This window comes from Phoenix dactylifera, chromosome 9 (genome assembly GCF_009389715.1).
Source record: "Phoenix dactylifera cultivar Barhee BC4 chromosome 9, palm_55x_up_171113_PBpolish2nd_filt_p, whole genome shotgun sequence".
NCBI lineage: Eukaryota > Viridiplantae > Streptophyta > Magnoliopsida > Arecales > Arecaceae > Phoenix > Phoenix dactylifera.
In genome coordinates this window covers 4326392-4387339 of record NC_052400.1, presented here as the reverse complement: position 1 = coordinate 4387339, position 60948 = coordinate 4326392, and the positions used below count along the sequence as shown (strand labels likewise).

The 60948-nt window shown below is 42.4% G+C and overlaps 3 non-coding genes and 1 pseudogene across 3 annotated transcripts; all 4 read left to right on the top strand.

Annotated features, from left to right (window-relative positions):
• Nucleotides 1-8506: 8506 nt before the first annotated feature.
• LOC120112073 lies at nucleotides 8507-8613 on the top strand. Its single transcript, XR_005513571.1, has one exon. It is a non-coding gene; the product is annotated as a small nucleolar RNA R71 (small nucleolar RNA).
• Nucleotides 8614-32524: 23911 nt separating this feature from the next.
• On the top strand, nucleotides 32525-35403 carry LOC120111849 (annotated as a pseudogene).
• On the top strand, nucleotides 32765-32865 carry LOC113461512. The gene has a single exon (XR_003383790.1). It is a non-coding gene; the product is annotated as a small nucleolar RNA Z159/U59 (small nucleolar RNA).
• LOC113461513 lies at nucleotides 32946-33034 on the top strand. The gene has a single exon (XR_003383791.1). It is a non-coding gene; the product is annotated as a small nucleolar RNA Z159/U59 (small nucleolar RNA).
• Nucleotides 35404-60948: the final 25545 nt, after the last annotated feature.

Sequence of the window (60948 nt, the reverse complement as noted above, 5' to 3'; positions counted from 1 at the left end):
CAAAACGGGTCTCGCGTCCCGGGCATCCGGGACGCGAGTCCCGTCCATCCGGGTCGCGCATCCCGATCATCCGGGATGCGGATCCCGGGAGCATCCGAGGAAGGGAGGGGCTCTTGCCCCTCCCTTCTAATCCTAATCAAATTAGGAATTAGGTGGCCCTTGGTTCATTGAATCTTAATCTAAGTAGAACCCAATTAGTCTCCCTATTTGATTCACATGAATCCTAATCTAATTAGGAGTCATCTTTATCTATTGGACCAAAATTAATTAGGACTCTAGGAATCCTAATCCAATTAGGACTCATATAATTTTAGTCCTAATCCAATTAGGACTTTATAATTTTAGTCCTAATCCAATTAGAACTTTACCAATCCTACTCCAAGTAGGACTCTAATAATTTGAAGTCCTAATCTAATTAGAACTCTAGGTGTCCTACTCCAAGTAGGACTCTTGAACCTTATCATATAAGATCGAGCACAATTAATTAAGTCCAATTGATTCAATCAAATTGCAATCCAATTACAATTAATTCCTTCTTCAACTCACTAACTCTTAGTGGGTTAAACTAATTATCAATCAAATTGACAATTACAAACTATTGTGATTCCAAATCACAATCCAACCATTAGATCGATCAGATCCTCTATTGTGTGTGACCCCATAGGTTCTATTCTGTCTGGTAGTGAGATATGTTGTGATCCCTATCACAATATCATTGAAACTCCTTTCAATGGGTTGGAACAATTCCAACTCTTCTCATTCGGGTTCACTGATCATCAAGTGAATGCCTCTGAGTCTCACAATCCACCAGTGACACCTAGCAGCATGTAGTGGCAATCCAGCAGAGTAGAATAGATGAACCTCTAGGTGCAGTTAGCGTATGATACAGTCCCTCTATCGTGGATTCGAACAGGATTGCTACGATTTTAATCTTGCTCTTTTAAAAGGGAAATTAAATGTAGAATACCCCAAGTATAGGGTGTAGCAAAGTAATATTCTCGGTGAGTCCGAGATCGAATCCACAGGGATTTGACAGTGAACAAAAACTAAAGGCTGAATAATATTCGGATTGACAAAAATATAACTAAGGCATCAGGATTCAGCCTAGCATTTCATCATGCTTTTCTTAAAATCACCTATTAATCATAGTAAAATAGATTTAGTTTTATGGGCAGCATTACAGTAATTCTATTTTAAACTACAGGAATTTCTAAGCATCTGTTATACCCGAAGGAAATAACAAATCAAAGAAAATATATAAGTTTGAAATAATTTCTATCAATCTACTGCACCATAAATCAAATCAAAAACATTAAAATCCAATTGATAATTAAAGAAAATACATGAAGAAAATGCTAGGCTTTTCCCTAGCCTTAGCTTAAAAAGATTTAGCTATCCATATGAGATGCAAGCAATTTTATAAAAGGGATTAGTATAGAATAAATAAAATAAAACATAAATCCCCTTTGCTTTTTTTCTTTTTTTTCTTCTCTTAAGAAAACAGAGTGCTCTGTTTTCTTTTCTTGTTTCTTTCCTCTTCCGCCGGTTCCGTTGGCCTCTCCTCCTTCCCGAGTGGCCTCCTCCTCTCTCCCTTTCCTCCACCGGATGGGAAGATCGAAGAGGAGATGCAAATGGTTGCTTCGCTGGTTCCCTTGGCCTCTTCCTCTTCCGTCGCACGGCTGCGGGCCTCCTCCTCTTCACACGCTCGGCTGAGTAGATGGATCGGAAGAGGAGATGCTCCCGAATGGATCCTGCTGGCCGCCCGTCCTCTTCCGTCGGCTGTGTAGGAATGAATCCCCTCCTTCCTCCTCCCGATTCCTTTTATAGACACCTTTAGCGGTGTGGCTGGGAAGACCGAAGGATGCTGGAAACGTTGAACGTGGAAGCGACATGGGCTGATAGCTTGAATGCGGACGGTTTGGTCTTCGGAATTCCCTTGATGCCGTTGGGAATTTGTTTTGATGGGAAGGGAATTCGAAGATGAAACGATCGGATGCCGCTTGGAGAGCCACACGGACGGTTTTGAAGATGCTGGGAAGCTCCTCACGGATTGATGCTGTTGTTCTTCGGTGAAGAGGGAAATGGGGAGTTGCTCATTTGGGCTTAAACCCAATATTATTGGGTCTCTTGGATTACTTGCACTCAAACACAAATAAAACACTAATTAATCAAATTTATCAATAATTATTAGCTATAATATTAATTAAGCTGGTATGAAAATTGTACTTTTGTGCTCTCATCACACCCCCCAACTAGCTTATTGCTAGTCTCTAGCAATTTAGTGTGAAAATGAAAAAATGAGGGTGCAAAAGTATTGTTTATTAATATGCATGAATTAAAATAAATACTCATTTTCATAGAGCATTACGATTGCACTTAGCACGTGCAACAAGCCGTTAAACCCCTAGGTTACCCTAGTGGACGAGTGTTGTCTCGTGAGGGTTTGCAGTGATGTTACCCACAAACATCATTTTTTTTTTTTTTAAGTTAAAAGATACTTTAAAATATAGCAACCCTTAAGGCAAATGTAAATGTGACGTCTCAGAATACCTATACTTCCACCACAATTAGGTACCCCTTGAGTTCTAGGTGCACTACTCAAATTCACAAGTGTTAACTACCATTTGTTAGCTCCTGATTCACTAAATTTTCCGAATATTACATGTTATTTGTCCAGAATGGTTCGCATATAAAAATGAAGCTATCAATCCCTAACTAGACATCCCAGGTACACAGAGTTCTAAAACAATGGAGTCAAACCAATCATCCACATGTCACTTGGTTTTAGTTTTACTAACCCACTCATTTTTTATTTTTTTCGCACACTGTTTTTTTTTTTTTCGCATAGTGACTACAACAGTCCGACTCCATTAGGCTCTAGTAAGGTCCATGTAACGAGCTTTGGGTCAATGACTCTTGATCCAGTTGGCTCAAGGCATTAGGTGAAACACCCCTCGGACTTAATTACTCGAACCAGACTACGCCACGAGGCCAGACTAGTCACTTATTTCAGTCATTTTCACCTTTTTACGCGAACACTCGCTGCTTTGTAGGCAAGAGGCCCGGTTACTCAATGAAGACAAACAGTATTATTTCTCTTTTTTTTATTTATTTATTTTTATTTTTTTTTTATGTAACGTAACTGTATTGTGACTATAGGTCAACCAAGGTCAGAACATAAGGCACCCAGGTGATCTAGCCGGAAATTTCAAACTCAATCTTTATGTGAAAACCAAATCATGAACTTTAAGACAAGGACACTCGTACTTCTCTTGCGAATAAGGTCAACAAACAAATAGGTAACACAAGTGAACTTCTGAGGCTTTCCTATTGTCATTGAATACTTGTGTGGGGATCTAATAATAGGTCTCTAATAAGTCATAATATGCTCCTTGCCTTAATAGCTGCACATATTTATTTCTTTGAAAATATAGTGGTAATTAAATGCAACAAAATATATGTTTAAATAGAAATTTTTTTATTTTTTAATAGAGAATTGTTTTTTTTTAAAAAAAAAAATATATGACAATTGGTATGATATATAGAAAAATACAGTAATTTCTCCCCCCAACTTAAATTCAACATTGTCCCCAATGTTGCAACATGAATGCATTAAATATGTTTGTATGAAGAATAATAAGGCTGAAGGTTAGAATTTACCTGATAGAATGACTGCATATTGTTGTTGCTCTCCAATTGTCATATGAAAGAAAGAAAAATTATGTACAAACAGAGGATCTCTAGCAGATATAGAGATCAATCCTGGTAAATAGGATCTCCCAGATTGGTCGATTCAACCTCTGGGGTAAAGTTGTCCAAAAATAACTTCAAACGTTGGCCATTTACTTTAAAAATATTACCGGTGTTTGGATTCTCTATCTCAACGGTTCCATACGGATAAACAGTTTTAACTATAAACGGGCCAGTCCACCTAGATCTCAATTTTCCTGGAAATAAATGAAGTCTTGAATTATACAATAGAACTTTCTGGGAAGGCTCAAATGTTTTTCTCATAATATTTCTATCATGAAAGACTTTCATTTTGTTCTTATAAATTTGAGCATTCTCATATGCTTCATTCCGAGTTTCCTCTAGTTCATTAAGTTGAAGTTTGCGTAGTGAACTAGCCTTATTCATGTCAAAATTAAATTTCTTAATAGCCCAGTAGGCCCTATGCTCCAATTCCACAGGTAAGTGACATGGTTTACCAAAAATAAGACGGTACGGAGACATACCAATCGGGCCTTTAAAAGCAGTACGATAAGCCCAAAGTGCATCAGTTAAACGCAAAGACCAGTCTTTGCGATTTGGGTTAACCGTTTTTTCCAGAATATTCTTAATTGATCGATTGGATACTTCAACTTGTCCACTTGTTTGTGGATGATAAGGGGTGGCGATTTTATGGGTGATCCCATATTTTTGCATTAAGGCCGCAAAAGGCTTATTACAGAAGTGTGAACCCCCATCACTGATGATGGCTCGAGGCGTTCCAAATCGAGAAAGAATGTTTTCTTTTAAAAATTTTAACACAGTTTTATGGTCATTATGCTTGCAAGGAATTGCCTCAATCCATTTGGAGACATAATCTACAGCTACTAAGATGTATAAATTTCCGAATGAAGGAGGAAATGGACCCATAAAATCTATTCCCCAACAATCAAATATTTCGATAATTAAAATTGGGTTGAGGGGCATCATATTCCTACGAGTTATCCCACCTAACTTTTGACAACGCTCGCAAGCTTTGCAAAAGTTATGGGAATCTTTGAACAAGGTGGGCCAATAAAAACCGCACTGTAAAATTTTTGCAGCCGTTTTCTTAGCAGAGAAATGACCACCGCAAGCTTCAGAATGACAAAAGGAAATGACACTAATAAATTCGTCATTAGGTACACATCTCCTAATAATTTGGTCTGGGCAGTATTTGAAAAGATAAGGGTCATCCCAGAAGAAATTTTTTATTTCGGTCAGAAATTTTCTTTTATCCTGTTTATTCCAATGAATCGGGAGTTCACCCGTGACAAGAAAATTTGCAATGTCTGCAAACCAGGGTGACGACTGGATCTCAAAGAGTTGCTCATCAGGGAAAGTGTCTCTTATGGGTGAATTGTCTATGGAATCTGGAAGAGTGAGACGGGACAAGTGATCAGCTACTACGTTCTCTACCCCCTTTTTATCTCTTATTTCTAGAAAAAATTCTTGGAGCAGAAGGATCCACCTAAGCAAACGCGCTTTAGCATCCTTTTTTGAAAGAAGGTACTTAAGGGCAGCATGGTCAGTGTAGATAATGATTTTGGATCCAATCAAGTAAGACCTAAATTTGTCTAGTGCAAATACTATGGCAAGTAGTTCCTTTTCCGTAGTGGTGTAATTCTTTTGTGCACTATTTAAAGTCTTACTTGCATAGTAGATAACATAAGGCTTCCTTTCTTTTCTTTGCCCTAGAACTACCCCAACTGCATATTCACTAGCATCACACATAATTTCAAAAGGAAGTGACCAGTCGGGTGGTTGCATGATGGGAGCAGAGGTCAGTAAGCTTTTAAGTTTATCAAAAGCTTTTTGACATTCTTCAGACCACACAAATTGGGTTTTCTTTTGAAGGAGATTACATAAGGGTTTAGATATTGAGCTAAAATCTTTAATGAATCTCCTATAAAATCCTGCATGACCCAAAAATGAGCGTATGTCTTTGATAGTTTTTGGGTTGGGTAAATTAGCAATTAAGTCAATTTTAGCCTTGTCTACTTCAATTCCTTCAGATGAAATGACATGCCCGAGAACAATTCCCCTAGTTACCATGAAATGGCACTTTTCCCAGTTTAAGATTAAATCCTTCTCCCCACACCGAATTAAGACTAGCCTTAAATAGTTCACACAGTTTTCAAAAGAGGAGCCGAAAATAGAGAAATCATCCATGAATACTTCCAAAAAGCGCTCAACCATGTCAGAAAAAATACTGAGCATGCATCTTTGGAAGGTTGCAGGAGCATTACATAATCCAAATGGCATTCTCTTGTAAGCAAAAGTGCCAAAAGGACATGTAAACGTGGTCTTTTCTTGATCTTCAGGATCAATTGCAATTTGGTTGTATCCTGAATAGCCATCTAGGAAGCAATAAAATTTGTGGCCTGCCAACCTTTCTAAGATTTGATCAATAAAAGGTAGAGGAAAATGATCCTTCCTAGTGACAGAATTAAGTTTTCTGTAGTCAATGCATACACGCCAACTAGTGGGGACCCTAGTTGGAACTAATTCATTGTTGGCATTTTTGACTACAGTAACACCAGATTTTTTCGGGACCACTTGGGTTGGACTTACCCATTTACTATCTGAAATTGGGTAAATCATACCCGCATCCAGAAGTTTCAGAACTTCTGTCCTAACCACATCCTTCATGTTTGGGTTTAATCGACGTTGAGGTTGACGGGAAGGTTTGGCATCAGCTTCTAAGTGGATTCTATGAGTGCAAATTGAGGGACTAATTCCCTTGATATCAGCAATTGTCCACCCTATTGCTCCCTTATGCTCCTTGAGAATTTCTAATAATTTTAGTTCTTGACTTTGTTCGAGTTGGGATGATATGATCACAGGAAAAGTCTCTTCTTGACCAAGGTATGCGTATTTGAGCTCAGATGGCAAAGGCTTTAGCTCAAGTTTAGGTGCTTGAACACTAGATGGTAGAGGACTATTGTTGCATGTGGGCAATTCTTCAAAACGAGATTTTCACCTATCTGTATCCAACAAAGGAGCTGAATCTAATATAGCACTGATTTCTCTAAAGTTTTGGTTTATCTCTGTATGTCCAAAATGAGTTAGGCATGTTTCTAAAGGATCAGAAGAAAGAGATGGAACAAGAGCATCTTCTACAATGGAGTCGATCAGATTAACTCCATGAATCTCATCATTTTCGTTGTCATTATCGGGTTGTTTGCAAATGTTAAATATATTAAAATCTATAGTCATATTCCCGAATGACATTTTCATTATTCCATTTCGACAGTTGATCAAAGCATTGGAAGTAGCTAGAAATGGGCGGCCTAAGATAACAGGTATTGGAGTGGTACAATTTATGACCGGCTGGGTATCTAATACTATGAAGTCGACTGGAAAGTAGAATTTATCAATTTGGACAAGTACATCCTCGACGACTCCTCTAGGTATCTTTATAGATCGATCGGCAAGTTGGAGAGTAACCTTGGTGGGTTTTAATTCACCAAGTCCTAACTGTTCATAAACTGAATAGGGCAGTAAGTTAACACTTGCACCTAAATCAAGAAGGGCTCGTTGTATCCTGAAGTTTCCTATGATGCAAGATATGGTAGGACAACCAGGATCTTTATACTTAGGTGGGGTGTTGTGTTTGAGAATAGCACTCACCTGTTCAGTTAGAAAAACTTTCTTTTGTACGTAAAGCTTTCGCTTTATGGTACAAAGATCTTTTAAAAATTTTGCATAAGATGGAATCTGCTTAATGGCATCTAATAGAGGAATGTTAATCTTTACTTGTTTAAAGATATCCAAAATTTCTTGGTCAGGTATTCCCTTTTTAGCTGCAAGCAAGCGCTGAGGAAATGGAGCAACTATCTTATGATGAGGTATTGGATCATCTTGTTCAGTATTATTTTCATCCTTCTTTTCAATAGATTTTTCAGGTTTGTCATCTTTTGTCGGAATTTCTTTGTTAATTATTTTTCCGCTACGAAGGGTCGTAACAGACTTAACTTGTTCAAATCTAGGTTGGGATGAACTTGCTTCATGGACCTCATGTTGACCCTTTGGGTTAGATTGAGGTTGGGCTGGAAATGTCCCTTTTTCCCTAACATTGAGTTGAGCCTCAATTCTACCTACAGAATTTTTAAGTTCTTGGAGTGATTGCATTGTATTCTGATTTATTTGAGTCTGCCCTTGCATGAAGGTTTGCAAAGTATCTTCAAGGGATTTCCTATGTGGTGGCACATAAGGAGTAGGAACAGAATTTCCTTGAGATTCATTGGCAGTGGGTCCATGTCTCCAGCTAAAGTTAGGATGGTTTCGCCAACTAGGATTATATGTTTCTGGAAATGGTCTTTTATAAGTATTAGTGAAATTTGCTTGATCATGCAACACTTCTTGAAAAGCAGGGATTGTAGGACAATCCTTGGTTACATGTGCATTACTCTCACAAATTCCACATATACTTTCAACAATAGTTTGTGCTTTTCCTATATTGGCTTTGCTTAATTCCATGGCTTCAACCTTCCTAGTCAGATTAGCAATTTTTACATTGACATCATTATCATCTTTAATAAGATATATTCCTCCTTTTGCATTAGGTGCTATTTTTGATTTTTCATTTTTATCTGTTGTATCCCAAGCTTGTGCATTTTCTGCTAAAAGATCAAAATAATCCCAAGCTTCATTTGGTTCCTTACTCATGAATTCACCATTACACATCATTTCTACAAATTGTCTCATATTGGAGGACAAACCATAATAAAAGAAACTAATGACCCTCCAAATTTCATATCCATGATGTGGGCAAGCAAGTAGAAGGTCCTTAAATCTTTCCCAACACTGAAAAAATGTTTCTCCATCTTTTTGTGCGAAGTTCATGATATTTCTTCTAAGTGTATTCGTTTTATGTGTTGGAAAGAATTTCTTTAAAAATTCCCTTGTCATCTCTTGCCAGGTAGCTATGGTCCTAGGTCTTAAAGAATGTAACCATGACTTAGCTTTTTCCTTTAAAGAAAAAGGAAATAACTTAAGCTTCACTACCTCTTCATTGATATTATTAAATTGAAGTGTTGAACACACTTCATCAAATTCTTTTAGGTGCAAATAGGGACTTTCAGAATCAAGTCCATGAAACTTTGGGAGTAATTGGATTATTCCTGGTTTCATGTCAAAGGCTCCCGCAGCAGTAGGAATAACCATACAGGATGGGGTACTGATCCTAATGGGTTGTAGATAATCACGAAGCGTTCTAATAGGTAAGTCATCTTGAAATTCATTATCTCCCTGATTACTACCATTATCTTCCATTTGATTATTTGAACTTTTATCCCTTGATTCAACTCGAAATAATCTTTTCATTTTATCCCTTTGCCACAACCGCATATACTGACCAATTAACCAGTCGATTTTTTTTTAATTATTATTATTATTAATTATTTATTTATTTATTTTGTATATATATATATATATTTTTAGAGTTTTGGATGAGTATGAATATTACCTAAAGCTATGAATATTGACACCCTGCTACTAAAATTATTTACAATCAAACAATATCAAAGCATAGCACCTTTATTTCTAATGTTTTCCTAAAAATTTCTAGACAGCTCCTAACTGGTTTGAAGAGTACACTTAAGCCTCCAATCCGGTCTAATAACCTAGTCGACCAGGTAAGCTCCCAGGAAAGTGGAGGGGTCACGATGCGTATAGCAAAGGTCCCACTTAAAACCCACTTTCCTCGAACAGAAACTGTCTCCCTTTAATCACTTAAAGGGACAAAGCTTGCCTAGACATCGACTGGGGTCATAGAGCGAAATTGGTGCAACTTTCAATGGTCTTCGTCCTATTGAGCTCGATTATCCTTAGGGGCCAACGTCTAGTTGATTTTAATTAAGCTTAGGATATTGATGCACTGGGATGATTTTTGGGCTAAGGACGAGTGATGAAATCCCGACCTTATCTTTTTAATGGGTTCAACCCTTAGATTATTTTATGCAAATGCTTTATACTATATGCAACAATCAAGAAGATTTTTAGCATTTTATGTCATGACATTAAATTGCATTTGAATAGTTGATCAAACAAACTAGCTAATTTTTTTTTTCTTTTTATTTTTTTATTTTTTTTATTATTTTATTATTTTAATTAATAATTTTTTTAATTTTTTTTAAAACAAAAGTAAAATTCTAATCTAGGAAAAATAGGACTAGTCTGAGCAAAACAGGAAAATTAATTTAAATACTCACGGCCGGAGTTCGTTCACTCCGGGAATCCAAAAATGTGATCTTGATCTTCCTCGTTACTGGTCCTGCTTTGTCGTCCTTGAATCTGAAAAGATTTAAAATTTCAGCTGTGTTAAAAATAAAGAAAAATTGAAGAACTAGAAATTAAATATTTGAAATTTTTAGCCTTGTTCTCGTTTGCACGTTGCAAATCCCCGGCAATGGCGCCAAAAACTTGCTACGATTTTAATCTTGCTCTTTTAAAAAGGAAAATTAAATGTAGAATACCCCAAGTATAGGGTGTAGCAAAGTAATATTCTCGGTGAGTCCGAGATCGAATCCACAGGGATTTGACAGTGAACAAAAACTAAAGGCTGAATAATATTCGGATTGACAAAAATATAACTAAGGCATCAGGATTCAGCCTAGCATTTCATCATGCTTTTCTTAAAATCACCTATTAATCATAGTAAAATAGATTTAGTTTTATGGGCAGCATTACAGTAATTCTATTTTAAACTACAGGGATTTCTAAGCATCTGTTATACCCGAAGGAAATAACAAATCAAAGAAAATATATAAGTTTGAAATAATTTCTATCAATCTACTGCACCATAAATCAAATCAAAAACATTAAAATCCAATTGATAATTAAAGGAAATACATGAAGAAAATGCTAGGCTTTTCTCTAGCCTTAGCTTAAAAAAATTTAGCTATCCATATGAGATGCAAGCAATTTTATAAAAGGGATTAGTATAGAATAAATAAAATAAAACATAAATCCCCTTTGCTTTTTTTCTTTTTTTTTTCTTCTCTTAAGAAAACAGAGTGCTCTGTTTTCTTTTCTTGTTTCTTTCCTCTTCCGCCGGTTCCGTTGGCCTCTCCTCCTTCCCGAGTGGCCTCCTCCTCTCTCCCTTTCCTCCACCGGATGGGAAGATCGAAGAGGAGATGCAAATGGTTGCTTCGCTGGTTCCCTTGGCCTCTTCCTCTTCCGTCGCACGGCTGCGGGCCTCCTCCTCTTCACACGCTCGGTTGAGTAGATGGATCGGAAGAGGAGATGCTCCCGAATGGATCCTGCTGGCCGCCCGTCCTCTTCCGTCGGCTGTGTAGGAATGAATCCCCTCCTTCCTCCTCCCGATTCCTTTTATAGACACCTTTAGCGGTGTGGCTGGGAAGACCGAAGGATGCTGGAAACGTTGAACGTGGAAGCGACATGGGCTGATAGCTTGAATGCGGACGGTTTGGTCTTCGGAATTCCCTTGATGCCGTTGGGAATTTGTTTTGATGGGAAGGGAATTCGAAGATGAAACGATCGGATGCCGCTTGGAGAGCCACACGGACGGTTTTGAAGATGCTGGGAAGCTCCTCACGGATTGATGCTGTTGTTCTTCGGTGAAGAGGGAAATGGGGAGTTGCTCATTTGGGCTTAAACCCAATATTATTGGGTCTCTTGGATTACTTGCACTCAAACACAAATAAAACACTAATTAATCAAATTTATCAATAATTATTAGCTATAATATTAATTAAGCTGGTATGAAAATTGTACTTTTGTGCTCTCATCAAGGATGGAGGTCATGGATAACTCGTCAAACCCCATCATCTGTCATATGTAAAATTTATTCGACTCCAGTTCGAGATTGGAAAACTCTTTTTCCAAAAACTACCTTGGCCAAGGATTTACGAACTCAGTCTCATAAATCACATAGGATCTCTCCTAATCTATCAAGGTCGATAGATTCCATCTAGATGCACCCCTACTCCTGCAATGAACCTACTGCAGCCAATCTGCACCACAAGGACCCAAATGGATAGGGCCCATGTTTATGTGCTCGTCAAACTACAGCAACCTCACTGTGAATAGCCGAGGCATTGCAGGTCAAAGGACCAGTCATACAACTGCAGCATCAAGTAAGTCACTGACGAGTGGATAGACATCCAAGTGACTACTTGCTTTGGTCACGCTCAGTACCCTTGTTCTCTAACAAGTACTTACACAATCACTCCAGTGTCCCTACACTGTGGACTCAAGACTCATCCATCTGACTAAGTGATCTGTGCACTAATCTCAGCGGATCGATCACCGTCCCTCGTGATGAATCCATCGATCAGGAGCAATTCAGGAATTAATCACCAATGACACATGCCTCAAATTCTCAACTCTTGAGAATATGCGTCATCATCTTATTAATTCCTTGGACGATTCATGGATGCATAAGAACATGAATGAAAAGAATGCCCATCCTAATAAATTTATTATTAGGTCAAGTACAAATTTATGTCCCAAAACAAAATAATGCGTCAGCCAAATTGGCTTCTAGGGCATATTTCTAACACTAACCTAATGCGGAATCGAGGCGAACCCCGACAAGATCCGAGTACTGCAAGAGATGACGCCTCCAAAGACGATCAAGGAGGTACAACGACTCACGGGCGAGTCGCAGCCCTAGGGAGGTTTGTCTCCAAGTCGGCCGAACGGTGTTTTCCATTCTTCAAGGTCCTTAAGCAGCCGAAGAACTTTCTATGGTCGGAGGAATGCCAGCAAGCCTTCGAGGAGCTCAGATGTCATCTTGCCTCCCCTCCATTACTTACAAAATCTTAACAAGGCGAGCTCCTCTACTTACATCTGGCTATCTCCCCTGTAGCGGTAAGCTCAGTCATGGTCCGGAAAGAAGACAAACTTCAAAGGCCAGTATATTACACCAGCCGAGTTTTGAGGGATGCCGAGACCCGATACTCCAATATGGAGAAGACAACTTATGCATTGGTCCTCTCGGCCCGAAGGCTCTGATCCTACTTCCAAGCTCACACCATAGCCATACTCACCGACCAGCCCATAAAGCAAGTTTTGCGATGGTCAAATCACGCGGGAAGGGTCGCAAAGTGGGCGGTCGAGCTCGAAAAATTTGACCTCGAATATCGTTCGAGGCCGACATTTAAGGCCCAAGTGCTCGCCGACTTTATTGTTGAATGCACTCTACCTGATGATCCCGAGCCTGAGCTCACGCCAACAAAGGAGACTCCGGGGGAGCCATGGGTTCTACACGTAGATGGCTCCTCAACCTCGGAGGGGTAGCGGAGCAGGCCTCATCCTCACCAGCCCGGACGGGGTAGTTGCAGAGCGAGCCCTACGCCTTAAGTTTCCCGCCTCGAACAATGAGATGGAATATGAAGCACTTATTGCCGGGCTGAGGCTGGCAAAGAAGCTGAAGGTCAAGAACTTGAAGGCCTTCAGCGACTCCCAACTGGTCACGAGCCAGATCTTAGGAAACTTCGAGGCAAGAGAGCCATCAATGCAAAAGTACCTCCAAAAGGTGCGAGACATCACCTCCTCACTTGGCTCTTTCGACATTCAACACATCCCCAGGGCAGAGAATGCGAGGGCAGACCAATTATCAAAGCTGGCGACCTTCCGCATGAGCGAGCTCCTGAGGACCACAATGCTCGAGTACCTCCAACTGCCTAACACCAAGGAGCATGCGCCTGCCCTCTGCATCGAGACCGAGCCGAGCTGGATGGATGTTAGAAGTGTGCCCTAGAAGCCAATTAGGCTGACGCATTTTTATTCTGAAACATAAATTTGTACTTGACCTTATTATTAACTTGGGCATTCTTTTTCATTCATATTGTTTATGTGTCTGTGAATCGTTCAAGAAATTAATAAGATGATGATGCATATTCTTAAGAGTTAAGAATTTGAGCCATGCATCATTGATGATTAATTTCTGAATGCTCCTGATCAATGGATCATCACGAGGATGGTGATCGATCCGATCAGTGCACACATTGCTTTCCTTATGGATGGACGAGACTCGAGTCCACAGTGTAGCGACACTGAAGTAATAGTGCAGGTGCTTGTTAAGAACAAGGGTACTGAGCGTGACCAATACAAGAAGTCACTTGGATGTCTATCCACTCGTTAGTGACTTGCTTGATGTTGCAGTAGTGTGACTGGTCCTTTGACCTACGGTGCTTCGGCTACTCACAGTGAAGTTATTGTAGTTTGACTGCACACAAACATGGTCTCTAGCCATATGGGTCCATGCAGTGTAGATTGGATGCAGTAGGTTCACTGTAGGAGTAGGGTATCACCTATAAGGAATCCATCGACCTTGATAGATAAGGGAGATCCTATGTGATTTATAAGACTGAGTTCGTAAGACCTCGGCCGGGGCAGATTGCATAGTGGACAAAGAGTTTTCCACTCTCGAACTTAAGTCTAATAAATCTTGACATATGACAGACGAAGGGGTTTGACGAGTTATCCATGACATCCGTCCTGTAGTGATCCACGATAGTAGGACTGTATCATACGATAACTACACCTAGAGGTTCATTATTCCATTCTGCTGGGTAGCCACTACATGCTGTTAGGTGTCACTGGAGGATGGTGAGACTCATAGGGAATATCTCGATGATCGATAAACCCTAATGAGTTGAGTTGGAATCGTTCCAACCCATTGAAATGAGTTTTCAATGATATTGTGATAGGGATCGCAATATATCTCACTACCAGTCAGAATAGAACCTATGGGGTCACACACACTAGAAGTATTGACCGATCCGATGGTTGAAATGTGATTATGAATCACGAGTAATCAATTTGATTGATGAACAGTTGAAGAAGGAACAATAGAAATTAATTAATTGGACTTAAACACAAATCCTACTTGGAGTAGGATTTTGGGAGTCCTAATTGGATTAGGACTGGGAATCCTACTTGGAGTAGGACTAGAAATCCTACTTAGAATAGGATTCCAACAATTCTAATTAGATTAGGATTTTGAATTCAATTTGGATTCCTACTTAGAATAGGATTCCTAGAAGTCCTAATTGAATTAGGACTTTGGATTCAAATTAAAGTCCTAATGGGATTAGGATTAAAATTGAATAAATCCTAATTGGATTAGAATTTCTTAAGTCCTAATTAATTATTAATCTAATGAATTAACAAGACTCCTAATTGGATTAGGATTGAAGAGTTCAATTGAGTCAAAATTGCTTTAAGTCCTAATTGGATTAGGACTTACCTAGATTAAACCCAAATTGGTTCATCCTTTGTCCAAGCCTAATTAGATTAGGACCTAACCATGAGTGACCTTCCTAATCCTCCTTAGAGGAGGATTAGGTTAACCATGAAGGAGGGGCACACGCCCCTCCTCCTTTTCCTTGCTTGGTGCGGCAAACAAGAGGGGTCGGCGCCCCTCTTGGAAGGTTATCAAGGAGCTCCTAAAAGTTAGGAGCTCCACTTGCTTATAAAGGGCTATGGGAGGCACCTAGGGCATTGGATTAGAAGCCCTCTCCCTCTCCAATTCGTGGCCACCCTTTCTCCCCTTGTTTTTCAGCCGCAAGCAAGGTGAGAAGAAAAGAAAGCTTGACGGCCATCTTCTTCCCTCCTCCTTGGTTCCAACGCAGGGAAAAGGAAGTAGGCTGCAGGGGCTTTGATTCTTCTTCAAACTTCATCCTTCTTCTTCCTCCTCCCAAGCACAATCAAAGGTTGATTCAAAGGGAGGACATCAGCCATTAAAAGAAGTCTCTGCAAGGGAGCTAGCACCCCGGTGAGACAAGGAAGCTTTGATCGGATCTCTACTTCGTGTGGATACCCGTAGAGGCCGGACGCGTGAACGGCTTCAAGCGAACCTTCATCCTAAACCACGAACTTCAGTTTGCGGTGATCATCTACCCGCACAAGGTGAAGATCTGATCTTCATAATTAGTTTAAAAGTTTTTAATTCTAATCTATCTACGAACGGTTATTGAACAACGTTCATAGGATGAATGATTGATCCCACTTATGCCTCTTCCGCTGCATCTGAAATTTTTTGAAATTTTCTGCGACATGGGCAGGCTCCCAACAGTGGTATCAGAGCTTAGGCTTCATAGATTAAGATTAGAATTAATTATAAACAAGCTTGATAAATCTGAAATAAAAGGATATGTATGCTGAAATTTTCTGCATGTAGAAGTTTTCAGGGTTGCTGATTTTTGCATTCTGATTTTTATGTGATAAATTGATGATTCTAATTGCATTGTTAATGGGATTACAAAGTTTAGAATCATGATTAGCATGATCAGCAACCTATGTCATAACATAATCAATTAAGTTTCAGATCTGAAAAGTATAATTGCTGCATGTGGTGATGATCATAAGATTCAAACCCTTTTGGTATCAAATGTAATGACCTGCGATGTGATCTGTAATGTCATGTAATTTTTCAGATGCTTGCATGCATCTTATTTGATGTTTTGAGAGGCCTGCGTGCCTACTAAAAGGGGATGTAATTTATTATTATTTTTATTTAATATCTGGTTGTATTTCTGTGATGTGATGTACGTCAACGATCAAGTTGAAGATAGTGCATGAGATGAACGGCGATCTGAGCGGTTGATGGTGATTGGATCAAGAGTTGGTCAAGGATCGAATCAAGGAGGCTTGGAACCAATTTAAGAGTTGAAGACCAGTTGATCGATTGACGTGCATGTGCTTGTAATATGACCTAATTAGAATCCATGATCATCACCTATTTAAAGTTTAGCTTTATTTGATGCTGCGATTATAACTGCCTGTGATGTGCCGTTTGCATGTGATGTGAATGAGTCGGGTAGATAGGTTTACATGTGATGTAGCAAACCCAATGAGACTAAATTAAAACCTCCTCAATCAAGTCGAGAGTGAACCAACATGAGCAAGTCATATTAGATTAATTGATCTAATTGTTGTCTAGGAAAGCATGAAAGGTGGTTACTTAATTAGGACCTTACTAGGGGAGCCTCCCACCTGCTTACCTGGCCAATTGTTCGATTACCTCTTATGAAGAGCTCAAGTTACAAACACTAAGACCTGATTAACCAATATTAAGTCAATAGGTCTTCCACTGTAGTAGAGCTGCTAAGGTCTTTCTGATGTTGATTTGTCTCAGCTGGATACAGTGGGCAAGTTGCATCGGGGGGCTGGACCTCTCTATAGACATGAGATGTTGTAGGGTAAAGGTGGGGTTGGGCACCAATAACTGTTAGGTGAGGACCCAATGACGACTTTATTCCTACGGTTATACAGTGGGTCTGACTTAACTAAGAAATGGGACCAATAACTGTTAGGTGAGGTCTTCATGGCTTAGAGACCAAGTTGCACTGCAACATGCTTGAGAAGCATTGTACAAGAGTTGTACACTCATCCATCTATATGTCACCAATAACTGTTAGGTGAGGTGCCATGTAGATTGGTGAGACCGCAGTACCTACTAGAAACCCTAGTCGCGTAGGATTTCCGTTTTTCTACCAGGGGAGTGTGAGGAATTCGAGAAAATAGTGGGAGGTACATTTGTTCTAAAAGACCCTAGAACAAATAAGGATCAAGTACAAAATTCTAACTAGAATCTTTACTCTATGAGAATTATAATGTCAGCTTCTAGATTTTTAACTCATATCCTATAGAACAACCGTTTGACCAAACCCAATTATAAAGACTGGCTCAGCAAATTTCAAAATAGTTTTGAATTGTGAGAAATTAGGGTATGAGCTAGACCATGGAATCCCTGTATTACCAATCTGTCCGATCACTGATTAGCGTAAGATGCATGCCAAGTGGACGAACGATGACAATAAAGTTAGGTGCTACATAATGACATCCATGTCCAATAAATTATAATGCCAGCATGAGAACATGAAGATTGCCAAGGATACATTAAAACACCTGCAAGAGTTGTATGGTGATCAGAGTCACGCAGCTTGGTTTGAATGTCCAAGAGGCTCTTCAAGGCCAAGATGCGTGATGGGCAGTCTATCCATGATCATGGTTTGACCATGATAAAGGACTTAGAGAAGCTTGAGAAGCTCGGCATGACCATGCACAAGGAATTGCAAACGGATTTGATCCCACAATCCCTTCTAGCTTCATATAAACAGTTTATAGTAAATTATCATATGAACAAGATTGTATGCACTAAAACAGAATTGTTAAATAAATTGGTAACTACCTTAGGGACCTTGAAGAGTTCAAGGGGCATCGTTCTCGCTGTCGAATTGGTTTCTCATTCCAAGAGAGAGTCTATTTGGAAGAAGAAGAAGCCTGCGAAGAAGCAGAAGACTGAGAAAATGCCAAGTAAGGAAGTTCCAAGAAAAAGGCCAATTGCAAGGAAAAATATTTTCATTTGCATCATGGACGGCCATTGGAAGAGGAACTGTCCTACATACACGGAAAGCATAAAAACATGAAGGGTGACAGACCTTCAGAAGGTATGTCAGATATGCTCAGGATACTTAGGGACTGTTACCTGTTGCTAGCAGAAATTTGATTTATGTATCTTGTTTGGCACAGAAAGATTTTTATAAGACTACTGTTCCATTTATTTGAGAAATAAATTGATTCAATGTGGTTTTATGATTGACAGTCTCTATCACATACATATGAATGTATCTGTGAATGCATCTGAGCAAACAGTGAATACCATAGGATCTAATAGATCTAGAAATGAGATAAATCTAAAGTATTTGTGGCACCTCAGGCTTGGCAATATAGGAGAAGACAGAATAAACAAATTGGAGAAACATGAACTTTTGGGCTCATTGACTTTCGAGTCATATTCGATTTGTTAATTATGCCTTCAAGGAAAGATGGCCAAATTATCCTTTGTAGGACACAGGGTGGTCCACTGAAATACTTACCCTAGTACACACTGATATGTGTGGCCCATTCGATGTGCAAGTTAGGGGTTGTAATTTTTACTTCATTTACCGATGATTACTCACGGTATGGATATGTGTATGACACACAAATCTGAAACTTTTGAAAGTTTCAAAGAGTTAAGATATGAAGTAGAAAAATAAACAGAAAAACTCATTAAGGTTCTTCGATCAGATCGAGGAGGTGAACACCTTAATAGAGAGTTTCGTGATTATCTCAAGGAGAATGGTATAGTTTCATAATGGACTCCTTCTGGTACACCTCAGCTCAATGGAGTATCAGAGAGGAGGAATCGGACTCTATTGGATGTAGTCCGGTCCATGATGAGCTTCACTGATTTACCCTTGTTTCTTTAGATAGATGTCCTATTTTCAGCTATTTACTTATTGAATAGAGTTCCCTCCAAAGTCCATTCCTACCACACCATATGAGATATGACATGGTAAGAAACCAAGTCTTGGTCATTTCAAGATTTGGGGATGTCCGGCCCATGTCAAGCGACTATAGGCAGACAAGCTAGAGGAACGGACTATAAACTATAGGGATAGGGAAGGAAGTTTCTCCGACACAACTCCGATCGGAGAAACTTCGGAACAAACAACTCCCCCCGAGGAATATCTAAAACTTAGTCAAAATTACAACGCTAAATCGAAAGTCCTTTTTTTATATACAACACAAAAATATTCCTCCCTTACGATGACAATTAATGCTCGTTTTATAGGATATCCTAAAGAGTCATTAGGATACGACTTTTCGTCCCAAAGGATCACAAAGTATTTGTGAGCCTAGATGCTATCTTCACAGAAAATAGTTTATCCTTGACAGAAACAGTGGGAGGAAAATTGAGCTTGAAGAGAAAGTCTCTAAAACAGCAATGAGCCATTGTTCCTATAGAACTTATTTATATTAAGCCAGTACACGTAGTACCTCCTCCACCTCGTAAATCTAGTAGGATCTCTCGTCCGCCTGAAAGGTACTTAGGTATGCTTACAGAGGATGTAGAGGAAGTGTTCCTCATGGGAGATAGGGATCAAGGTAAGGATCTTAATACCTACAACGAGGTGATGTTAGACATCAATTCCGAGAGATGGCTGGAAGTGATGAAGTCAAAGATGGACTCCATCCATTCCAACCAAGTCTGGACCTTAGTAGATCCACCAGAAGGTATAGTACCTATTGGGTATAAATAGATCTACAAGAGAAAATTAAGTTCGGATGATTAGGTAGAGACCTATAAGGCAAGGCTGGTGGCAAAAAGTTATAGTCAGTGCGAAAGTACTGATTATAAGGATACTTTTCACCTTGTAGCCATGCTGAAGTCCATTCGATATTGCTTGCTATTGCAGCATAATATGATTATGAGATATTGTGATAGTGATCACAAGGTCTGTAAACTGCAAAGGTCCTTCTATGGACTAAAGCAAGCATCTCGGAGTTGGAACACTCGTTTCAACGATATAATCAAATCGTTTGATTTCATCAATAACGAAAAGGAACCATGTGTATATAAGAAAGTTAGTGGGAGGGCTATTGCATTCTTCGTGTTGTACATAGATGATATCCTTCAAATTGGGAATGATATTCCCATACTAACTTAGGTCAAGGTTTGGTTGTGTAAGGAATTCTCCATGATAGACCTTGGGAAGGCATCCTATATCTTGAATTAAGGTCTATAGAGATAGATCTAAAAGGATGCTTGTCCTGTCACAGAATATGTATATAGAGAGAGTGCTGAAGAGGTTTGGCATGGAAACCTCTAAAAGGGGATTATTATCCCTTAGGCATGAAATAAATCTCTCCAAGAAGATGTGCCCCAACACATCTGAAGAGATTCAGCGGATGAGCAAGATCCCTTATGCTTCGGCTATATGGAGCCTCATGTATACCATGCAATGTACGTGACTTGATATAGTACATGCTGTGAGTGTCACGAGCATATATCAGTCAAATCCAGGCAAGAAGCGCAGGATAGCTATGAAGAACAGTCATGAGTACTTAAGAAGAACTAAGGACATGTTCTTGGTCTTTGGAAGAATATCAGAGTTGAAGGTAAAAGGATGCACACATATTGATGATAGAAAGCCTACATTAGAATATGTGCAATGATGGTTCAGTAAATTAGAAGAATTCCAAACAACCGATCATTGTAGATTCTACCTTAGAAGCTGAATGTTAAGCCGTCTCTAAGGGTGCAGTGGAAACTTTTTGGTTTAAGAAGTTCATTGCAGAGTTAGGTGTGATGTCATCAGATGCCATAACACTCTACTGCAATAACAAAGGCACCATAGCACTAGCTAAGGAGCCAAAGGTCTCACCAGAAGTCTAAGCACATAGAGCGGCGGTTTAACCTAATAAGCAACTACCTCGAAAAGAAATAAGTAGAGGATCAAAGAGTAGACTCCACAGAAAATGTGGTGGACCCATTCACTAAGCAAATAAGTCAGCAGAAAACTGAAACGCATCTTGGGAAGATAGGACTTTAAGTTTTTGGCTGATTGGCTTTAGTACAAGTGGGAGATTGTTAGAAGTATGCCCTAGAAGCCAATTAGGCTGACGCATTTTTATTCTGGAACATAAATTATACAGTGTAGATTGGCTGCAGTAGGTTTACTGTAGGAGTAGGGTATGCACCTATAAGGAATCCATCGACCTTGATAGATAAGGAGAGATCCTATGTGATTTATAAGACTGAGTTCGTAAGACCTCGGCCGGGGCAGATTAAATAGTGGACAAAGAGTTTTCCACTCTCGAACTTAAGTCTAATAAATCTTGACATATGATAGACGAAGGGGTTTAACGAGTTATCCATGACCTCCGTCCTGTAGGGATCCACGATAGTAGGTACTGTATCATACGATAACTACACCTAGAGGTTCATTATTCCATTCTGCTGGGTAGCCACTACATGCTGCTAGGTGTCACTGGAGGATGGTGAGACTCATAGGGAATATCTCGATGATCGATAAATCCTAATGAGTTGAGTTGGAATCGTTCCAACCCATTGAAAGGAGTTTTCAATGATATTGTGATAGGGATCGCAATATATCTCACTACCAGTCAGAATAGAACCTATGGGGTCACACACACTAGAAGTATTGACCGATCCGATGGTTGAAATGTGATTATGAATCACGAGTAATCAATTTGATTGATGAACAGTTGAAGAAGGAACAATGGGAATTAATTAATTGGACTTAAACACGAATCCTACTTAGAGTAGGATTTCGGGAGTCCTAATTGGATTAGGACTGGGAATCCTACTTGGAGTAGGACTGCGAATCCTACTTAGAATAGGATTCAAACAATCCTAATTAGATTAGGATTTTGAATTCAATTTGGATTCCTACTTAGAATAGGATTCCTAGAAGTCCTAATTGAATTAGGACTTTGGATTCAAATTAAAGTCCTAATGGGATTAGGATTAAAATTGAATAAATCCTAATTGGATTAGAATTTCTTAAGTCCTAATTAATTATTAATCTAATGAATTAACAAGACTCCTAATTGGATTAGGATTGAAGAGTTCAATTGAGTCAAAATTGCTTTAAGTCCTAATTGGATTAGGACTTACCTAGATTAAACCCAAATTGGTTCATCCTTTGTCCAAGCCTAATTAGATTAGGACCTAACCATGAGTGACCTTCCTAATCCTCCTTAGAGGAGGATTAGGTTAACCATGAAGGAGGGGCACACGCCCCTCCTCCTTTTCCTTGCTTGGTGCGGCAAACAAGAGGGGTCGGCGCCCCTCTTGGAAGGTTATCAAGGAGCTCCTAAAAGTTAGGAGCTCCACTTGCTTATAAAGGGCTACGGGAGGCACCTAGGGCATTGGATTAGAAGCCCTCTCCCTCTCCAATTCGTGGCCACCCTTTCTCCCCTTGTTTTTCAGCCGCAAGCAAGGTGAGAAGAAAAGAAAGCCTGGCGGCCATCTTCTTCCCTCCTCCTTGGTTCCAACGCAGGGAAAAGGAAGTAGGCTGCAGGGGCTTTGATTCTTCTTCAAACTTCATCCTTCTTCTTCCTCCTCCCAAGCACAATCAAAGGTTGATTCAAAGGGAGGACATCAGCCATTAAAAGAAGTCTCTGCAAGGGAGCTAGCACCCCGGTGAGACAAGGAAGCTTTGATCGTATCTCTACTTCGTGTGGATACCCGTAGAGGCCGGACGCGTGAACGGCTTCAAGCGAACCTTCATCCTAAACCACGAACTTCAGTTTGCGGTGATCATCTACCCGCACAAGGTAAAGATCTGATCTTCATAATTAGTTTAAAAGTTTTTAATTCTAATCTATCTACGAACGGTTATTGAACAATGTTCATAGGATGAACGATTGATCCCGCTTATGCCTCTTCCGCTGCATCTGAAATTTTTTGAAATTTTCTGCGGCATGGGCGGGCTCCCAACTATGGACGCGTTCATCGACTATTTGCAGAACGAAGTCCTCCCCGATGATAAGCTTGAAGCCCGCCGAGTTAAGCATCAGGCCTTTCGATACATCTTGTATGATGGCAAGCTCTACTGCAGGTCGTTCACCTCCCCCCTCCTCAGATGCCTCCGTCCTTCAAAGGCGGATTATGCCTTACGAGAGGTTCATGAAGGAATCTGTGGAAACCACCTGGAAGGCCGAGCTCTGGCCTACAAGATTCTGCACCAAGGATATTATTGGCCCACACTCCAAAAGGACGCATCGGATTTTATCCGAAGGTGCGATCGGTGTCAGCGGAACGCCAACATTCAGCGCCGTCCTGCAGTCCCGTTGACCTCGATCAGCGCCCCCTGGTATTCGCCCAATAGAGGATTGATATCTTGGGACCATTTTTTCAGGCCACCGAATAGAGAAAGTTCCTTATTGTCTCCACTGACTATTTTACCAAATGGGTCGAAGCTGAACTGATGGCCCAGATCTTCGAGCCGAAGATGCGAGACTTTGTCTAGAAATCAATAATTTGCAGGTTCGGACTCCTCCGCATCCTCATATCCGATAATGGTTGCCAGTTCGACAACGCTCACTTCAGAAAGTTCTGCTCCGAGCTCGGCATCGACCATTGTTTTACCTCGGTCGCTCATCGGATGAATGAAAAAATCGAGGTGACGAATTGCACCATCCTTCAAGGACTCAAAGCCAGACTCGATCGAGCCAAAAGTCAGTGGGTCGAAAATCTCTACAACGTTCTTTGGGCCTACAGGACTACCTTCCGACTCCCCACTAGCAAGACCCCCTTCAGCCTGACCTACAGGACGGAAGCCATTATCCCCTTAGAGATCGGGTTTCCAACACTAAGGTTAGAAAACTATGATGCTGCTTCCAACTCATCTCAGCTCAGAAACAACTTGGACCTCGTCGAGGAGTCGAGGGAGGCCGCTGGAGTCCGCATGGCGAGACACCAGCGAAAAGGGGCACAATACTACAACTCCAGTGTGAAGACTAAGCTCTTCAAGCTGGGAGATCTCGTCTTGAGGAGAACTGAAGCCCCTCGACCCACCGAGCAGGGGAAACTCGCCCCAAACTGGGAGCGGCCCGGAGCATACAAATTGGAGTCTCTCGAAGGGACCCTCATCCTCCGAAGCTGGAACTCCGAAAATCTTTGGATGTATCATCAATGAGGCCCTCAAGGGTCTTCGCTGTTCGAGAACACAATTAATATCTCCTCACGATTAACCTATTTACGGTTCTCCCCTACTTACTCGGTACTCCTCCTAATCTTAACCCATTTGCGAACTTCAGGATACCCGGCCGAGCTCGGATGCCCCAGCCTAGTTTGAGATGCTCCATTGCGGCAACTCTGAGTTCGGTCTCCATCTCCATCAAAAATTCCGACTAAGCTCGGGATGCCCCGCTGAGCCGACAGCGAGCCCAAGCTCCCTCGGCCTCGGGAAGCATCGCGGGATCGATAGTGAGCCTCTCTCCCTCGACCTCGCGCATGATCCTCCGACTAATGTCGGGATGCCCCACTGCGTCGACCACGAGCCCCAGCTCCCTCGACCACGGGAAGCATCGCAGAGTCGACCTCGCGCATGATTCTCCGACTAAGGTCGGGATGCCCCGCTGCGTCGACCGCGAGCCCCAGCTTCCTCGACCTCGCGCATGATTCTCCGACTAAGGTCGGGATGCCCCACTGCGTCGACCGCGAGCCCCAGCTCCCTCAACCTCAGGAAGCATCCTAGAGTTGACAGTGAGCCTCTCTCCCTCGACCTCGCGCATGATCCTCCGACTAAGATCGGGATGCCCCGTTGCATCGACCGCGAGCCCTAGCTCCCTCGACCTCGGAAGCATCGCAGAGTCGACAGCGAGCCCCAGCTCCCTCAACCTCGTGCATGATCCCCCAACTAAAGTCGGGATGCCCCACTGTGTCGACCGCGAGCCCCAACTCCCTCAACCTCGGAAAGCATCGTAGAGTCGACAGCGAGCCCCAGCTCCCTCGACCTCGCGCATGATCCCCCAACCAAGGTTGGGATGCCCCGTTGCGTCGACCGCTAGCCCCCGGCTCCCTCAACCTCGGGATGCCCTGCTGAGCCGACCGCGAGCCCTCGGCTCCTTCGACCTCGAAAAGCACTCCTGGGCGCTGCCAAGTCGACTCCAAATCAAGTCTCCCTCGACTATGAGTTAAATCTCCCTCGGCCTTGTGGCGATATCTCCACGACTCTTCGCCAACATTCAGTGCTCCCCCGACAACACGCCTCGAGCTGAGTGGAGGCACCTTGCTGAGTCAACCATAGGTTGCTGAAGTCAACCTCAAGGCAGAATCGCTTAGCTCAGCTCAGACAACCCGACCCGAGACACTTAACTCCAACTCCACGAGAGGTACACCCTGCTCGGCACAAATATCTCCCTATGCTTACTAGGTTATATTACATGATGATCAACGGATGAAGCTCGCCTCCTACATGTATCTCCGATGAAGCCTCGACCAGGCTCGGGGCCCCCAGACCGAGGTTGGGATACTTTGCTGAATCGACCACGAGCCCAGCCTCAACCGATCTCGGAAGGCATCGCAGAGTCGAGTGCGAGCCCAGGATCCCTCGGCCTCGCGCACGAGCTTCTGACCAAGCTCGGAATGCTCCACACCACCAATCTCCAACTCGATCTCCACCTGCTTCGGTCTTCTCCAAATGAAGACTCGGCTAAGTCCGAACGCCGACCTAGGTTGAAGTGGCCCGCAACGATGATCTCGAGCTCTGCCCAGTCCCGTCCAAGCTCGGGGATGCCGAGTCATTGGCCACAAACTCAAGTTCCACCTGATGGCGCCTTGACCAAGTTCGAGATCAAAGAGCGTGAAAGCTTCGACGGCAGCCCAACCTCGGCCTACGCTGCTATTGAGCCCGAGCTCAAAGTTTTAACAAGGTTCTTCTAGAAGCCGAGCCCAAGAACTTGGCGAAATTTTCCCGGAAGATAAGCCTAAAGGCTTAGTGGGACTTTTTCAGAGCTTGAGCCCAAGAACTTGGCGAGTTCTTCTAAAGTCTAGGCCTAGAGCCTTAGCATAATTCCTCGGAAAGCTGGGCCTAAAGGCTTAACGAATTCTACCGTAACCTAGGTCTAAAGACTCAGCCGAGTTCGAAGAATTGGTGAGATTCGCCAAATGGGGGTTCAACTCAACCAGCTGATAAGTGCTAAATAATGCATGAATTAATATCTTTCTCCTAGCACTTATCATTATTTTTAATTCATATATTTTATAAATTTAACCAAAAAAATGTGTTACCTTCATCATTGCATTTGAATAAATTATCAAAGGTAATTCGAGTTTTAATTATTTATTTACTGATTAAGCTTAATGTTTGCAGGTTGAGTCAAGCTTAATTAGGTAAAGCCTAAACTGACATTGCATCATTTCACAATTTTACATCTTTCAGAGTCGACTTCAAGAACTCTTCTCCAAAATCCAGTGCTTTCCATTAATTTCTGACTCTTCACAAGTTCAGCTAAATTTCTTCCCACTCGTTCCAACTCTTTTTCCACATGATCCAATTCCTCAAATCCCTTCAGTTATTTGTCTCTCAGATCTCAAAGCATATCATCTATCATCGCACGGATCCCAAAGATCATCCCATCTCCTCCAATTCACACATCATCCCTCACGCCTGTGTTCATCTTCCACGTCATCCTTTTCCTCCCCTGTTTTAGCTTCAAAACAGAGTCCCATGATTCACGGGATGAACCCAAATCTCAGCATTCCATCCAGCCGCTTGCATCCTTATCCCTTCTTCGGAACAAATCCCAACATCCCCTGCTCCGCTAGATCTCAGCCAAGATAGAGCCAAAATCGAATTTCCCAGCATCTCCCAGCTCACTTCATCATCTTCTTCCCAACGAAAGGATCAGCATCCCAGCCGTATCCACCGTTCGCAAGCAACCGTACACATCTTCTTCGCATCCAGCATCATCTTCTCAGCTCACGCGTCTTCCCCGCATGCATCCCATCGTCTCTTCATCTCCACCGCATTGAAGCAATCCGGATTATCTCCCAAACATCCGCAGCCAATCCCGTTCGCAAATCAAGCATCACATTCCGTGTCTCCACCTCCTAAGCTTCCACGAATCACGGACGAGTTCGCACGTTTTCTTCCCCTGTTCCGGAATAGAGCAACAATCCTCTCAACTTCCCACCGTCCGCATGGATCCAGGTCCCATCTCCTCCCACGTCCGGATACTCCGTGATCCACCCCTATCTCGTGGCCAGCCAGATGAGCATCCCAGACTTCACGGAAACAGCCCCTGCTCCGTGTGCCTTTCCCAACCTCCGGATGAGAGCAAGCAGCTGTCTTCCACATGTTCGTCTTCCCATCGTGAGCTTCACGACCGCGGATCCAGCTAATCAAGCCAAGCATCCTCCCGATTGCTTCCAACCTTCCATTATTCACGGGATGAATTCCAGCTCCCAGCAACATCACACATCTCCTCTGCGGCCAACCAAGATTCCGAACTGCCCGTGAGGATCAGATCAAGCAACCTGTGCTTCCAGCGCCCAAATCAAATCTTCTACGCGTCTCGCCCGTTGCCGTTCCTCCACCCTTATCTCTTCACTCGGGAAGCTTATCCTCTGCACAGAGAATAGGGAGGCTATAAAAGGAGAGTTCTCCTTGGGATTTCATTCCTTCTTCCCCAACTGGGGGCTGCTCCATCAAGCTTGGTTCCGAGCCGAAGCACTTCGGAGGCGGAGTCCTACGGGAAACAGAGCAGGGAGAGAAGTTTGGGTCTTTTTGGGAATGTCTTCTCAAAAGAAAAAATAATGAATTGCTAGAGAAGGAAGGAGAGATCCAGGGAAGGAAGGGAGAAAAGAAGAAATGGGAGCCCATTGCTGTGCCATTGCTGCTGTCGCCCACGACTCCATGGAAGGCCGATCTCCTCTCTAGGGCCAGATGCAGCCCTAACAAAGGGCTAAGGGTTTTATATTTTTAATTTTTATTCTTGGAGTTATATAAACTTTATTTTGCTCTTAATGAATATTTTATTTCATCTCATATTTAATTTCTGTGATTTTAAATATGACGTTTATACAACTGTTCCTCATGATCACTAAATAAATATGAGATAGTTCATACTTAAGGAAGATGCAGTGTCCGGCCACATTAGTTTAGGATAGACATTTCATGCTAACTGAAGATGGATTATTCCCAAATTGCTTTTGTGAATTTCTATTTAAATATTTATTAGGCTTGTAGCCAATTTGCATGTTAATCCAAGAATAAATTAAAATACAATTAATCCTTATTCCGATGTTAGTGGTGAATTTCTTGCCCTAGGTTCCCTCAAACTGATAACATTTTAATTACATTTTTTATTAAATTTCTTAGTTTAATTTTCTTCACAAACTCTTCCTTTTAAATATTTTTATTTTTAAGAAAACAACCATACCCCAATCCCTGTGGATCGATATCCGTAATCACTATCCTACCAGATACGTGCTATTGCGTGGTTTTTAAAGTTGACTATCACCAGCCGGGATAAAAATTCATCAATTATGCAAATAGAAGCAAACACAAATACACACGGAGTCTGAAAGGAAGATGCTTCATTAATTGAAAGCTCGAAGGATGTGTACAAGTTTTGATTTTGAGGACCGACTCGTCTGGCCGCACAATGGCCGTAGAGGCCGACCTCATTTACAAAAGAAAAAGAAAAAAGAAAGAAAAAAAGAGGCTAAGTCCTAAGGGACAGCAGCCGCTCCGGCATCCACAATAATCACGTGGGGGTCCTCGACGGAGTTTGCCTCAGGACCATCCGCGGTAGCCTCGGACGGGGCTTCACCAACAGCCTCGGGAGTGCCCCCAGCGGCTTCCCCAGAAAGAGCCGCCCACGCTGTCTGCTCGGCCGCATCAGTCTCAGCCTCAAGAATTGCGGCAATGTTGCTGGTCCCATCGTCAGAGCTTCCGGGCTTGCTCTCGTCTTTGTCGACCCCCATCCTTGGCCGAATGCCCTTGAGGTCGAGCTGGGGGCAAAATCGCTGCATTTGCCTCCGGAAGTTCTCGAAGCCGTGAATGAATCCGTCCATGGCCTCCTCCTCCATTAAATCACGGAACTCTTCCGACTCCTGAAAGAGTAGCACCGTGTCTCGGACCTCCTCTAGTGCCCTTTTTTCTCGAGCCTCGAGCTGGTCGATCTTCAGGCGGAGGACCCCCTCCTCATACTTACGGCCGGCAATCTCGGAGCGAGCCTCGACTAGACGCGCCTCGGAGGCGCGCAGCTCCGACCTCACCAAAGCGTGCGAGGCCTTCTCCTCCTCGAGCTGGTCGATCGCTGATCGCCGCACAGCTTCGGCAACCTCCATCCTCGCGACGGCCTCCCTCCATGCGGCCTCGGACTCGGCGAGCCTCTTCTCGGTTCTCTCCTGCTGCCTTTGGCTCCTTCGAGCCTTCTCCTGGCACTCCGACGCTATGAGCACCAGCATGTCGATCTCATGAAGATGCTGCAAGAAAAAGTTGATGATGAGTAAAGGTCAAGGAGATGCAAAAATCGGGGCAAAGAAATAAAAATAAAAAACAACTTACTCGGATGGCAGTACAATAGATCTGATCGACAAGGCTGCTGGGATCGATGGTCTCGAACTCAGCCCGGTCAGCTGGGAGCAACGTGCGGTGAAATATTTTGCGCGCGACATTGCTATCACGGAGGGCCGAATCACCCTCTCTGGTCGGAGACTCTGGGCCATCAGGCCCCCTCTCGGAGCGGCCTCTGACCCCGGGCGAGCTTGGGACGTCGGCCCTCGACGAGCTTCACCGGCCCGAGCTCGGAGCAGAAGGATGAGAGGGGCTTGGGACCCTAAGGTCGTGGCTCAGCTCGAGACCTGAGCACCGCAGGCGGACAACTTGCCGATCCGGCCGCTGGGAGATGGGGGCCGGGCATGCTGGGGGGGCCGAATCCCTTGCCCCCTAGAGCCCGAGCCCACGAGCTCGACAGATGGAGTTTCCTTCCAGACAAATCCGGAAGTCCTAGCTTCAGGACCCGCCCTCTCGGCGGGAGCGGAAGTTGAAGCCAATTTGGCCTTCTTCTTCGGCTCGGGAGGAGCCCCACGAGCCTCGGCCGCCCTCTTCTTATATCGGGCGAAAAGAGCTGCATTACTGGTCACCATCTGAGCGACGTCTGAAAAAGAGGAAAAATCCCAATGTCAAGTCAGCAAAAAAATGATGATAAAAAAGAAGGAATAAATAAGGCAAAGGATGACAAGACAGGTGAGGAGCAGTGTAGCTGCCCTTACCCTCGGGGCGCACCGAGCTCAGGCCAACATTCACCAGGGCCTCCTCGCTCAGGAGATTGTTCAGAAGAATGTCTCCCCCAAGGCCATGAAGAGCGTCGACGATCCTCTGCTCGTCCGCCGAAAGTATGGGGGGCTTGTTAATGGCCCTGAGCCGAGGATGGCCCCATCTTGGGTCAAATCCCCTCGAACGCTCGGAGGAAAGAAAGAAAAATTTTCCCTTCCACCCACGAATGGAGGAAAGGGCACCTCGGAAGAACGGCCTACCGCCCCGAAGAGCGAAATAGAGCCATTCCCTATCCACCGGGCTGGACTTCAGCATGAAGCACCAGCGGAAGACATTCACCGAGGTCGGTATCCCGTGCGCGAGGCAAAAGGACAGGAACCCGATGATGGTTCTCCACGAGTTCGGAGCAAGCTGTGCTGGGATAAGCTGATACGCTACTAGGAGCTCGTTTACGAACTCGTGTAAAGGGAACCGCAGGCTGGCCCAGAGTGTCTCTATGTACACCTCGATCCGACCTGGAGGAGGTCTCGTTACCTGGTCCTCCGACCCTGCAGGCTCAAGACGAAACCCGCTCTGAGGGAAGAACCGGGAGCGGATCAATTCTAACTCCTCCTCGGTCAAGCTGAACCCAACTTCGTCCGAGCCGCGACCCATCCCCAAGAGGAAAATGAAGAAGAAAGAAAAAGAGGAAGAAGCAGAAAAACAAAAACCCTCCGAGCAAACATGGGTAGAAAACCTACCATGGGTTCCACCGGAAATGCCGCTGACCACAAATAAGGGACCAAAACAACCGTTGGAAATCGCCTTAAGGCACCGTTGGGAAGAACTGGGCAACGGCTGGAAGAAGGAGGAGAAGAAAAATGGAGGAAAGAGAAGGCGACAGCAGCGGCGGCCAAATAAGGGCTTTTAGGGCCAAGTCTGGGGTTTATATAGACCCTCCCGACAGCCCAGATCGGCAGGACCAGATCCTGCCTTCCGTCCAGATCGCGCCACATGTCAGCTCCGAAAATCGAAGCGGCATATCAACCTGGATCAACGCTTTAAAAGCGGAATCGAGGCGGCATCCCGTCGAATCCCGGAGCCTCATCATGAGCCCACGGCCCGGAGCAACCTCGAGAAGCAGAAGGGCGTCGCCCCAGCAACAACCCCTCGAGGCGCCCGACCTCCAAGCGCCCGATCCCGAGGCGCCCGACCTCAAGGCGCCAGATCTCGGCATCCCCGACTTCGAAAGGTCGAACCCAGCTCAGCAGGCCAAGTCGATCTCGGAAGGCCGAACACAAGCCGACCTCAGAAGGCCGACCGTGTCATTCACCTGCTGCGGCCATGCCCTGCAGCAGCTTCATCGCACCATGCTTCGCTCACTAGCTCAACCAGGAACCATGCCCTGCTACAACCGTCAGCAATTAATGCGCATGGTCTCCACAGATTTTCGGCTTACTCAATAATTAATGCACATGGTCTCCACAGATCTCCGGCTTACTTAACAATTAATGTGTATGGTCTCCATAGATCTCCTGCTTGCTCAAAATCTCAGGTCATCTACGGCAACTAACTGATTCACTTAACCACGCTCAATCATGACGGCGACTTATTAATTTCGTCCAGTCACTTCACAGGTAACCCCATATCCCTCCTATAAGAGGGGAACCTCTTTCCCTACATCGGGGACTTCTGACTTTGAAACTCTACCTGCAGTCTCTCTCTCTTTTTCCACAAAAGCCCCCTCTGACTTAAGCATCAGAGGGCCGGCACCGGAAACCCCGGCCACCGACTTCTTGCAGGTCCCCCGGAGGATGCAGTCCGCCGACATACCGTCTGCACCGGAGCTCCTCCTTCTCAGCCAAGTGGCCACCCCCGGGTCCAATTTCCAGCAACAAGTAGAATACCTTCTTCTATAGAAGTCTTCGCAGTGTAATAAAAGTGCAATTATGGTTTCTATAGTAATTTTTAAATTTTTAATTGAATAATGTTCTAAATTTTTAAATAAATAATCTTATAAGGGTTATTTTTTAAATTGAAAACTGAGAAATTAAGTCACTTTATATAATCAGGGATTTAAGGATTTTTAGAGAGTAAGGATTATGGTATGTGCTGGGCCGGGCGAGAATGAGACCCAAAATGCAGAAGGCTTTATGTCCCTGGCGTGGCCCAACCCAAAGTATATAATAAGATCGGCCCCGTCCCCGGTCCCCGGTCCCAAGCCAGCTGGCCCCCTAGGATCCGGTTGTATCCACCCCATATCCTAGTGCTAGGGTTTTAAGGTCAGGGCATTTCTGGGTCAATCTCCCCTCCTATAAATCCCACCTCTCCGTGCGCTTTGGCTCGCGCTTCCTCCGGCGGCCACGAGACGAAAGCTGTATGCTTCTCCGCTCTCCTACTTGAGATCCGATGTAACGACGCAAAAATCTTTCGTCTTGTACTGTTGATTGTTCGTTCATTGGGAGCTGGTGGGTGTCTCCGATGATGATCAAAAGAAAAATTTTCGTTCTTCCGAGGGTGGTGGTGATGATCCCCATCCGTGCGGAAAGCTTATGGAGACCTGAACTGAGGAGACCCATCCATCAATTGAAGTCATGCTATTTGTTTTCTTATTTTTCTTGAATATTTGATCTTTTTTTTTTTTGTTTAAATATGGTTTCCGGTGATGATCAGAAAAACTTTCGTTCTTCCGAGGTGTTTGTTATACAATGCGGAAGATTCATGGAGACCTGAACTGAGGAAACTTGTCTTAGGTTTGTGTTTTTGATATTCTTTGTGTTCAATAATGCCATTACTGTGCTCTTTGAATCCCTGGGAAGATCAGTTTGTGAGATTAAAGTAGTGGGCTGACATCCTTTTGATGAATGGAATAATCTGTTTCTGAGGGATTTATTTGCACTTGTATTCGAGGTATCATTTGTTATTATGGGAGAACATTGTTCCCTTTTCTTTTTCAAGATCTTTTTTTTTTTTTGCGGGGGGGGGAGGGTGGTTGCTTACTAAAGCTTATCTTTTCTAAAGCACCCTGGCGAAGACTTGCCAACTTGTTATCATTTCATGGTGTCCTGTTCCGATCTGGGTTTTTCTCTTTTCTCTAAATTTCTATTGAATTGATCTTCCACTATTTTAAATTATTAATTCGCATTTTTCTTTCACTAATTTATTTCTTTGACATGGTTATCAATTTGTGCTGTTCTAGTCGATCAACCATACTGGTTTTTAGTATTGATTTATTTTGTCGTACTTAATTACTTTAGAAAAATCTATGATTAAAGTGTGTGGCCTTTTTAGATGAAGGGGTCTCTTATCGATCACGTTCAAGTAAAAAATTCACCTTTTATTGATTACATTCGTCTGTAATTCCTGATCGTGGTCAGATTTTCCATTGGTAGAGTATGCTCGCCCTAGGATGGATCTGTTTTTGAAGTTTTTATAAATATCAGTTTAATGTAACTTATTGTAAAATTATAAGATCCAAATTACTGTAGGATTTATAAAAATACATGACCTTTACAAATTCAATAAACATTATTTTCATTTGGTCGTGGTATCATGCCTCAGAGGCTCCTTGTTCAATTTTGAATGAGTTTAAAATCAAATTCAGGGCCCAACAATGCAAATACAATGTCATATTAATGTCATCCTTGTGATTAGGGCCGTTCTTTTTGCTACTAATTAATTGGCTATGGTTTTTTTCACTTGTGAAAGATCAAAATTATAGCTCTCAAGATGCATTTAGACTATTTTTGTGATGATACTGATTTCTTTGTTTTTCATTTTGCTATTCAGGTAAATTTTTATGTATTTCTCCAGTTAATAAGTTGGCTGAAACTTTTTGTATTTAATAAATTGTTAAGGAGTATTTATATAACAATATTTTTAAGTATGTTGCATTGATATCCTATGCTTATAGCATGTTCTAGATTTGCCAGAATGCAACCTTTTGCATATGCATGTTCTTTGATATCCTGTGCATCACTCTATTGAACTAGTTCAATATGGTGAATCATTCCATGTCCGAGCTCCCAGTGATTGAACATAACATCAGTTTCAGCCTTGTCTGAACAATATATTGATGTTGAAATCTCAAATTTGTTCTGAGGGAGCTAGTTACCTGCCCCACAACTCAACTCAACTAAGCCTTAATTCCAAGCTAGTTGGGGTCCTGCTACATGAGTCCTTTTCCTCTATTCCGCGCAGCTACCTGTTTTAATGCACGAAATATGAAATAGGTAGTCATGCTTCCTTGCTATTTGCATTTTTTTGTTGCTTATCTTTTAGGGTTCCATAATGGGTTGAAGACGTGCCTGCTGATACTGACAGATCAAAAACAAGCCCTATCCAAAGTCAAGATACTGCTGTGGTGTTCTTGCCCCAAGATAAGAAGAAGGGTGCTGATGAATAAGAAGGGTGCTGATGAGTTCCCCTTCTGTGTACACCTTGTCAGGTGGGAGAAGGAGAATGTGTCCCGTGAAGCTCTTGAGGCTGCTTGAATTGCCTGGGGCAAATACATGCCAAAATAGGCTGGAATGGATGCCTTACACCTTTGAGCGAAGTTTCACCTTTTTCATGTCCTGCACATCAACAAGATGCTTTCATATCCTGGAGCTGATAGGCTCCAAACTGGCATTAGAGGTGCTTTTGCCAAGCCTCAAGGGACTTGTGGCTGGCGATCATAGGGTAGATCTTGTTGTCTGTGCGGAAATAGCAACGTGCTTAGGTGCATGAGTCTCTAAGAAGTGCAAACTTAAAATTCCCTGCCAGGTTGATCATTTGCAAGCAGGAAGTGGGGCTTCAACAAGTTCGGCAGGACGGACTACCTGAAGTTTAAGGGAGAAAAGAGGATTGTGCCAGATGAGGTCAATGCGAAGCTTCTGAGCTGTCATGGGCCGCTGACCTTCAATATTTGAATGGCCTTTCTGGTGGAGTTCTCAACAAATCTCCAGACATATATGTTGGTTTTATTATGCAGTATTTACAGCTCTGCTATGTTGCAAGCTTTTGGCTTGGTTCAAATAGTATGCATTGTATTCTTGATTGTTTGCAAATTGTTTCACATTTCATTTAGGATTGATCTAATCAAATTTAACTGAATCATCTTGATGAAGATTAAGTTACTCCTCTTTTATTGTGGAATTTCAGAACCATAAGATTATTTTTCAAAATTGCTTCCAGTCATCTATTATATGGTTGATATCAGGAACTTACCACTTTTACTTGAAGCTTCTTGCTTTGTCAGGTAGGGCAGCTCTGTTGAATTTGTAGGAGGTTGTTCGATGTTCTTGGGAAGGTGATACTGTCCTTATGTTGGTAGTTGAAGACCTAGTGGTTGATTCAGGACATGACAGCTTATGTGGAATTATCAGCTTAGGTTGTTTAACCTGCAGTTTGAGAGGGAATCTATGGATGGTGTAAATTCTACTGCAATTTTCTTGTTATAACAGCCTATATTGTTTCAGAGAATCTCCGGTGGTGATTAAGTGATTCTACTGCCATTTTCTTGGGTGTTAAAACAAAGTGGTATCTTCTGCAGTTGCAATATTAGTTGACTTAGGTCTTGTTTGGGAGAGCTGTTAGTAGTAGAGCTTTTAAAAGTAGAGCTGTTGGAAGTAGAGCTGTTGGAAGTAGAGCTGTCTGAAGCAGAGCGTTTATAAAAATCTGTTTGCTGTTTGGTAACTAACTATGACACTTTAACATGTGTTTGGTAAACAAATTGAAAAAGTACTTTTGTGTGATAAAATGATCATAAAGGACATTACCAATATTATATAACAGAGCATAATAAAATATAATATATATTAATATATAAATGTATGATATAGTATAATATTAATGTAATGTAATATAATATTATTATAATATAGTACTATAACATTATGTATTATAGAATAATAATTTAATATAATATTAAATTATTTAACATAACATATCAATGTATTATGATATAATGTAATATAATATTATATTTATAGTATAATACAATAATAAATATATAAAATATTATAATTATGAGTGTAAATTAATTTTTCATCCTTCTAATGACCATTTATCTCTCTAACAAATTTTCTAGCTAGGTGATAAAATTGATTAAATAATTACTAATATTTATTTTTATTTATTTATTTATTTAGATCAGATTATTTGTCACTCACTCATTATTTTTTTATTTTATTTATTTATTATTTTATTTCATTAAATATAAAGGGGTTGCCAGCCATGGGTGGTGGTCGGCATGGTGGCTGCCATCGTGGGCAGCCATGAGCTCCCAAAATAAAAAAAAAAGAAGAGGAACAAGGAACAAAGGCGGCAACATTGAGAGGAAGAAGATGTTAGGATCTGTCACATGTTGCAGAAAAATTTCAAAAATTTTCAAATCTGCAGCAGGAGGGCATGCGCAAGATCTGTTCATCGTATGAACGTATTTTAAAATATTTCGTTTGTAGATAGATTAGGATTAAATCTTTTAAACCATTTTATATTATTAAGAAGATCATATCTTCATCTTGTGCGGGTAGATGGTCTCCGCAAATCTGATTTACGTGAATTTGTTGAAGGTTCGATGGAAGCCGCACACGCGTCCGGCCTCTACGGGTATCCACACGAGGTATAGCATCGATCGATGTTTTTGGATCTTCTCGGGATGCTAGCTCCCTTGTAGAGATGGCTTTTGATGACTGATATCCTCTCCTTCGAATCAACTTTTGATTGCCTTGAGAGAAGGAATAAGAAAGAAGGTTTAATGGAAGATGAACAAAAAGCTTCGCAGCCTTTCTCCTTTCTTCACGTTGGAACCAAAACAAATGATGAAGGAGGCCACGCCAAGCTTCCTATTTTTCCTAGGTTGCTTGCGGATGAAAGGAGGAAGGGGAGAGGTGTTGCTTATGGCTGGAATGAGGAAGAAATTCATAAAAATTCGCAGCCCCCTTTGAACCCTCTTTTATGGCATGTGAGGATAGAGATGAGCTCTAAATTTTAGGAGCTCATTTTTATCCTTCCATATTTCAAAATAGGAGGGGCGTACGCCCCTCCCTCTTCTCTCATTTGGTTGGCCCCTAGTTGATCAAATTAAGTAGGGAGGGTTGGGTCCAAAGGATGGATCCAATCCTATTCAAAATAGGATTATGTACTGATGACCCAAAGATTGATTCAAAGATTGATTTTGATGATCACAAAACCTTGAAGTATAGATACTAATGTTTATGTTGCAAGGAGAAAGATATTTATTTTGCAAGGAACATAGCAAGTTGGAAGAACACAAGAAGGCCTCCAAAGCTCTCAAGAAAAGTTGGAAGAAAGCTACAATTTATTGGCTCAAGTTTAAAGTTCAAAGGATTCAAATTGGAGGAGCAAATTCAAAGGAAAATTCAAAAGAATAGTCTTCGAGTCGACTCCAGAGTAGAACGAGTCGACTCCAGGGAGTAACAGACAGAAAGACAGAGAAGCTATTTTGGACCCTGAGAGGCGAGTCGACTCCTGAAGAACTCGAGTCGACTCCAATAGCTGGCAAGTCAACACCTAAGGAAAACAAGACAAAAGTCAGAGAGCGATTTTCGACCCTGAGATTCGAGTCGACTCCTGTGGAACGCGAGTCGACTCCAATGGTTGGCAGGTCGACTCCAAAGAAAGCGAGAGTCGACTCTTAGTGGAACACAAGGAAAAAGTCAGAGAGCAGTTTTCGGACTCTGAGATCCGAGTCGACTCCCAGACAACTCGAGTCGACTCCAAGGCAGCGCTACACCAAAATGGCAGAAGGCTGTGTTTCGGAAACTGAGAGCCGAGTCGACTCCGGAACAGTTTGAGTCGACTCCAAGACCAGACAAGCCAAAAATGCAGAGGATCAGTTTTCGGGCTCTGAGAGCCGAGTCGACTCCAAGAGAATCCGAGTCGACTCGAGGAAGAAAATCAGAAAGAATGTCCTCTGAATTCATGGGATGAGCCGACTCTGAAAATGCCAAGTCAGCTCCAGATGTTGGCGAGTCGACTCCGGGTTAAGTCGAGTCGACTCCCAGTCGAGGATGCACAATAATTCAAATTTGGAACTGTGGCCGAGTCGTCTCCAGTAAAGCACGAGTCGACTCCTGCAACAGACGAGTTGACTCCTGATCGCGCGAGTCGACTCCGATCCCAACGGTAATATTGTCAGGAAGTGCAGACTGTGTCCAACGGCTCTATTTTTGTCTCTAACGGCTATATTCTTGTTTCCACGCCATCAAAAGCTATAAAAACAAGAGGAGAGCTAGGGGAGAAGTTATGGAAGTGGGAGAGAACATTTAGGAAAGAGATTTCAAAGAGATTAAAAGGGAAATCTCCCATAAGCACAAAAGGGCCATTCAAAGCAAAATAGAGAGAAGAAGAGCATCCAAGTGAATCACAAAGCTTCCTCTTCATCCGTGTGCTGCCTCGGTGATCCTCTACTTCGTGCCAAATCAGAAGAGGGTCAAGTAAAGAAGAAGCCGAGCTCCTTCATCTTCAAAACTCGGTTGAGGGCTTCTCTTTACACTGTTTTGTTTATATTGTTATATTTGCTTGTTTAAGAAGCTTTGATTTGTTTTAAACTTTGTTTTTAATATCTTGTAACTTGATTCAATCAAGGGATTGAATCAAGGGGTTAAGGTTTGTTGGTGAGCCAAAGGAAAAACCAACGGTGTTAGGTTGGTTGGTGAGCCGAGGGTAAAACCAACGTGTAAGGGTTCGATTGTGATCCCGGGAAAACAATCGGGGTGGTTCTAGTCGGTGAGCCTGGGAAAACCGACCGAGTTCGTTGTGCGCTCGTAAAACAACAAGTTGGGTTGTGAGCTTGTAAAACAACCGGCTGTAATCTGTAGGATTATAGTGAAATTCCCAAGAGGTCTTGGGGAGTGGATGTAGGTGCTGGGGTGCACCGAACCACTATATGTTTGTTGTGTTTGTAATGCCTCTTGTCATTGTCTAACTAACACACTTACTTACTTAGATAAATTGCTTGCTTAACTCTTATCCGCACATCCTTTAGTTGCAAGCATATTCAATCAAGTCACATTCTATACATCAAACTGTTGCTAAGTTTAACTTTCACTGTGCATCTATACAACTTAGCATAATTAATCAAAAACTTTAAGAAGTAGGTTAAAAGATTTAAAAGACCCAATTCACCCCCCTCTTGGGTTGTATCTACTGGGCAACAAGTGGTATCAGAGCGGGTGCTCTAAGTTTAATTATTGATCTCACGATCAAGAGCCAAAGATCATGACAACTCAAATAGATAGTTTTCTAGGAGAAGAACAATCAATTGATACACCTCCACTATTTAATGGCATAAACTACACACATTGGAAAATACGCATGCGCATTTTTATTCAATCACAAAACTATTATTTATGGAAAATTATAATAAATGACCTTCACACACTCTCTCAAACTATTAATGAAAAGGACTTAGCACAATTGAATGCTAATGCTATGAACATATTATATTGTGCTATTCAAGAAACGAAGTTTAATGAAATTTCTGCATGCTTATCTGCTAAGGAGATCTGGGATACTTTAGAAAATATTTATGATAAATCTCAGATTAGCTCACATGTGCTTCAATTACCTACTAACAATGAGACTGCAGAAGAAGGTGTTGAATCTCCCACCTCAGTCGAGTCGACTCCAAGTATTCCAGAGTCGACCCTCAAGTTAACCGAGTCGACTCCAATAAGGTTCGAGTCGACTCCGAGGCAAATCAGCTTCCTAAAGACAAAGAAGAAGAGGAAGCAAGAAGAAAGGAAGAAAGAGATAAAAAGGAAGAAAGCCTTGACCAAGAAAGAGTCAAGCAAGAAAATAAAAGTTAGGAGCAACAATGATGATATTAGCTCCAAGGAACTACAAGAGGTAACTAACTTGTGCTTTATGGCACAAGAAGACAAGGTAAAAACTGAATCTTCTCTTACATCAAATGTTTTTCAAGAAGAATTCTCTAATGATGAATTATTAAATGCTTTTCATGATTTGTATGGTGAATGTAGAAAATTAGCTGTGAAGAATAAAAATATTAAGAAACTAAATTTGAAAATTTCAAAAGAAAGAAATTCTAATGATGAAATACAAGATAAACTAAATTCTGAAAATGAAATCTTAAGGTCAAATTCAGAACAATTGATTCAGAAAAATCAGAATTTAATTAAAGAAAATCAAAACTTAAGTAAAGAAATCAATCAATTAAGATCTTTTATTAACAAATTCACTGTAAGTTCAGAAAGATTAAAAATGATGTTTGAAAGCCAACATGCTGATTTTGATAAATCAAAATTTAGCTTGACTCCTTCACTTAGTCATAAATCTCTAGGGAAAAAGGTTATCAATTCACCAAGCAAACCATTAAATAAGATAACTTATTTCAAAAATGAAAAGAATGGGCATAACAACTTTACCTATCGTTCTAACACAATTAAATCAAATGGTAAAGTTATTACTATCAAACAGATTTGGATTCCAAAAGGAACCATTTGTCCTAACTCTCAAGGATCCAAGCAAGCTTGGGTACCCAAAATGAAAATATGAGGATGTAGACATAGATGTGCCAAGATACCCATGAAACAAATAGATTCATACAAATGGGTGTTCTAGACACATTGAAACTTAAAATATACTTATGAAAAGTAATTTTAAATAATAATAATAATGAAATCAGTAATCCTTGCATTTCATCATTATTTTTGTTTTAGTATTTGATTAAAGTATGAATTGCATGTGTTGATCAATTTTGTGATATAGAAAATACTTTTGGAAATATAATCAAATCACTTCATTTTATAGGATACTTTACTCACCATTGGATAAAGTTGCTAAATGATTAATCATTATTAAGATTAATTCTATGAATTCTCTATATGCTTGATTGAGAGTTTTTATCCATGGCATTATTGTTTATTGATCATAGATATGATAATGTGTACTTGGTATGCTTTTGAATATATGCACTATGAATACCAAGATTAAAGAAACCATCCTTGGCACATAGAATCAACTCATGCTAGTATGTACTTAATCTCAAAAGACCTTGCCATAGGCTTACTTAGATTATCTACTTAAAGGTCAAAGTTTTGCTATGCATGCTAACTAAGGAAACAAACAAAAATCATTTCTAAATCTAAAGATGTTGTTTCCATCTCTAAGTTTTCAAAAGCTTACATTGGATTTGTTCTTGGAAAATAAAACTGAAGTATTTTTCTGTATTTACTAAATCTTGTAAAAGCGTTTCAAATGAAAAAGGTTTCCAAACTGTGAAGATCATGGCACAGTGTTGAAAACCAAAATCCTGATTAAGGTTATACAGAAAATAATATTAAATTCAATTATTTCAGCTCCAAGGACATCATAAGTAAAATAGGGTTAATAGAATTCTTGAAGAAATGAAAAAGACAATTATGTATGATAGTCATCTACTTAAATAATTTTTAAAAGACTATCATCACTGCTTGTCATACATATGATTTCTATTAGATCTATTTTTGATGAAAATTTTGATCTTCTGAAAAATGGAAAATGAACCATTGCATATCTTTCATATTTTTCAGTCGTACATGTTATGCTTGATATGCTCTTATGAAAATAATGCCAAATCTGATAGAGATATGTCTATCCTTAGATATCATTCATCAAGCAATGCATATAGAATATTCAATGAAAAGTTTTTAGTTGCAAAAATATCAAGTCATTTTATTCTTTATGAGACTAATGATTTATTATCAAGATACTAAAATTAAATCATGTATGTATATGGTTAATATTTTACATATAACAATCTGAAAACTTGTTAATAATTATAACCAAATTAAGTTTTTCAGAAATGCACTTAATGAAGAAAAACTGATGACTACTAAAAGACTAAATCAAGAAAAGATGAAATAGATCTTGATAAGATTCTTGCATGACTAGAAGTAAAGATCACCATTATCATTCGTTTGCTTCATGAGCTTTATATTCTGTCAAATGAATGTGTAGAATTCACTCCTATGTGGTTATTTCATTAAAAAGAAGATCTATGTAAAATAACCACCATATTTTTAAAAAAAATTACACATTACATATATGATAAGGCAATGTGTGATTTGGAACAAGCATCAAAAGCATGATATAAAAGCTTAAGTAACCTTTTTGATAGAGAGTAATAGTGATAAATCTATGCATCAAAAAGAAGAACTTGTGATATCTTATTTGCTCAAAGTATGCATTGATGACATCATTTTTGGTTCTACTAATGAAGAGTTATATGAAGATTTTACTAAGTTCATGTAAGGTGAGTTTGAAATATGTATGATGAATGAATTAACATCTTCTCTCAAACTCCAAATTAAGACAAACAAGAAAGGGGATCTTCATTGACCAACGTTAGTCCACAAGAAAACTCTTATAGAAGATTGGCATGAAGAAGGTATATCTATGACCCCATCTTGTAGAATTTGAAAAGGATGAGCAAAGTAGATCTATTGTTTTAAAGCTGTATTGAAGCATGATAGAATAATTATTTTAGCATACAGCTAGTAGACCAGATTGTATGCTCATTATGTGATCTTGTGCAAGACTTCAATCTAACTTTAATGAATCATATTTTATTGATAACAAATAAATCATAATCAGAATTTTGATAGAAACAACTGTTTAGATAAAGTTGATTAAAACTTAGCTAACATGTCTTATTAATAATTATCTTAAGCAAATAGAATCTAAACTAAATTGATTTTGGAAATAAGAAATTAATTTGACCTTGATAAATCTTTCTATTGACTCACATGCTTATCCTTGAACTATCTTGGTTAATGAAACTATCTCTTTAGTTCAAGTGATATGTACTTACTTATATTTAAGCAATCTCTTGAGTATAGTGACTCAATAATCAACTATTGTCTTATCTTATATTGAGTCATCTAGTTAGAAATATGTTGGACGAATGGTTTGTATCTTAAAGAAACTAAAGACTTTCTTTCAAGAAAGAAAAGGAGTTTGTTAATAATGCAGAATCCTTGAGCAAGAAAATGAGTGATTTCAACTTGAAGGACACCTCCACATAAGATACAATAAACATTCACATGCAAACAAGAGAGAGGATCTTCTTCAACCAAAAGTTCACACATAAGAAATTTAGTTTGGCTTGAAGAATATATATAATGAATAGGTAATTTTAGATACCTTTCTCACAAATTAATTGAGCAAAGTCAATAACTTAAATCTTATGATGGTATGATTAAATTCTTTAATTATTAATTTTTGATATCATGTCTATATGTGTATTGACTGACTTATACTTTTAGAAACTGTTTCATGGTTTGCCCAAACTAAATGATTTCTTAGCCTATATCATAACCATGAAATACACAAGTATATGCTTAAAATTTTGGATGTAAAATAACTTGTGAGAAGTTATGAATCCATGAGCATAATGAAAATGTTGTTTGCATGATATACATATATATGATACATAAGATTAATTCTTTATTCTGCTCTTTCATGTAAATTACTTGAGAATAACAAAAAGAGAGAGAGATAAAGAAAAGAAAATGGATATTATTCAAGAGAAGTAAAATCTAAGTAAAGGCAAATACTTCATCTTAAGGAAAAGCAAAACAAGCATAATATATTTGACTTGTGAAAGGGATAAAATTCATAATTAATTACACTTAAACAGGGAGAGTTTGAAGTAAATATTTTAACCTTTCTATATTGCTCATCATAGGGATGGTGCCAATGGGGAGGCTAGTGGTAGTACCCGACACTATTTGACCCAACTATTCGGTGTAGGGCATATTAGGGACGGCACAAGAGGGAGGCTAGTGGTAGTACCTCGTGCCCCTTCCAACTCCACCGGATAGGGAGCAAATAGAGTATAGAGCATAAGAAAGTAAAAATGAAAGACAAAGTAAATGAAAATATATAAGAAGAATCAATTCAATTTCTTTGTCACTTGGAAACACACCTTAAGGATGAAACCAATACTTAAATAAGGGGAGTTTATTTTGATCCTTGACATGCTTGTTCTTATTATATTAATGCATGACTTAACACTTAATATATTTTTTGCATATGGCATGATGTTCTGAATTATGGATTCTCAATATTTTATAATGTTCCATGATTGGATAATTTGATTGAATGTTTGGAATACTACATAAATTTTGTTTGGTGTCATTGAAAAGAAATTTCAGATTTGTCGTCCACAATCATCTCTAAAATCTGAAAGTTGAATAAATTTGTAAAAAGGAGAAGAGAAGGATATCTCTATTTAGGGAAAATAAATTGATTTTGTTCTTCAACTTGCCTAAATTTGGTATATAATGTTCTAATTCATACCAAAACTCAACATAAATACAAATATTCTGAATATGCTCTTATATGTTTGAAATATGTGCTTTCAATCGTAATAATTTAAGATGAGCTACAATGTGAAAGATACATATCTCAAATTATGACTTAGAAAGCCTCTATTGAAAATCCTATGTAATTCAGAATCTGATTTTATATAAAAGTTTAAACTCCATATGATTACTAAATAAAATCTTAATGTAAGAAAAACAGAATTTATTTTGATGCCTTTGGTTGATTGCTCCGATACGCATCCGAAACATATCATTTCTTATCTTCAAAGTATACTAATATTGATCCAAATGATGTGTCTTTCAATGATCTTAATTGCAAACAAATATTTTTAAATATATGATTTTATTTTGATATTAAAAAGATTTATTGTGTTTCATGTATACATTGCTGAATAACTATGATTAAGAAATAGAACTCTATAAATATATATACCTCAATGATCATCTATATATTTTTCTCTCCTACATTCTTAAAGACTTCCATCAGAATATATATAGAGTGAATGATTTTAAAACTAGAAATATTTCAGCTCACTCAAATGATTCTAAAAGAAAGAAAATGTGAATGCTTTTGAAAGAAACTGAGCTTCAAATGAATCATTTTCTGATTAATATTTCTACACATTTTCTCTAAGATTAAGAGAAAGCATAACTTGTTCTTGAAGGATTAGAAAGAGTAATTGCTACAAATTTTGAATAATGATAGATTACTCTACATTCTCGATATCATAGAATTTCAGTTTTATTCACGTTTAACATTAAAATCTGAAATTCAACAAAAGAAAAGAATGATTAAAGAAGTATGCATCTTTCGAGGGGGAGCTTTAGATATCTTATCCTAAAGTTACTTCAATTTGAAGCATACCTTGATTTTTATGGATTGATTTTGATGAACCTCCTTATAATGCAATACTTGCTTTAATTATAAGTTTATGCCTTGAGAAGAGTTCTATAAAGGTTGTCTTATCTCATACCTTGAGTCTTATGAAAATAAGCTGAAACTTATAGAAAATATATTTTTGAGATTGACAATTTTATTGAACATTATCTTCAAATTCTAAATTCTTAAATGGAATGATCAATTGAGGGGAGAGAAAGAAAATTTCAGAAGAAGAGGTCTTATAGAACTTAATCGCATAAATCTATAACTAAAGGAGAAAGAAAGCATAATGAAAAGTGATCCTAATACTCTCCAATATGTATCATCTGAAATTTAAATCTGAATATCTTTATGATACACCTTGAGACATGTTACTTGGTTAGTATGTCTTATGCATCAATCATGAACCAAATTGCAATTCAAATAGTTGATCTTAAGAGCCTCTAATTTAATGAAAAAGGGGGAGAATAACGTGTTGAATTTTCTTGAGTATCTCTTAGAAAATCTATTTTGAAATTCACTAATGAGTCCAAATTGGCTTGCTCTTTAGAACTTAAATTGTGTGCCAATTCATATTTTTTATGTATCAAATTGTGCTTATTTTCTAAAAGAATAAAAGAAAGTCTTTAAAAGAGCTCTGAGATGAATCATAAATTGCATGAATTCATATTTTGGTATTTGTGCCCCAATGCTCTTATTATCATAAACGAACCTTGAAGTCATTAAGAATTAATGATCCAACATGATGATATGTCTTTCAAATATATAAGTTTTGATCTTTTACTCTGAAAATCAATTAAATTGCTCTCATGTTGATAAAATACTTAATAGATTGGGCAAAAGGTCTTAAATGAACAAGCTTTCATACTTATTAAAGAGAGGTTAGATTTCCACTCATGTGTTTCCTTGAATATCATTTGTGGTACTTCTTGTATTAACCTAAGGAAGATTCCACCTATACTTGATTAGAAAACTATCTGTGGTATCAAATTAGAAAATTTCTTGAAATCACATTCGATGTGTTCTGCTCTGAAATTATCTTAATTGGCTCTGATCTATGCTCATTAATCTGATTCTAATATTATTGCCTTGAGTTTTATGATTCATATCCTTGCAATAATTTGACATGCAAATCAGAGTACAATAAGGAAAAGAAATATTTGAGTATTCTTATCTTTGTGCTTAATGTTTCACTATCTTTTTGATGTTGTCAAAAAGGGGGAGAAATATCTAAGTATATGCTCATAATGCTTTGTGTTTTGTATTGAATACAAATCAGCTTAAATTGAAATATGTTGATTGTGTTAAGCTGATTAAATCTAAAGCATTATCATGAAGTATGTTTTTAAATATATATGTTTTCTACTTCATGCAACTTAGCTATGTATTACTCCTAGAAAACAATATCTTTTATATTGCATATACTCCAAGTTTTGTCATCATCAAAAAGGGGGAGACTGATGACCCAAAGATTGATTCAAAGATTGATTTTGATGATCACAAAACCTTGAAGTATAGATACTAATGTTTATGTTGCAAGGAGAAAGATATTTATTTTGCAAGGAACATAGCAAGTTGGAAGAACACAAGAAGGCCTCCAAAGCTCTCAAGAAAAGTTGGAAGAAAGCTACAATTTATTGGCCCAAGTTTAAAGTTCAAAGAATTCAAATTGGAGGAGAAAATTCAAAGGAAAATTCAAAAGAATAGTCTTCGAGTCGACTCCAGAGTAGAACGAGTCGACTTCAGGGAGTAACAGACAGAAAGACAGAGAAGCTATTTTGGACCCTGAGAGGCGAGTCGACTCCTGAAGAACTCGAGTCGACTCCAATAGCTGGCAAGTCAACACCTAAGGAAAACAAGGCAAAAGTCAGAGAGCGATTTTCGACCCTGAGATTCGAGTCGACTCCTGTGGAACGCGAGTCGACTCCAATGGTTGGCAGGTCGACTCCAAAGAAAGCGAGAGTCGACTCTCAGTGGAACACAAGGAAAAAGTCAGAGAGCAGTTTTCGGACTCTGAGATCCGAGTCGACTCCCAGACAACTCGAGTCGACTCCAAGGCAGCGCTACACCAAAATGGCAGAAGGCTGTGTTTCGGAAACTGAGAGCCGAGTCGACTCCAGAACAGTTTGAGTCGACTCCAAGACCAGACAAGCCAAAAATGCAGAGGATCAGTTTTCGGGCTCTGAGAGCCGAGTCGACTCCAAGAGAATCCGAGTCGACTCGAGGAAGAAAATCAGAAAGAATGTCCTCTGAATTCATGGGATGAGCCGACTCTGAAAATGCCAAGTCAGCTCCAGATGTTGGCGAGTCGACTCCGGGTTAAGTCGAGTCGACTCCCAGTCGAGGATGCACAATAATTCAAATTTGGAACAGTGGCCGAGTCGTCTCCAGTAAAGCACGAGTCGACTCCTGCAACAGACGAGTCGACTCCTGATCGCGCGAGTCGACTCCGATCCCAACGGTAATATTGTCAGGAAGTGCAGACTGTGTCCAACGGCTCTATTTTGTCTCTAACGGCTATATTCTTGTTTCCACGCCATCAAAAGCTATAAAAACAAGAGGAGAGCTAGGGGAGAAGTTATGGAAGTGGGAGAGAACATTTAGGAAAGAGATTTCAAAGAGATTACAAGGAAAATCTCCCATAAGCACAAAAGGGCCATTCAAAGCAAAATAGAGAGAAGAAGAGCATCCAAGTGAATCACAAAGCTTCCTCTTCATCCGTGTGCTGCCTCGGTGATCCTCTACTTCGTGCCAAATCAGAAGAGGGTCAAGTAAAGAAGAAGCCGAGCTCCTTCATCTTCAAAACTCGGTTGAGAGCTTCTCTTTACACTATTTTGTTTATATTGTTATATTTGCTTGTTTAAGAAGCTTTGATTTGTTTTAAACTTTGTTTTTAATATCTTGTAACTTGATTCAATCAAGGGATTGAATCAAGGGGTTAAGGTTTGTTGGTGAGCCAAAGGGAAAACCAACGGTGTTAGGTTGGTTGGTGAGCCGAGGGTAAAACCAACGTGTAAGGGTTCGATTGTGATCCCGGAAAAACAATCGGGGTGGTTCTAGTCGGTGAGCCTGGGAAAACCGACCGAGTTCGTTGTGCGCTCGTAAAACAACAAGTTGGGTTGTGAGCTTGTAAAACAACCGGCTGTAATCTGTAGGATTATAGTGAAATTCCCAAGAGGTCTTGGGGAGTGGATGTAGGTGCTGGGGTGCACCGAACCACTATATGTTTGTTGTGTTTGTAATGCCTCTTGTCATTGTCTAACTAACACACTTACTTACTTAGATAAATTGCTTGCTTAACTCTTATCCGCACATCCTTTAGTTGCAAGCATATTCAATCAAGTCACATTCTATACATCAAACTGTTGCTAAGTTTAACTTTCACTGTGCATCTATACAACTTAGCATAATTAATCAAAAACTTTAAGAAGTAGGTTAAAAGATTTAAAAGACCCAATTCACCCCCCCTCTTGGGTTGTATCTACTGGGCAACATACACCCATTTTAATTTATCCAAGTTATAATCCAATTAGAATTTAATTAAACCATGACTCTATTGAACTCTTCAATCCTAATCCAATTAGAAGTCTTTTAATTAATTAGATTAAAATTAATTAGGACTTAAGAAAATTCTAATCTGATTAGAACTTATTAAATTTCAGCCCTAAGGTAATTGGGACCTTAGAAATCCTACTCCAAGTAGGACTCTAATTTAATTTAAAATCCTAATCCAATTAGAGCTCCAAAGATCCTACTCCAAGTAGGACTCATGATCAAGTCCAATTAATTAAATTAAATTGCAATCCGGTTGCAATTATTCCTTCTTCAACTCACTAACTCTAAGCGAGTTAACCAATTATCAATCAAATTGATTATTTGTGATTCCTAATCACAATTCAACCATCGGATCGGTCAATACCTCTAATGTGTGTGACCCCATAGGTTCTATTCTGACTTGGTAGTGAGATATATTGCGATCTCTATCACAATATCATTGAAAACTCCTTTCAATAGGTTAAAATAATTCCAACTCAACTTACTAGGGATTATCGACCATCAAGATAGTCCCTGTGAGTCTCACCATCCACCAGTGACACCTAGCAGCATGTAGTGGCCACTCAGCAGAATGGAATGATGAACTTTTAGGTGCAGTTATCGTATGATACAGTCCTTCTATCATGGATCCCTACAGACCGGAGGTCATAGATAACTCGTCAAACCCCGTCGTCTGTCATATGTCTAGATTTATTCGACTTGAGTTCAAGAGTAGAAAACTCTTTCCCCACTATATATACTACTCTAGCCAAGGTCTTAGAACTCAGTCTTATAAATCACATAGGATCTCTCCTTATCTATCAAGGTCGATAGATTCAATGTAAGTGCATACCCTACTCTTACAGTGAACCTACTGCAGCCAATCTACACTAAAAGGACCCATATGACTACAGACTATATATATGTGCAGTCAAACTACAATAACCTCACTATGAGTAGTCGAAGCACTGCAGGTCAAAGGACCAGTCATACTACTGCAACATCAAGCAAGTCACTGACGAGCAGATAGACATCCAAGTGACTTCTTGTCTTGATCACGCTCAGTACCCTTGTTCTCTAACAAGCACCTACACTATCACTTCAGTGTTTCTACACTGTGGACTCGAGTCTCGTCCATCCATAAGGAAAGCGATCTGTGCACTGACCTCATCGGATCGATCACCGTTCTCGTGATGATCCATTGATCAGAAGTATTTAGAAATTAATCACCAATGATACCATGGCTCAAATTTTCAACTCTTGAGAATATGTATCATTATGTTATTAATTTCTTGACGATTCATAGACACATAAACAATATGAATGAAAAAGATGCCCATTTATTATTCAATAATAATAAAGTCAAGTACAAAATTATGTCTCAAAATTAATAATATGTCAGCCAGATTGGCTTATAGGGCACACATCTAACAATAGAGTGAGAGGGAGAGGATGGGTGAAAGAGGAAAAGGCGGGATGAGGGTTTTGGGGAAAAAAGTGTGATTTAAATAGGAGTATTTTAGTCCAAAAAATAGCTTTCTCACAGAGCTGAAAACAACGTTTTCGGAAAGCTCCAAATTGGAGCTTCTCCCTAAAAGCTGTTTTCAGCTTCCCGCAAAAGATGAAACAGTTTTCCAAAAATTTTACCAAACACCATTTTTTATCTAAAAGTACTTTTGGAGGGCCAGAAAGTGCTTTTTGGCCCTCCAAAAGCTCCTCCAAACAGGGCCTTGTCTGTTGCATATTGCAATGTATGATCAACTGTGGCCTGTGGAATTTGTTATATGCTATACTTTTTTTTTGATAAGAGTATACTTTGTTTTTTTTTAAGGATATGGGATTTTGCATATAATCTTTTTTTTTGAATTTTTTTTGAATATCTTTTTAAATATTGAAATTTGCATGAATATTTTTTAAAATTGATATTTGCATGTATATCTTTATAAAATACTTGTTTTGCTATTCTACTCTTTTTATTCTTATTTTTTCATTTATACCTACATCATCTAATGTTATTAAAAATTAATAGTTTTAAATTAAAATAACTAAAATATTTTTAATGGGTAGATATGTAAAAAGAAACATTTATAAGGATATATAAGTAGGTAATAATTTTACAAGGATATTTATACAATTTTGTATATTTAGAAAGATATATATGAAAAAAGAATTATAGGTGATGGGAAAAACTTAGACACATTAATTAATGTGATAGTTTTTAGAATTATGTATTTATTAGTTAATATTATTTTTATATTTATTAATTATTATTATAGCCATTAGAGTTTTGCATTTATGCTTTTATACAAGTAGGATGAATTAATATATCATAAATTAAGATAAGTTCTAAGATCTTGAATGTTGCTCTTGTATTGGCAGTTTTGAAATAACAGAAAAATTAAGAGCTTTGGAGTAAATTTGTACTCTCTTTGCAGGGTGTCATATTCACAAAGGGGATGTTGATGCTCCGGAGAAAGTAAAAAAAAGACTCTTTATTCAAATATAAAGCTACATTGGAATTAGGGGGCAAATGAGTCGGATTTTGAGTGACCTCAATCTAATTTGATTTTTTGTTTGGGTCTTTATTTTGAATTTTTATTTGGGTTTTTATTTTGGATCCAGATTTGATCCGGTTTGGTTCGGATTATTATTATTTTTTTTTTTACGCTTTTGGGAAAGAATTTGAGCTAGGCTAATTTGATCATATCATAAATATGAGGTGCTGGGTGACCCATAACTTGAAAGACTAGCAATTAACCTCCTATCAGAACAGATGACCCATGACTTACCATCCACAAGCCAAATTTCATATCACACTATTTTTTATCCATATGACTGATGGGACGGAACTTGGTGTCTCCCTGCTCCCGTCTCAGGAGGACAAAAAAGTTCCCAGACCTTTCAAAATCCAATTCCATTGCAGAAAACTGGCACATGACCCATATTTTAGTTCAGTGTTCTCTCACTTTCTCCCTTCAAAAGTTCAAAGAAACAAAAAACCAAAAAACAGAAGGAAAAGAGGTATCAACGGTGTAATAGATCGAGAGAGAATCCTGACGGGCCGAAGTTCCTTTGGATTCTGTGAACCTATGCTTGTTCCTTCTATTCTTCTCTCTCTCTCTCTCTCTCTCTTTTTTTTTTTTTTTGTACAAAGCTTTTCCTCCCCATTGACTGGCATTTCCCATCCCTTGGAGAATAATAAGGCCATGGGAGCAAGCTAACAAGCTCCTAAGAAACCCATATCTCCTTTCTGTCTGCCTTGAAAACCCGCCATAAATTCACTTAAAAAAGACCAACAGTACCACGACCCCCACACACAAAAAAGAAGAGACTCTCTTTAGCTTTTTCTCTCTCTCTCTCTCTTCGGGTCCATTTGGATCGGATCGGATCCGATTGGTTAAACACAAATCCGACCTAGCAAATGATTCAGATCCAATTTTAGAACCCGACCCGAACTCGCGGGTCCTAAAATTCGGATCGGATCGGGTCACGCTGGTCGGGTCACGGGTCGACCCGACCCATTTGCTGCCTTAATTGAAATGCAAGCATAACATAAGGTGAAGAAATAAATATTTTAGAAAATAAAAATTTGTTCACATTTCTGCAATAAAAAAAAAGATTATCTAATTACAAATATATCGTCTTGATCATTGTAGAACAAAATATATTGCTAGAGAAAAAAAATACATCCTCCATTTGCAATCAAATTTGCAATTAGCAAAAAATAAAAAAAAATATTAAGTATGAGAATTAAGTCTACATTAACCATTAAATTATATTTAGTAATAATATTAAAAGTGATCCAATTAACATGAAAATAAAAAAAGGTGCAAAAGTTGAGGTATGTATATCCAATCATATATCAATCAAGATTCTGGATAGGCATTATCTTTTCTGACTAAAGTTTTCATTCTTTTAGCTTGCTTGTAGGGTCGTCCTTTGTTTTTTTCTGTTGGTGCTATGAATACTGCATGTGTGCCTTCTGTAATTGACACTCTTCCTCTTGAACTACTTTCTTTAGGCCTGCAATATTTCAATGATAAGCAAATGATAAAGGACAAACATCATTAAAGCTCCCTATATTTTTAAGGTGTTTTGAAACTTTAAAATATATTTGGTAAACAAACTGAGAAGGTACTTTTGGTATAACAAAATGACCATAACGAACCTTGCATAGTATTATACAACAGAGAATAATAAAATATAATATTGTTGCTGGTGGTTCAAACCGAGAACGATTGGCACAGCGGTGTGAACGGGGTTCCCTTTGAGTTGCTTTGGTTGCGCTCCGCCCTCCGCCGTGAAACCTGCAAGCAAGCCTCGCACCACCACCGGGGTAGTGGGGGCCCTCCGACGATCAAGTCAGAGGAGATCGAAGGAGAGGGAGAAGGAGAAGGTAGCAGGTGAGATGATACTCTGGAAGATATATCTTACCCTCCCCCTTCCACCCCAGCCTCATATATATCAGGCTGGGGGTTTTTCCGGGGATTCGTCATCGTGTGGCACGATGGGGCTGCCACTGACATGGCCGTTACAGGGCGTCGTGGGGCAGCGCTGGGTACAGCCATGGCAGGGCATAGTGGAGCTCCGCTTTGTACGGCTGTTACAGGGGATCGTGGGGCAGCGCCGGATACGGCCGTTGCAGGGAGTAGTGGAGCAGGGGGCCGCGGCGTGCCTCAGAGGAACAGTCTGTTGTTGTCGAGAGATTGCCGACTCGGGGTCGGATTGCTGGATCAAGGGGCGGCCGACTCGGGGTCGGGCTGCGGAGCCGAAGGTATCCGACCCGAGGTCGGATTGCTGGATCGAAGGGGCCGCCGACTCGGGGTCGGGCTGCGGAGCCGAAGATATCCGACCCGAGGTCGGATTGCTGGATCAAGGGGGCAGCCGTAGTCTTCCTGGGCGCGCGTGCCGGTCCACGTGGGGCATGGTGGCTAAGTTCCCCCGTAACAGTAGCCCCCCACTCCCCGAGCCCTGGAACCAGGAGGGGAACGGGTGAAGGGAGTGATGCTTCGAGATTGCCGCCATCCCTCGGAAAGGCGCGCGCGCTCCGAGCTTCCCGCCTTCTTTATGGCGTATGGCAGTTGTCGCTGATCTGGCGGTCTGCGGATTTCGGCGGACATCCTTCCTCTTTTTAAACTCTCGGTAGCGCCTCGCGCGACTCCTGACTCTTGAAGTTCCTTCCGGCGGCTAGGCCAGGCATCCGAGGTTAGGCCTCAGGAAATTCTTCCGGCGCTAGGCCCAGGCATCCGAGGGTTAGGCCTCAGGAAAATTCATCCGGCGCTAGGCCAGGCATCCGAGGGTTAGGCCTCAGGAAATTCTTCCGGCGCTAGGCCAGGCATCCGAGGTTAGGCCTCAGGAAAATTCATCCGGCGCTAGGCCAGGCATCCCGAGGATTAGCCTCAGGAAATTCATCCGGCGCTAGCCAGGCATCCGAGGATTAGGCCTCAGAAAATTCTTCCGCGCTAGGCCAGGCATCCGAGGGTTAGGCCTCAGAAATTCTTCCGGCGCTAGGCCAGGCATCCGAGGGTTAGCCCCAGGAAATTCTTCGGCACTAGGCCAGGCATCCGAGGGTTAGGCCTCAGTGAAATTCTTCCGGCGCTAGGCCAGCATCGAGGGTTAGGCCACAGAAAATTCTTCCGGCGCTAGGCCAGGCAATCTCGAGGGTTAGGCCTCAGGAAATTCTTCCGGCGCTAGCCAGGCATCGAGGTTAGGCCCTCAGGAAATTCTTCCGGCGCTAGGCCAGGCATCCGAGGGTTAGGCCCCAGGAAATTCTTCCGGCGCTAGGCAGCATCCCAGAGGGTTAGCCTTCCAGGAAATCTCCTTCCCGGGCGGTAGCCAGGCATTCCGAGGGTTAGGCCTCAGGAATTCATCCGGCGTCTAGGCCAGGCATCCGAGGATTAGGCCTCAGGAAATTCCGCTCGTTGGTCGGCCGAGGCTGGCGCAGCCGAGGCGACCGGTCGGGGCTTCAGGCTAGTCCTGCCCCGCGGGATGATCATCGGGTTAGCCTGGCATCCGAGGGCCGAGCCTCGGGGAAATTCCGCTCGTTGGTCGCCAAGGCTGGCGCAAGCCGAGATGACCGGTCGGGCTTCAGCTAGTCTGCTCCCGAGATGATCATCGGGTTAGCCTGGCATCCGAGGGCCGAGCCTCGGGAAATTTCGCTCGTTGGTCGGCCAAGGCTGGCGCAAGCCGAGGCGACCGGTCGGGCTTCAGGCTAGTCTGCTCCCGGGATGATCATCGGGTTAGCCTGGCATCCGAGGGCCGAGCCTCGGGAAATTTCGCTCGTTGGTCGGCCAAGGCTGGCGCAAGCCGAGGCGACGTCGGGGCTTCAGGGCTAGTCTGCTCCCGGGATGATCATCGGGTTAGCCTGGCATCCGAGGGCCGAGCCTCGGGAAATTCCGCTCGTTGGTCGGCCAAGGCTGGCGCAAGCCGAGGCGACCGGTCGGGGCTTCAGGCTAGTCCTGCTCCCGGGATGATCATCGGGTTAGCCCTGGCACCGAGGGCCGAGCCTCGGGAAATTCCGCTCGTTGGTCGGCCAAGGCTGGCGCAAGCCGAGGCGACCGGTCGGGGCTTCAGGCTAGTCTGCTCCCGGGATGTATCATCGGGTTAGCCTGGGCATCTGAGGGCCGAGCCTCGGGGAATTCCGCTCGTTGGTCGGCCAAGCTGGCGCAAGCCGAGGCGACCGTCGGGGCTTCAGGCTAGTCTCTCCCGGGATGTCATCCGGTTAGCCTGGCATCCGAGGCCGAGCCTCGGGGAATTCCGCTTCCGTTTGGTCGGCCAAAAGGCTGGCGCAAGCCGAGGCGACCGGTCGGGGCTTTCAGGCTGAGTTCTTGCTCCCGGATGATCATCGGGTTAGCCTGGCATCCGAGGGCCGAGCCTCGGGGAATTCCGCTCGTTGGTCGGCCAAGGCTGGCGCAAGCCGAGGCGACCGGTCGGGGCTTCAGGCTAGTCTGCTCCCGGGATGATCATCGGGTTAGCCTGGCATCCGAGGACTGAGCTCGGGAATTCCGCTCGTTGGTCGGCCAAGGCTGGCGCAAGCCGAGGCGACCGGTCGGGGCTTCAGGCTAGTCTGCTCCCGGGATGATCATCGGGTTAGCCTGGCATCCGAGGGCGAGCCTCGGGAAATTCCGCTCGTTGGCCACGCGCCTGTCGCTTGCCGCTCGAGGGATCTCTCCGTGGCCAGCTACGATCGTGTTTCTCCTATTCTCCAAGCGTCGCCTGGGGAACACCAGAAGGGTATTAAATGCTAATTGAGGCGTTACCTGGGAAATCGATCGCCAGTTGCTGCTTGCAAGGAGTGTCAGTTAAGCGGGCCGCGATACGCGCGCTCTTCGAGGCGGATGCGGCCTGGGCGCGAGCGGAGATACGTGGGCCGTGGGATACACACCGCCCGGAGTGTCCTGCATGAAGAATGCATTAAGGAGAACGACGCTTAGGAGATCGTGGGAGGATACGCCTCGAGACTGGAACGGCTCCGGATTCGGTGCGCCCGCCTTTATTGGAGCCACCCGCATCGGAACGACGGGGGGCCACAGTTTGGCTATAAATATAAGTGCAGGTGCGGTGGAGCCTCCAAGCCGGAGCTATTCAGGTTGCCATAGATCGTAGACCTCCTCTCCGGCGTGTAGCTGGGAAACCCCTGCCGGAGGAACGGGAGGCGCGCCCCTCGCGACTTCCGCCAACTAGCCGTTTCATCTGGGATCAACAAGGAGGTTCTCCCGGCGGAACTCCGCTCTAGGCGTTTCATCCGGGATCACATCCCCCTCCTTTCAGCCCCGCCTCCCGATTGAGCTCTACGCCAGACGCTTCATCGGGATCGCGCCTCCTCGCGCTCTTCTCCCTTGTATTCCTTCCCTCCCCTTCTTTCGGGGAGGACCGGAATATCCCTTGGAGGTGGCGTTCCTCTGGAGGCAGCGGAAACTTCTTCTGCGGCGGCTCCTCATCTTTTTCGTGAGGCGTCGATGGCGCCTCCGGGGGGAAGCACCCACGCCCGGTGGGATTGCAGCTGCTTCGGATGGAGGGTTCGGGATCCCAGATCTTCAGCTCCACGGAGTCTCCACCTCTTCCTTGTTTTCTTTACTCCCCAATTCCCTCTGGGAATTCTTTGTAATCACACGAACACACCGTTGTAACCAGGAATTATTGAAATGAAAAGAATTGTACATTTTTCGAACTGTCTTCCTGGCTTTGTCGTTCTACTGGTAATACGCCCGCAGGTTAGCGGAATTCCAGCTCCTCGGAATTTCTCGACCATCTAGGGCCTCCAACTGGTAGGAGCCAGGTCGGTTTACCCAGCGAACCCTATACGGGCCTTCCCAATTTGGCGCCAGCTTCCCACCTTCCGCGGGTTGAGATGCTTTGGCTCGCCTTAGCACCAGATCTCCGATTCTGAAAAGTTTCGGTCGGACCTTGGAGTTATAATATCGGGCCACCCTCCGCTGATACATCGCCATCCGAACCTGCGCCATTTCTCTTGCTTCTTCCAAGAGGTCCAGGTTCCCTTGGAGTTGCTCCGAATTGGCCTCGGGTCGGTGCGCGGCCACCCGGGGCGAGGGGAGTCCGAGCTCCACGGGAACAACGCTTCCGTGCCATAGGTTAGGCTGAAAGGTGTCTCCCCGGTAGGGGGTCCGATGCGTGGTTCGATATGCCCAAAGGACATTCTCGAGTTCTTCGACCCAAGCTTGCCCCGTCCGACCGATTCGCGCCTTAATTCCTTGGAGGATTGTCCGATTTGTGACCTCGGCCTCACCGTTGGTTTGGGGATGCGACACAGATGTGAACCGATGCTCGATCCCGAACTCCTCGCAGAAATCACGGAAATGCTTGTTGTCGAACTGTCGACCATTATCCGAGATGAGGACTCGGGGTACCCCAAATCGGACAATGATATTCTTCTTCACGAACTTCCGGACTTGGCGCCTCCGTTGATAGTGGCCAGCGGCTCTGCCTCCACCCACTTGGTGAAGTAGTCGATTGCAACAATCAAGAATTTCCGCTGGGCTGAAGCGACGGGGAATGGTCCGAGGATATCCATTCCCCACTGTGCGAAGGGCCAGGGTGCGGTGATTGGTGCCAAGGGGACAGAAGGGACTCTCTGGAACGTTGGCGTTGGCACTGGCAGGCGTCGCATTTCCGTACCATGATCCTTTGAGTCCTCCAACAAGGTAGGCCCAATAATAGCCTTGCCTCATGATCTTGTGCGCCAAGGACCTAGCCCCCAAGTTGCGATCCGCAAACGCCCCTCGTGGACTTCGCCGGAGGACGTAAGGCCGCCTCCGAGGGGCGGAGGCACCTTAAGAGGGGGCGGTAAACGAGGCGCCGATACAGCCTCCCTTCATAGAGTACGTAGTGGGCGGACTTCTTGACAAGTCGCCGAGCTTGATCTTCGTCTTCAGGGAGGATCCCTTCGGCGAGGTAGGCGACGAGCGGGTCCATCCAAGATGGCTCCGGATCAATCGCCATCACCGCTCCAGCCTCGCCGATGCTCGGGCCTCCAGGGTCTCCAGGTAGATTGCCTCGACAAGTTGTGCGCCTCTGCGCTCACCAAGCGGGACAACCTGTCGGCCCTAGCATTTTCGCTTCTGGGGACCTGCTGGATGTCGACACTGCCGAGATCGGGAATGAGTGCTTGCACCTTCCGACGTAGTTCTGCATGGTCGGGCTCCGGGCCCTCGAACTCCCCACGGACCTGCCCGACCACCAGCTGGGAGTCGGTGAAGACCTTCAAACGCCGGATGCCGAGCTCCCTGGTGAGTTTGAGTCCCGTGACTAGGGCCTCGTACTCCGCCTCGTTGTTGGTCACTGGAAATCCAAATCTCAAGGCATACTCGGCTATCACTCCATCAGGACTGGTAAGGACCAGCCCGGCTCCTCCACCCTCGGGGTTCGACGACCCATCGATGTGAAGCGTCCAGTCGGGAGGGTCGAGCCTGGGCGTTTCCGGCGGTCTAGGTTCCGCCTCCTGCACCGTGCACTCAGCGAGGAAATCCCGCGAGCACCCTGGGCCTTGATGGCGGGTCGAGGCTGGTAGCGGGATGTCGAACTCACCGAGTTCTATTGCCCACTTCACCAGCCGTCCCGCATTCCCGGGGTTGCTGAGGATCTGTCGTAGTGGTTGATCAGTTAAGAGGGTGGACAGAATGGGCCTGGAATAGGGGCGGAGTCTCCTGGTCGGTCAGCAGCGCGAAGGTGATCTTCTCAGCCTTCGTATACCGGTGCTCGGTAATCCCCGTAGGACCCGGCTGATGTAGTACAACGGGCTTCTGGAGCTTTGCCTCTTCCCGAACCCAGCACGCACTGACCGCGGTTGGGGAGACCGCCAGATAGAGTAGAGCATCTCCCCTTCTTGCGGCTTGGACAGTTAGGGAGGAGACCCAGGTATTCTTGAGCTGGTCGAATGCTGCTTGACATTCGGGCCGTCCAGAGGAAGTCTTTCGGGCGTTTTAACCACCTTGAAGATATGAAGTTGGCAAGCGTTCCGGGCCGATTTTGCCAACAAAATCGTCAAAGCGCCGGCGACCCTTCCCAGCGAGCTCCTGAACCTTCTCTTTACTTTTGGTCGGAGGGGAACATACCTTGGATGGCCTTTGATTTTGGGTCGGGGTTTGGGCTTCGATACCCCGCTGGTTTGACAAATGAAACGAGTGAACTTCCCGGCCCGAAGCGGCGGAAAGGGCGCACTTGCTGGGTTCAGCTTCCATGCGAAACGTTCCGCAAGGTGGTGAAAGTCTCCTCACAAATCCGCGATGTGCTGGGTTGCCATGGCGGCTCCTTCACCAGCAAGTTATCGTCCACGTACACCCTCCATATTCGGCCGATTTGCTCTTTGAAGATTTTGTTTGACGAGGCGCTGGTAGTGGCGCCAAGCATTCTCTTCAGACCGAAGGGCATTACCTTGTAGCAGTACAGCCCCCGGTCTGTTATAAAGGCAGTTTTCTCCTCGTCCTGTGGGGCCATCATTATCTGGTTGTAACCGGAGAAGGCGTCCATGAAAGACAGCAGCTGATATCCGGAAGTCGCGTCGACCAGTTGGTCTATTCGCGGAAGCGGAAAGCTATCCTTAGGGCACGCCTTGTTCAGGTCGGTATAGTCGACGCACATCCTCCACTTCCCGCTCGCCTTCCGGACAAGTACAACATTTGCCAGCCACTCGGGTAGCTTACCTCCCTTATGAATCCTGCCTCCAAGAGCTTGTCTACCTCCTGGTCGACCACCCGGATCCGATCCGGGGCACAGTGTCTCTTCTTCTGCTTTATTGGTCGGTGGGGTCGGGTCGACGTTGAGGGCGTGAGAAATGACCTCCGGGTCGATTCCAGGTACATCGGCCGCTGACCAGGCAAATACATCGGTATTGGCTCGGAGGAATTCCACCAACCGGGCCCGAGCTCCCGGATCGAGATTGGCGCCGACCCGAACCGCCCGGTCGGGGCGGCCTTCCTCGAGGGGGACTTCGACCACACCCTCGGCCGGCTCCCCCTGCCGCAAGGCCACCTCGTCTCTGGCATCAAGGGACTCGACGCTTAGGGCTTCCACGGGCTTCTTCCCTTTGAGGGTTGCTAGAAAACATTGCCGTGCGGTCGGTTGGTCACCTCGGACCTCTCCGATCCCGACCGCCGTGGGGAACCGCATGAGCAAGTGGTACGTGGAGACCACCGCGCGAAGGGCGTTCAGCCCGGGTCGCCCGAGGATAGTGTTGTAGGCCGAGAGAATACGGACGACCAAGAACCCGAGTCGGCCGGACGCGGGTCTGCGGGGGGACATCGGTCGCTCACATATCGACCGAGACGCCCCCCGACGGATAAGAGCCTCGATCTCGTCCCGAAGCTGGAAGCAGTCCTCTGTGTCGTGGCCGTGGTCTCGGTGGTACTCACAGTACGCCCGGGAGGGCCTCTTTCCAGGGATCCTTCGTATC